Raw genomic sequence first — 72,089 nt, 5'->3', positions numbered from 1 at the left:
TTAAAACCAACATTTGGTTCAAGTCAATTTTAATTTAATGAATCTCAATTCATTAATATAAATTGACTCAATGAATCAAATTTAAATTAGACTCATTCAACAATTGAATCTAATTGAGTCTAACTCAATAAGTCTAATTTGAATTAATCCGAATCTAATCCTTGGTGCATCATATGAACCTAATCCAATTGGTTCATTATATGAACCTAATCTCCATCCACTTGTTCTTTGTGTGTGACCCAATAGGTTCTTGTAACGTTGGCAATGTTTCTAAACTCCTTTAGAAACATAAACAATGAGCGGCATCTAGCAATACATCATTGCTACCCAGGTTACAAGAAATGTTGAGATCCAACATCACCTTGTGACTACTAATTGTGACTCCTTACAATATGTGACAATATCCTTCTATCCTAGATATCTAGATTGATCAATGTGAGGCATAGACCGTGTCATCCTCTAATCAATCTAAATCTTGAACTCCAAGTAGACTCACTCGATCAAATGAGCTCAACATCTCATGTTGACTCATTTGGGCATGGCCATGCACTTCGTGGTCTAACTCTATCAAGAATACCGATGTCGCTCCCGTCATATGGGAGGGATAGATCCCATCTACATCACTCACATCCCTCTGCATAATTCGTTATATACCTAGTAATCGCCTTTATAGTCCACCCAGTTACGGGTGACGTTTGACGAAACCAAAGTACATAACTCCTTATGTAGGGAACCATGGTGACTTCAGGTCTAAGGACCAATAGTCATACTAATAGTCACATGAGAAAGTATATGACACTCATATAACGATCCATGATACTTTCTCATGGCGGGTCATTCAGTATACATTTTCCAATGCATACCCATGTGTCAACTTGATATCTCCATATCCATGACTTGTGAAATCAAGTCATCGAGTTGACCTACATGCTAGTCTTATTGCATTAACATTGTCCCTGAATGTTAATACTCGACTAGGAATGATTAAGAGTAGTGTTCCCTATATCATCTCACTATCGATTCAACCAATCGATTGATATAGGTAAGAACCTTCTACTCAAGGACATTATTATTCTTAGTTTATTTGCCACCAATACAAGTAAGTATAATAACCAAAAACCAAATGTCTTTATTTATATAGAATATGATACAACAAGTCCAAAATACAATCATCAAATGATTGGCTCTAGGGCTCTAGCTAACATCCAGGGCTATTGGAGGTGCCTCGGCTATCTTGGCTGAAGCTTCATGCGCAGAGGAGCCAAGGCGCTGTTGGAACCCCGTGGTAATTTTGATGTGATCAATCATGTTAGGTTAGGTCCTGTTATGGTTGATCCTTGTGTCTAACTATGTAGGAGCTTAGGAACACAAGAAGTCGAGCGGAAGACGTAGCTAGCGAGAAAGATGGCACGAGAAGAGAGTCGATAGGCTCGGTGCATCTGAGGGACGAGGTGCTGCGGAAGAGTACACCGGTGGACGAGAAGGATGTGCGCGATGTTCTGAGGGATGAGAAGCTGGAGCGGAAGATTGCTTGAGGAGAAAGTCAAAAATTGGGTTCGAGTGAGCTCTATTTCGATTGGCCGACATCACCCAGGCGATCGGAGTAGTAGGAGAGCAAAAGAAGGCTGAAGGTGCCTCCGCACCTCGCTGTGGAAGGCACCTTTGATGAACAATATGAAGGCGTCTTCCAGCCCTATGGAAGGCACCTTCGACCAGGCTGATGTTACCGTTGCCAAGGGATAAAGCTTTATCCCTTGGTGCCTCGCTGGAGGCACCTTCTACCTTATTGAAGGCGTCTTCTAGCTCCAGATAAGTTTTCCCAAGGACTATAAAAAGACCCCTGGACCTAGGAAATAGGCAACAACTCTTGTAATCTTGTCTTTGCAACTGCCTGAGCGTTTAATGATTGTAAGAGACTTCTCCGCCTATACTAAGGACATCTTTTAGTGCTTTCATTATCCTTGGATTAACAACCACTTAGGTTGTAACCAAGTAAATTCTGAGCCTTGCCTTTTTAGTAGTTAATATGAGTTATTAGTATTGTTGCTTTTAATTTGAATTCAAAGAACGGGAAAGACATTATTTTTCTTTCTCAGGCAATTCACCTCCTCTTGCTGGCCCCGCTGTGCCAACAAGTGGTATCAGAGACCAACCTCCTCAGAAGGACTAGCCGCCGGCTGAAGCACCGAAACGATGGCCGGACCAACAATTCAGATGATCAGTTAGAGGGAGAATTTACGTTTTGGAAGAAATGTATGGAGGTATTTTTTAAAACCGACTTTGAATTATTGTTAATATTAAAATATAGATTTGTAGCATTGAAAGACATAGAGGAGTATCAATAGACCAAAAAGGAGCTAGCAGATTTTGTGGCAAATGGATGAGACAAATTCCATCTACTCAATGTGCTACCTCTACAAGAAGTCAATAAAATCAGTACATATGAATCAGCAAAGGAACTTTGGGAGAAGTTCTTGGAACTACACGAAGGTACGTCTGAAGCTAAACTCGCAAAATGGGATCTACTCCGGAACCAAATCAACAATCTCCGAATGGAAGAAGGAGAATCGGTTGCTCAACTACACGGAAGAATCAAGGAGCTAATCACCAGCCTAAAAAACCTCGAAGAAATGGTAACTAATCGGGACATGCTAACGTATGCTTTAAATGCATTCCCAAGAACATCGGAATGGACATTTATAGTAGACTCCTACTATATCTCCAAAGATCTCAAGGTGAGTATTTTAGAAAATATTTTCTCCACTTTCGAATTACATGAATCTTGGTGTGCAGGACAAAGAAAATGACCGAGTCAGAACATTGCACTAAAGGCAAGAACGGGCGATCTAGACTCTGAAGAGTCAATTGATGGAGACGGAAGCGGCTCTACTGGTAAGAAAATTTAGTAAATACATCAAATCTAATCAATTTAATAAGTCATAGGAAAAGAAGCACTCTCGAAGTAAAAGAAAGGTTTGATGTTATAATTGCCAAGGGGAAGGACACATCAAAGATGAATGCCCTAAACTAAAGAAGAAGGAGAAAGACAAGGGCAATAGACCAAAGAACTAGAATTTGAAAGCCACATGGGATGAATCATCATCCTCTGAGTCCAAGATCGAGGCCTTCTCCAGACTAGCCCTACTGGCCGTCCACCAAGAAGAAGAAGAAAGCAGCTCAGAAATGAGCATTGATGAAGGGGGAAAATCATTAGAAGAAAGCTTCGATGAAGGGGGAACATCAACACATGAGGTAAGTGAGGTACGCGCACTATCTCCCAAGTAGTCATTTAAATTTATTAAGATTCTTTCCAAGGATTTGGTAAAATTAGAAAAAGAGAACACTGATTTGAAAAGACAATTAGCTAGTTCATGTCCTCTAGAAATGTATGATAATTTAAAATTAGAAAATGATAAATTGTAAGTACAAATAAAAAAGATGGAAACTGACCATGCATGCTCTAATTCCTGTCAAAAACCAAGATTTAAAAATTATGGAAAAATCAATTGGTTCATTAGAAAACACCAGGGACAAATTAGAAGAATCCCCAAAAGTTATGTACCTCCAAAATTTCTGATTAATCCAGTAGATAGGAACCTATATTGGATTTTAAAGTCATGCTTAGACTAAAATTTTGAAAACAGGGTTAAAATATCATAAAGGAAATTAAATATTAATTTCTTTAAAAGACTTTGTCTAAGAAAGTGGTTATTTTTCCAATATCCAAGAAGGCTTAGTGTCTTGCTACAGCCTGGAAGCTAATTATTAAATTTAATGTTTAATTGACTATTGTTAAACGATTTACTGTTAAAATCATTTAACAAGTTTTTTTTGGGATTAGTCGAGTTTTTAGAATTAACAAAATATTTTCTTTAAAACTCTTTCTTGTTGAATACAAAATATGACTTCATTGAAATTCCTTTTAAGTCCCCTAAAATTTATTTCAAACTTTCTAACTTTTTATGTTATTTTTCTATTTTTTTTTCATGTGATCAAAGGGGGAGGAATAGGTACAAGTTTAGGGGGAGATTTTTTTGAATTTTAACTTTAACATTTTGAATTTTATATTTTTTTAACATTTTTTTACAAATTTTGAATTTTGCAACATTATAAAATTTGAATTTTGCAACATTATACTCAATGTTCCTAAAAAGTTATTATTACAATTTCTTTACAATACTTGTATTGCATTGTTTTTACCCTAATTTGAACATGGGTTGATGCACATCAAAAATGGAGAGATTGTTGGAACTCCGTGGTAGTTTTGATATGATCAACCGGGTTAGGTTAGATCCTATTATGTTTAATCCTGTTATGTTTTATCCTTGTGACTAAATGTGTAGAAGCTTAGGAACACAAGAAGTCGAGTGGAAGACACAGCTAGCGAGAAGGATGGCATGGGAAGGGAGTCAACGGGCTTGGTGCATCCGAGGGACGAGGTGCTGTGGAAAAGTACACCAATGGACGAGAAGAACGTGTGCGATGTTCTTATGGACGAGAAGCCGGAGCGGAAGACTACTCAAGGAAAAGGCTAGAAATTGGGTTCGGGTGAGCCCTATTTCGGTTGGCTAACATCACCCAGGCGATTGGAGTAGTAGGAGAGCAAAAGAAGGATGATGATGTTGCTGGAAGCGCCTTCAATGAGAATTGAAGGGGCCTTCGTGGCGCCTCCGCGGTGCCTCAGAGCCTCGCTGTGGAAGGCTCCTTCCATGGCTGGAAGGCGCCTTCGATGAACAATATAAAGACCCCTTCCAGCCCTATGGAAGGTGCCTTTGACCAGGCTGATGTTACCGTTGCCAAGGGATAATGCTTTATCCCTTGGTGCCTCGTTGGAGGCACCTTCCACCTTATTGAAGGTGCCTTCCAGCTCCGGATAAGTTTTCCCAAGGGCTATAAAAAGACCCCTAGACCTAGGAAATAGGCAACAACTCTTGTAATCTTTTTTTAGCAACTGTCTGAGCATTCAACGATTGAAAGAGACTTCTCCGCCTACACTAAGGAGATCTTTTAGTGCTTTCATTGTCCTTGGATTAACAACCACCTAGGTTGTAACCAAGTAAATTCTGAGCCTCGTCATTTTGGTAGTTAATCTGAGTTATTAGTATTGTTGCTTTTAATTTGAGTTGAAAGAATGGGAAAGGTGTTGGTTTTCTTTCTCAAGCAATTCACCTCCTCTTGTCGGCTTCGTTGCGCCAACATGTGCCTTCCAAGCACATGAAGGCGCCTTGGAGATGGGATAGAAGGCGCCTTCCATGCACTTGAAGACACCTTCGGAGGGATAAAGTTCACAGAATGCGAGAGTTATCGTCTCCACAGATTCGGGGATAAGGATCCGAGCCTTCAAGGAGGTTGAAGGTGCCTTCAATAGCCCATAAAAGTCTGGTTCGAGCATAGGGCTGAATAGAACTCATTCTCCCAATCCTTCACTTGCGCACTGCTTCAAGGACGATCCTACGACTTTGCAACGCGACTCCAACAACCGAAAGCGTGACTTTTCAGATCCTTAGTTGTCGGTATATTTTACTTAATACAAAGTTGTAATTTAATATACTTGTAATATTTGAATTGATAGTGAATTGTCCAACGAAAGCGATCAACTATCGTGGGCCTTGGAGTAGGAGTCGTCAAAAGCTCCCAACTAAGTAAAACCAACACGTGCTAGCGATTGTTTTACTTACTATTTCTGCTACATTTATTCTATGTTTTTTGAAAGTACGAAAAAACCACTAGTGCTATTCCCCCCCCCCCCCCCCCCCCTCTAGCACGTCTCGATCATATATATTACACTTGTCCTTGGTTCATTATTGTACTTGATTCCCTCTTCTGGTGGTTTTGGAAGAGGTTTTAGTGGATTGCACATCGATACTATCCGAGGGATGGTGGGTCTTGGAATAGGAGTCACCAAAGGATCCGAACCAAGTAACTCCTCGTGTACTTGTGTTTTTCAATTTCTACTTTATTTTATTTCAATGCGTACTCGTGTTTAAAAATAAAAAAGATAGATTTTTAAAATCATGTGATTCACCCCCTCACGCGCATAACGATCCTACAAGTAGTATTAGAGCTCTGTTAGTGATGTGCATAGATTATATATATTAGTTCTACCTATTTAACATACATATTTTTGTATTCATTGCTTATGATCTATGCTTTTGCACCCTTTATCATGTTAATTGTCATAATTATTATTTTGCATCCAGAGATCTTCTCGGTGTCTATTTTCATTTTCAAGAGCAGTTTGAAGTGGAAAAGGATTCAAAGGATTCAAAAGAAGATCATTTGAAGAAGACTTTGACCTAGCCATGTCTCACCTGTGGTAAGGAAGGCAAAAGGATTGGACCTGAGAAACTTCTAGAGTCAAATTGGACCTAGCCATGCCTTGAGGCATGGTTAGAAGAAGCTCCAAAAGAAAGATCGTGCCTAAAGGCACAACCAAGGAACCAGAGAAGACACTGGTCGTGCCAAATGACATAGCTAGGAAGGAGAATTAGCACAAGAAGAGGAGTGGTCGTGCCAAATGGCATAGCCAGGAAGGAGAATCAGCACAAGAAGAGGAATGGTCGTGCCAAATAGCACGACTAGGAGTTAACTCATGTAGATTTCCAGAGTAACATTAGCTTGAGCCATGCCATGAGGCACGACTATGCTTCTAAAAATTAGAAAAGTGCATGTTTGAAGATCAGGCCATGCCAAATGGCATAGCCTAGACGGCTAAAACATAGCAGTCTCTGCTCTGGCCATGTCAATTGGCACAACCAAGAAGCGAAAGATAACTCTAGCCATGCCAAATGGCACAGCCAGAGAGTGGTCTGGCCCATGCCAAATGGCATGGGCCATGCCCTTAGGCATGGCTATCCCATGCCCTCACCTCTATATAAGGGGCACTTCATCCCCTTTGTAGAGAGAGGAAAATTCCAAGGCAGAAGGAGACCCCCTAGGTCGAATCTTTGCACCAAGAGTCATCATCCAGATGATCCGAGGTTGTTCTACTGTTCCATCCTAATCGACACTCCAAGATCTGCATCCAAGCGCTTCACTCAACATCAAAGGATAAGCTTCTTCTCCCATTCCTTTGGGATTTCAAAGTTTCTATCATTTTGAGTTTTTGTATTATATTTCTTCCAGTTATGGAGTAGATCTGTATTATTCTAGGATGTAGGAAGTAATTGTATTTCATTGTTTAATGAATCTTTTATGGCACTTGTTATGTTTGATGAAATGCTTGCAAGAAGGCTTTTCTATGGACCTGAATTTATCTATCTAGATTGCATTTCTATATGTGTAGATCTAATTTCTGTACTAGATACATTGCTGTGTATCTAGATCTAAGCGTGAATCTTAAGTTTCATTGAATTGATACATAGATTGTTACCTCTTTTGAGTGTATGTTCTGATATAACTCGGCATGACTTTAAGATGCTTGTTTAATGTTGAGTATCTAAGTAACTATCCTTCTATATGGAGCATAACCTTCTAAGAGAGAATAATTCTATGTATGGATGAGTCTTTCACTTAACCGAATGGGCTTTCCTTAATCATATAGTGACCTACGTAATTTAGAGACGTAAACTCGGGGTCGACCTTGTGACAAGAGGTACTCTACTGGAAACTAGGACTCTCTAAGTTACTTCTTCACTTAAACTAGATGTTTTCCACTACGCTTTCGCATGTTTAGCACCCTAGTTCCTTACAGCTTGTGCTCGGTCTTCTAGTGGTAGAGGTGTTCGATAAGGTCGTGGTTAGAAAGGGCAGAGGTGTTAGAAAGCTCTGGTTGGAGCTTGTTGCCTAGCTTCTCATTGATTTCTCCTAGACGATCTATTTGGCCTTCGATAAGGGCAACAATTTGGTGACAGAGAGCAATGATTATTGCTCTGATGGTTCACCAGGTTCTAACAATCCTTCATATCATGGTTAACAGATTGGTGATATGCGCACCATCGCAATGGAGCTTCCCGAGGGAGCTCGGGATATCTTTCCCGCTCGATCTCGACATGTTGCACTGTCTATGGTCGTAGTTCCAGAATTCGAGGTTGAGGACCTGCTCGAGGCCCCCTAGGCGGAGGAGCGAGTAAGGTTCAGTGCTCGAGCATCAAAGCTAGAGCTGGTGTAGTGGTGTCTTTCCTCCAAGCGGCCAGCACCTCCTCCACATTGATGAATTAAGTTGCTCGGTCCAACAAGTGATCAAAGTTTCTTGGAAGTCTTCTAACCAAAGAGATGAAGAAGTCATTATTGCTTAACCCTTCAGAAAAGGACCTTACCAAAATCTCAGTAGTGGTTATAGGGACATCTATAGCCACTTGATTGAATTTTTTAATATAAGCTCCAAGTGACTCCTTTGGCCCTTGTTTGAGTGAAAAAAGGCTTAGGGGAGTTGGTGTAGGCATTTTTGCATGTCACGAGGCGCTCCAAATTAATAAAGATTGGAACTCACATAAACTAAATAAAACACGTGTAGTAAGGAGTCCCAAGTCATATTTTTCCAAGGATTAACTAGTAAATGTGTGCTCATTCTAGAATTGATTCCAATCAAATCCTTATTTCAACTTGAATATATCTAGTTCTTAAGAATACACTAAAACAAAGTAAAATAGATTCAAAGAAATGTTGTTTTCATCTAAACATGATCCACTTCATCACAACAAATTGGTATCAATTAAGTTCAGATTCTAATGCATCATTTAATCTAATAAATCAATTATCATATCCTCAATTCACAAGCATAGCACTAATTAAACTCAAGGTTCAAACACACTTGTAGAATCCGAAACAAAATCCAATGAATAATCTCAATCAACTTCACAGTCAAGCTCAAACGTTTAGTCATAATAGCATTGAGCAGAGGTAGCAATCAATACATCAAAATAAGCATTCAACATAAAGGCATGGCACAATCATAGCATATCCAATGAACCGAACAAAAACTTTGCTAATTAAATAACCAAAACTAATAAACTAATGCTAACAAGAACATCTAATGTCAAACACTAACTGGATTGCAAATTAATCAGTAGTTAAACAAGATTTGGATTGCTGTAATTCAAGAAATCAAAATGGTAAGCAAGAACATAGAAGCAGAAATCATGAAACAAGAGAAATAGCAAGAAAATTAAATCATATCTTAGGATTTGAGCAAATGTGAGAACAAATTAAAGACAAAGATAATGAAAACTAAACCCTAACATTCCACAAATCCAAACCCGGATCAAATCTTCTTCAATCTGCCAAGAAACATAGCACCTCTGAGAAACACCCTTCGGGTGACCACCGACAACAAACCAAGCTTCCAACTAGTCCAGTTGAATGTTCTTAGCCTCTGAAAAACATCCTTCGGGCTCACAACCAACTGAAGTCCTCAACGCACAAGAAAATAGAGGCCGAATCTGGAATTTGCATCACTCGAGCAACTGATCAGATTAGCTTGAGTTCAACAGATGGAATGGGGATGAAATGTAATCCGGAACTACTGGGAACGCCCTCGTCCTTCGGTTGCTAATGAAGATCGCAGCACTTGGGAAACACCCTCAGCCTGGATCGTGGATGGAAATCAGATTCAACACGCGGACTGGGAACACCCTCGACCGCTCTCTATCACCTCAGATGATGATCGTCGGAGCTCAGGAATCGCCGGTGATGAAGAACTCTAGCTCACAGATCTGGGATGTGGAAGGGAGACTGCGGCGTTCGCGGAGAAGAAGAATACTGTGGAAGAAATCACGAAGCCGAGCTCAATGAAGACACTGTAGTTTCTCAGGTTTTAAACATCTCCCTCTTTGATCGGACGATCCACATGCTTCTGGGCTAAATCAACGGCTGGATGAACTCAGTTCTGGATCAAAGTCACTGGATCTTCATCAATGGCTCAGATCTACTCCTCATTAGGTCGGATGGATCAGATCCTTGACGGATGGCCCAGATCTCTCAGATCTTCAATGAATGGCTATGACTATTCTGGAGCTTGATCGCTTCGTTTAGCCCTAGATTTGAGTCCAAGTGTGGTCTGATTTGATCGGGTCCATGACCCTTTTGATGCCTACAAAATAATAATCAAATATTAGCATCAAATACCACAATAATTTGCTAATTTTCAATTAAGTACAAGATCACATGCAATTATGAAATATGATGTAAATGTGAAATTAAGCTATGAACAAACCATTAAAAACATGCATTATGAATTAAAATAATGTAACGAAATCATGGATATCAAATCCCCCACACTTAGTCTTAGATGTCCCGTTCAAGTAAACAAAACCTAAAATCATCTCCACACAAATTTCCCTAGCAATACCTAGAAGATAGTAAAAAGAATTTAACTAAAGTCTTAAAGATCACAAACAATCATGAATACAATTCAAACAATAATCAGTAGGCATGGTTGTTGGGTCTTTCGGGCCGCGAAAACCACCTTTTCGCATCGCGGAACCCCCGCCACCGGATCTGTGCAAAGAATAAAATTTTGAAAAACCTACGAGTACGAGTTTACAAACTCTAGATCTACATTACAGTACAAGTTTTACCCTTGATGCGCGCCTTTCGCAAATCCCACTCGTCCAAGGTGCCGGATCTCAAGATTGTCAAAGTAGACAACCCTCTAGAAGTATTCACACGAACTAATCGATAGAGGGAGAACCTTAGAGTGTGCTAGCACTCCAAGAAGGTCTCGGCAATGGAGAGGAGAGGGAGAGAAGAATTGGAGCAAGGAAGAAGATGAGAGTTGAATGAGAATGAATGCCTTGAATTGCATTCACTTGCAATTCAAAAGTGGTCGGTCACATTTGGAGTTGTAACCTCCATTCCCATTTAATGTGGCCATTAAAGAGAAGGAGATTTGTAACTTCCATGAGGTGGCACACACATGTTCTAAACATGATGATGTGTAACACCATTATTGGCCACTTAATGCCAACTCACAAATGATGTGGCATAAAGTCAAGTCAAACTTGACTTTTCCTCTTCCTCTCAAGTCAAGTCAAACTTGACTTAATCTCTCTCATGGTTGATCTAATCCAACCATTTAATTCAAGCCAATTTAATATAATGAATCTAATTCATTTAATTAAATTGATTCAATGAGTCATAATCTAAATTAGACTCATTGAACACATGAATCAACTTGAGTCCAACTCAATTAGCCCAATTAGGATTACTCTTAATCCAATTTGATTCATCACATGAATCTAATCCTCTTGGTTCATCATATGAACCTAATCTCCATATAATTATCCTTAGTGTGTGACCCTATAGGTTCTTGTAACGTTGGCAATGCCCCTAAACCCATTTAGGAGCATAAGTAATGAGCGGTATCTAGCAACACATCATTACTACCCAAGTTACAAGAATGTTGAGATCCAACATCACCTTGTGACTACTAATTGTGACTTCTCACAATATATGACAAGTGTCCTTCTATCCTAGACATCTAAATTGATCAATGTGAGGCATAGACCGTGTCATCCTCTGACCAATCTAAATCTTGAACTCCAAGTAGACTCACTAAATCAAATGAGCTCAATATCTCATATTGACTCATTTGGGCATGGCCATGCTCTTCGTGGTCTCACTCTATCAAGAATATCGATATCGCTCCCGTCATATAGGAGGGATAGATCTCATCTACATCACTCACATCCCTCTGCATAATTCGTTACATACCCAGTAATCGCCTTTATAGTCCACCCAGTTTCGGGGGATGTTTGACGAAACCAAAGTACATAACTCCTTATGTAGGGAACCATGGTGACTTCAGGTCTAAGGACTATTAGTCATACTAATAGCCACATGATAAAGTATATGACACTCATATAACGATCCATGATACTTTCTCATGGCGGGTCATTCAGTATACATTCTCCAATGTATACCCATGTGTCAACTTGATATCTCTATATCCATGACTTGTGAGATCAAGTCATCGAGTTGACCTACATGCTAGTCTTATTGTATTAACATTGTCCCTGAATGTTAATACTCAACTAGGAATGATTAAGAGTAGTGTTCCCTATACCATCTCACTATCGATTCAACCAATCAAATGATATAGGTAAGAACCTTCTACTCAGGGACGCTATTATACTTAGTTTATTTGGCACTAATACAAGTAAGTATATAAGTAAAGCAAATGCCTTTATTTATATAAGAATATGATATAACAAGTCCATAATACAATCATCAAATGATTGGCTCTAGGGCTCTAACTAACAATCTCCCACTAGCACTAGTGCCAATCAGTGTAGGCTCTAAGCCCCAATGACCTAGTGTGACCATCATGCTTCCTCTGTGCTAAAGCCTTGGTCAAGGGATCTGCGATGTTAGCCTCTGTAGGTACTCTGCAAATCTTCACATCTCCTCTGTCGATAATCTCTCAAATAAGATGGAAGCGCCGTAGTATGTGTTTGGTCCGCTGGTGTGAGCGAGGTTCCTTCGCCTGTGCTATAGCACCATTGTTGTCACAATAGAGCTCAATAGGGTCAGCAATGCTAGGAACCACCCCAAGTTTAGTGATGAACTTACGGATCCAAACTGCCTCCTTTGTTGCCTCTGATGCAGCAATGTACTCGGCCTCTATTGTAGAATCAACAACTGTGTCCTGCTTCGAACTCTTCCATCTCACAGCACCACCATTAATGCAAAACACAAACCCCGACTGCGATCGATAATCATCCTGGTCGGTCTGGAAGCTGGTATCACTGTAACCCTTTACAGCTAGCTCATCATTGCCTCCATATATCAAGAAATATTCTTTAGTCCTTCTTAAGTACTTAAGAATATTCTTGACCACTATCTAGTGACTTTCACCTGGATCTGACTGGTATCTACTCGTCATGCTCAAAGCATACGAGACATCAGGATGAGTACATAGCATAGCGTACATGATAGATCCTATGGCTGAGGTATAAGGGATCTGATCCATGCGGTCTCTCTCCTCTCTAGAAGAGGGACCTTGAGTCTTCGAAAGACTCACGCCTTGTGACATCGGCAGAAATCCCTTCTTAGAGTTCTACATGGCAAACCGAAGGAGTACCTTATCAATATATATACTCTGACTTAGGCCAAACAATCTCTTAGATCTATCTCTATAGATATGTATCCCTAGAATGTGGGATGCCTCACCTAAGTCTTTCATTGAGAAACATGTCTCTAGCCAAGTCTTGACAGAATGTAGCAAAGGGATGTCTTTCCCAATGAGCAGTATGTCATCCACATATAATATGAGGAAGACAACTATGTCCCCTACAACCTTATTGTAGACACAAGGCTCATCTTCATTCTTGATGAAACCAAACTGTTTAATTGCATCATTGAATCGAAGATTCCAGCTCCAAGAAGCTTGCTTTAGTCCATAAATGGACCTATGCAGCTTGCATACTCTGCCAGTATGCTGTGAATCTACAAAACTCTCAGGTTATGTCATGTACACATCCTCGAGCAGGTTTCCATTCAGAAACGCGGTTTTGACATCCATCTGCCATATCTCATAGTCATGGTAAGCTGCAATAGCAAGCATGATCCAAATGGACTTAAACATCGCTACTGGAGAAAAGGTATCATCATAGTCAATACCATGAATCTGCTTGAAACCTTTAGTTACCAAGCGACCCTTATAGATAAGTCCATCCATGTCAGTATTTCTCTTAAAGACCCACTTACACCCAATGGGTTTTACCCCTTCAGGTGGATCAACCAAAGTCCATACTTGGTTGGTGTACATGGATTCCATTTCGGATCTCATGACCTCTAGCCATTTCTCTGAATCTGGTCTCATCACAGCTTCCTGATAGGTGGTAGGCTCATCCTCTATGAGCACAACATCATCATGGTCAGACAAGAGAAATGAATATCTCTCAGGCTGACGACGTACCCTATCAGACCTGCGAAGAGGTATGTCTACTTGAACTGGTTGTTGTTCCTCAACTCCTTGTGGAACAACATCATCCACAACACTTTGTGGTTCCAGTTCAACTTCCATCGAGGCTTCAGTGCTATTGTTCACATCTTGAACTTCTTTAAGATTGAACGTACTCCCACTAGTCTTTCTAGAAACAAAGTCCCTTTCTAGAAAGACTCCAGTCTTTGTCACAACTACCTTGTGCTGACTGAGAATGTAGAAGTAATATCCCTTAGTTTCCTTGGGATATCCAATGAAACAACACTTGTCGGATTTGGGTCCTAATTTGTTTGAGACTTGTCGTCTAACGTAAGCCTCACAATCCCAAATCATCATAAAAGACACCTGGGCATTTCTCCCAGTCCATATCCTATATGAAGTCTTTATCACGGCCTTGGATGGAACTCGGTTTAGTATAAAAGCTGCCGTGTCTAGAGCATAGCCCCAAAGGAATGTCAGAAGATCTGTGTGACTCATCATAGATCGCACCATATCTAATAGGGTATGATTCCTCCTTTCGGATACACCATTCCACTGTGGTGTTCCAGGAGGAGTGAGTTGGGATAGAATCCCACACTCAGCTAGATAGTCACGAAACTCATGGCTAAGGTATTCTCCACTTTGATCTGATCGAAGTATCTTAATACTCTTGCCAAGCTGGTTCTGTACTTCATTCATGAATTCTTTGAACTTTTCAAAGGATTCTGACTTATGTGTCATAAAGTACACATAATCATATCTACTGAAGTCATCAGTAAATGTGATGAAGTACATATAACCGCCTCTAGCAGTGACATTGAAAGGGCCACATACATCACTATGTATAAGTCCTACCAAATCAGTCGCTCTCTCGCTGTGCCCACTAAAGGGAGTCTTGGTCATCTTGCCTAGTAGGCATGACTCGCACGTCTCATAAGATTCAAAATCAAATGAGTCCAGCAAACCATCCTTATGGAGCTGGGATAAGCGCTTGTCATTTATATGACCTAAGCGATAGTGCTAGAGATAGGTTTGGTTCAGGTCATTTGACTTGAACCTCTTGGTATTTATGTTATAGATAGGGCTTTCAAGGTCTAGAATGTAGAGTCCGTTCATCAGAGGTGCACTACAATAGAATATATCTTTTAAATAAACAGAACAACATTTGCCCTTTATAATAAAAGAGAAACCTTTCTTGTCCAAACAAGAAACTGGAATTATGTTCTTAGTTAAAGCAGGCACATAACAACATTCATCTAATTCTAATACAAGCCCAGAGGGCAGAGATAGATGATAAGTTCCTACAGCAACCCGTGCTCCATTGCCTACGTGTAGGTCCACCTCGCCCTTCGCCAATGCCCTGCTATTTCTCAGCGCCTGCACATTAGTACAAATGTGAGAAGCACATCCGGTATCTAATACCCATGATGAAGAAATAGATAGATTGACTTCTATAACATATATACCTGAAGTGGAAGTCTCACTTCACTTCTTCTTAAGATCTTCCAGGTACACCTTGCAGTTCCTCTTCCAGTGCCCGGTATAACCGTAGTGGAAGCAGGTAGCATCCTTGGCGACCCCTCCTTTAGGCTTCAGTGCCTTGCCTTTGCCCTTGTCTTGGGACTTTCCTTTGCCTTTGGTCTTGCCCTTGCCCTTGTGTTTCTAAACCATCAGAACAGAGTGGGGCTTAACCTTCTTAAGGTTCAGCTCAGCAGTTCTCAACATGCTAAGCAGCTCAGGCAGTGGCTTGTCAATTTCGTTCATGTTGTAGTTTAGAACGATTTGACTATAGTTATCCGTCAAGGACTGCAAGATCAGGTCAGTGGCCAGCTCTTGGCCAAGCAGAAATCCCAACCTCTGTAGGTTTTCTATGTACCCAATCATTTTGAGTACATATGGGCCTACGGGAGCCCCATCTGACATCTTGCACTGAAATAGTGCCTTTGAGATCTCAAATCTCTCATGCCTCACTTGTCCTTGATACAGTTGACGAAGATGTTCAACCATATCGTAAGCGCCCATCAACTCGTGTTGCTTCTGAAGCTCAGAGTTCATGGTCGCGAGCATTAGATAAGACACATCTAATGCATCATCTTGATGCTTCTTGTAAGCATCTCGGTCAGCTCGCGTGGCATTGGCAGGAGGAGCCTCCGGAATGGGCTACTCCAGAACGTACAGTTTACGTTCCTGAGTGAGAACTATTCTTAGGTTCCTGTACCAGTCCAGGAAATTTGCTCCGTTGAGCTTGTCCTTCTCGAGGACAGAACGCAGGGAGAAAGAGTTCATATTCGACGTCATGGTTATCTACAACAGAAAAATGCAGAAATAAATATCATATTCTATTAAATCATTTAATTAGGCCTTTAACTAGATGATGCTCCCACTGAATTCTATAATTCATGTGGGACGAGATCCACATCATACTATGCCTTGAGTTAGCTTTGGCTAATATGCCCAAGATTTAGTATGATCGGTAGGTAACGATTTACCAATTACATCTCTATGCAACTCTTGTTTATAGGACAAGATCCGCATGTATATTAAGACTTGAGTTAGCTTTGGCTAATATGCCCAAGAATTAATATATATATATGATTTTTGACCTATCTACCAACCATTGGAAAATGCCTATAGTTAAACTCGATCCAATTGAGTTAACTAGTTACTCAATCTAATTAAGTTGTACTCACCCATGTGTTGATAGGCGGGACCAAGATTGTCCCTCCGTACCCTACCAAGATAATATGTGTTGCTCTGCTTTGGCAGATTCAACAACACATGTGATCGAGGTAGTGATAGGTATCACGGCACGGTAGGTATTTGAGTTGACGTGATTGAGATCTAATCTAATCGAGAGGGTGCATCTTGTACACGAGTTAGATCTAATCTAATCGTTAGACACTAATTAATTACTAATTATGCATCACATACACACAAGCAATTAATTAAATTATTTGTGATTAGTCATGGCCCTACTACGATCTTCTCAAGCCAATGAGAAGATTGGATGGTTAACCTAAGGTCAACAGCTTCTCAAGCTCCTCCCTTTGACCACCTTGTGTTGCTCGCGCCCTTCTTGTAACTCCGTCTCGAGTGGACCTTCCACCGCTCCAATTTTGTATATTACAATTTTAAAACTCGAGTTACATTCGAGTCTAAACTAATTTACAACAAGAATAAAAAGAGAGGCACGACGCGCAGGTCGCGTATCAAGTATACAGCACACACAACACAAATGACGGCGCGCAGGCCGTAATATGAATTACAACATAATTTCCAATCTAATTGGGTCTTTTGAGCCATGACTATCATAAAATAACACATAATTCTAAATTATGTAACTTCTATAATTTTTTGTAATTTTTCCTACAATTTTTACGATTTTTACGAGTAAAATTTCTCGGCAGTCTCGTTTAGCGATTTTCGGGCGTAATCGCGGAACGAATCCCCTTGCGGGGCCAGGGGCAGCGCCCCTACCCGCGATCTAACAATCGCGAGTGTCCCTTAGCGATCTAATAGCGCCTTAGCCCGCTGTCCCAAAAAGATTTGGGGTGAAACCTTGCCGTTTTAGAAAAAACTTCTCGGTAGTCGAAACACTTGTGATTCGCTTCTACGAGAAAAATACCCATAAAAACTATAAAAAACCAAAATTTACAGAAAGTTACAGAACCTATATTTTTCATAAAAAATCAAATTAAACTCGTACTCGCTTCGCACATGGCTCTGATACCACTGTTGGGTCTTTCGGGCCGAGAAAACCGTCTTTTCGCATTGCGGAAACCCCGAAACCCCCGCCACCGGATCCGTGCGAAGAATAAAATTTTGAAAAACCTACGAGTACGAATTTACAAACTCTAGATCTACATTAGAGTACGAGTTTTACCCTTGATGCGCGCCTTTCGCAAATCCTGCTCGTCCAAGGTGCCGGATCTCAAGATTGTTAAAGTAGACAACCCTCTAGAAGTATCCACACGAACTAATCGATGGAGGGAGAACCTTAGAGTGTGCTAGCACTCCAAGAAGGTCTCGGCAATGGAGAGGAGAGGGAGAGAAGAATTGGAGCAAGGAAGAAGATGAGAGTTGAATGCCTTGAATTGCATTCACTTGCAATTCAAAAGTGGTCGGCCACATTTGGAGTTGTAACCTCCATTCCCATTTAATGTGGCCATTAAAGAGAAGGAGATTTGTAACTTCCATGAGGTGGCACACACATGTTCTAAACATGATGATGTGTAACACCATTATTGGCCACTTAATGCCAACTCACAAATGATGTGGCATAAAGTCAAGTCAAACTTGACTTTTCCTCTTCCTCTCAAGTCAAGTCAAACTTGACTTAATCTCTCTCATGGTTGATCTAATCCAACCATTTAATTCAAGCCAATTTAATATAATGAATCTAATTCATTTAATTAAATTGATTCAATGAGTCATAATCTAAATTAGACTCATTGAACACATGAATCAACTTGAGTCCAACTCAATTAGCCCAATTAGGATTACTCTTAATCCAATTTGATTCATCACATGAATCTAATCCTCTTGGTTCATCATATGAACCTAATCTCCATCTAATTATCCTTAGTGTGTGACCCTATAGGTTCTTGTAACGTTGGCAATACCCCTAAATCCATTTAGGAGCATAAGTAATGAGCGGTATCTAGCAACACATCATTACTACCCAAGTTACAAGAATGTTGAGATCCAACATCACCTTGTGATTACTAATTGTGACTCCTCACAATATATGACAAGTGTCCTTCTATCCTAGACATCTAAATTGATCAATGTGAGACATAGACCGTGTCATCCTCTGACCAATCTAAATCTTGAACTCCAAGTAGACTCACTAAATCAAATGAGCTCAATATCTCATATTGACTCATTTGGGCATGGCCATGCACTTCGTGGTCTCACTCTATCAAGAATATCGATGTCGCTCCCGTCATATAGGAGGGATAGATCTCATCTACATCACTCACATCCCTCTGCATAATTCGTTACATACCCAGTAATCGCTTTTATAGTCCACCCAGTTACGGGTGACGTTTGACGAAACCAAAGTACATAACTCCTTATGTAGGGAACCATGGTGACTTCAGGTCTAAGGACTAGTAGTCATACTAATAGCCACATGAGAAAGTATATGACACTCATATAACGATCTATGATACTTTCTCATGGCGGGTCATTCAGTATACATTCTCCAATGTATACCCATGTGTCAACTTGATATCTCTATATCCATGACTTGTGAGATCAAGTCATCGAGTTGACCTACATGCTAGTGTTATTGTATTAACATTGTCCCTGAATGTTAATACTCGACTAGGAATGATTAAGAGTAGTGTTCTCTATATCATCTCACTATCGACTCAACCAATCGAATGATATAGGTAAGAACCTTCTACTCAGGAACGCTATTATACTTAGTTTATTTGGCACTAATACAAGTAAGTATAATAACCAAAACAAATGTCTTTATTTATATAAGAATATGATACAACAAGTCCATAATACAATCATCAAATGATTGGCTCTAGGGCTCTAACTAACAATGGTAGTTTCAATCCAATTGAAAAATTAAGCAAGTTGCAATCCTACAAGGGATTCACTTATTCTAAACCTCACTCTCAAAAATGCATATAAGTAGAGCTCACTCAATGTCACTCACAACATTTTACTACCATAAGCTTGCTTAGTTTCTAATTCTCCACCACTATAAACATAGCATACATGAATCAAAAGGATTTTATCAACAAGAATTGAAATGGAAGCAAAAAGTGCAATTAAAATGAATGAAGTAGCAAAAGAAAAGGCATTAATGAAGAAAATGAGAAGATGAGAGTATTGGAGGAATATACTTGATGAGTTGACCATTTTGATGTGAAAAGAGATGAATACCATTTGTTTTTAACAATTCAAAAGACCAAGCTAAACTCCCCTTCAATTTGATGGCTAACATAGAATCTTGATACTCTATCTTCCATATTTGATACTCTTTTGATGTGCCATTTTCTCTTCTCTTTTACACTATTTTTGCACTTCAATTTTAGCATTTAGAAGCTAAATCAATCTCACCTCAATTTATGAAAAAGAACTCCCTCCCCCACACTTAAAATATTGACCGTCTCGGGCAATACAAAACATCATGCTTTCCAATTCTTGACATACTTATATCACTGTTTTATATTCATTCTGCAAATTTTCTTACTTTCTCCATTTCTGTGTCAATCTGAACATTCCCTGCTGTTAACTTCTCTTCTTCTATACTCATAAATATTAGCTTCATTGATCACGTACAGCAGCATCTGTTAAGACAACTCAATAATCTTAGCTCAAGGTTTCACTAAAACAAGCCCTTGTTTTCAGTTTTCAAGATAAGTTCTAGAAATCAGTGTTGGTTGCTACTCGGAAAACCTAGAGGTTCCACTGTACAAAAATTTTGTACAAAGGTCTGAACCTTTTCCTAGCTACCATGTGTTCTTTTAAATTAAATTTTGGATCGCCTGCGGAACTTAACACGTTTGATCCAAAACTTAATCTATTTGTTCTTTTAGGTTTTGACTTGGATCTCCTGCGGAACTTAACACGTTCGACCCAAATCACCTTAAGTTATTAATTCCATTAAATATTAATTTCCATAATTGGTTCCCAGTACTGACGTGGCGAGGCACACGGCCTTCTTGGATATGGGAGCAACCACCACCGACTAGACAAAACCTTTTATAAAAATCTAATATTTAATTTCCTAAAATAACTTTAGGTTAACCGAAAAGTACAATCAAATCACAAGGAAAAGGAAAAACAAAAGAACACAACATCGAAAAACATATTCGAAATTCTAGAATCGTAAGCCTCTTGTATTTGGTATTATTTCCATAAATAACTAGTATGATGCGGAAAGAAAAATTACTAGTTATACCTTGTAGAAAAACCTCTTGATCTTCTACCGTATTCCTCTTCTAACCTCAGACGTTGTGTGGGCAACGATCTTCCAAGATGAGAAACCACCAACCACCTTCTTCTCCTCCTAGCTAGGTTCGGCCATAAAAAATAAAGCTTCACCAAGGAAGAAGAAAAACACCAACCAAGCTCCAAGAGATGCAAGCTTTCTCTCCTTCTTCTTCTTCTCCAAGTAGTATCCGGCCTCCACAAGAGCTCCAAGCAATAGAGAATTTTGGCCACCACAAAGAGGAAGAAAGGGAGAAGATGTTGGCCGGCCACACCAAAGAATAGGAGAGGGAGAATAATAGAGGTTGTGTCTTGTGAAGGCACCCTCACCCATTCTTTTATATTCCTTGGCCTAGGCAAATTAGGAAATTTAATTACAATAAAATTTCCTTAATTCTCTTGACATGATTTAATTGAGAAAAATAAAATAATATTTCCCCAATTAATCTCTAATGGCCGGCTACATCAAGAGGAAATAAATTAGACAAGTTTTAATCAACAAATTAAAACTTCCTAATTTGTTTCCGGAAATTTTAAAAATAAAATTTCTCTTTAAAAATCTCTTCATGGTTGATAAAAGGAAATTTCTATAATTTTAATTTTATCAACATGTGGATAATTTTAAAGAGAAAATAAAATATCTCACCAATCTACAAATAAGGAAAGAGATCTAATCTCTTTCTTTAATCTTTTGTAGATCTTTTACAAGAGATATATTTTAATTTTAATTCTCTTTAATAAATTATTTCTTCCACATAATAAAAATTAAAATTAAAATTCCTTTTTAATTTAATTTGGCCGGCCCCCACTAGCTTGGGTTCAAGTTAGGGCCGGCCACCCCAATTTATACCTAGGCCGGCCCTAGCTTGGTTGGCCCCCTATTGGTGGGTATAGAAGGTGGGTATAGGTGGGTATAGTACTCTACAAATAAGAGGCTACGATAGGGACCGAGAGGAGGAATTGGTTTTGGTCTCCCGATAAAATTAAGCATCCCGTGTTCGCCCCGAACACACAACTTAATTTTATCAATAATAATTCATTCCACTAGAGAACTATTATTGAACTACCGCACCAATCCCAAATTATATTTTTGGGCTCCTTCTTATTATGAGTGTGTTAGTCTCCCTATGTTTAAGATATCGAATGTCCACTAATTAAGTGAGTTACTGATAACTCATTTAATTAATATCTTAGTCCAAGAGTAGTACCACTCAACCTTATTATCATGTCGGACTAAGTCCACCTGCAGGGTTTAACATGACAATCCTTATGAGCTCCTCTTGAGGACATTATCAACCTAGTATCTCTAGGACACAGTTTCCTTTTATAATCAACAACACACACTATAAGTGATACCATTTCCCAACTTATCGGGCTTATTGATTTATCGAACTAAATCTCACCCATTGATAAATTAAAGAAATAAATATCAAATATATGTGCTTGTTATTATATTAGGATTAAGAGCACACACTTCCATAATAACCGAGGTCTTTGTTTCTTTATAAAGTCAGTATAAAAGAAACGACCTCAAATGGTCCTACTCAATACACTCTGAGTGTACTAGTGTAATTATACAGTCAAGATAAACTGATATCTAATTACACTACGACCTTCCAATGGTTTGTTCCTTTCTATTATGGTCGTGAGCTACTGTTTATAATTTATAAGATACTGATAACATGATCCTCTGTGTGTGACACCACACACCATGTTATCTACAATATAAATTAATTGAACAACTACATTTATCATAAATGTAGACATTTGACCAATGTGATTCTTATTTTTAGATAAATGTTTATACCAAAAGCTAGGCTTTTAGTATACACTCTAACAATCAGTTGCTAATCAAGAACTTCAGTAAGCTTTTGCATATAAACTGATTAGAATTACAGACCATTTTCATTTCTGCAGCTTCCTGTAAGTTCATGTGTATCAAACAGATTATGAATGCATATATAATACATACTCCTAGTTTTACTTGAGTCTTCCATTAACTAGACAATTGTAGGAAGATCTTAGCACACACTTGCTAATTTTAGAAATAAATCTGATTTCTGAATTTCATTTCTGCAGATCTCAATTAAATTTTGAACAGCATTAGAGAAACCATCTTGAAACTTACTGGTTTCTGCAGATCTTGCCACATTCCATCTGCTTATAACAAAATTTCCAGCTCTCCTAAACATTTGAAAATGCATACATGTTACACTTGTATAAAATAGAACTCATATTTTGAAATTTCCACAATTACAGAATCTAAGGCTGGTTTTTAAAATCTGCAGCTAAAGACAGAATTAGAGTTTCAAAGTCACTTTAGCAAAAATCACAAAGAATTCAGTTTGAAATAAGGCACCATTTAACACAAACTTGATATGAGAAAAGATTCAAACTGTTTCTGGTTAGAAATGGCTTGAATGTTTGGCACACATGCATCAACTCAGAAATTTCTCTTTAATTTCTTTTAGTATACGAAATGTAAGTGATAAGGATAGTTAAAGTATCTAGCAACTTCACCAATTTACAACATCAACTTCTGTCTCAAAGATACCGAATTAATCTGTTCAGTGAAGAGAAAAATTGGTACTATAGGCAATGTTGATTTATGAAGAAAATCTGCATATGCAAGTTTCTTAATTCTGAGCTGAACAGATTATGGTATTTGCTTCTCCAAAAGTCTGAAAACAAGTTTCCAATTTGGCTCTGAACAAAAAATTTTCATTTTTCTTTGTTTCCCACATTGCAGTTTCTTTTACAAACATCAGATAGTTCCAATAATTCCAAGGCTTTATCAGCAATAACATCCCAAATTCAGTAACTCAACTCCAAGAAACAGCTTCTCTGAAATTCAGATTCCAGGTTTTGGTCTCAAGAATTCAATTCAAATGAATCCAAGTATTGAAATAACTTGAAGTTCATTCTTGAATCAAGTTTCAGAACTGAAAGTTAAGGTAGTTGCAACTTGTATCATGGAAAATTCAGATTTTGGTAATTCTGGAAGTCATCTGTCAATGAAAAGATAATAAGTTTACTTTAGTTATGTCATGTTCAGAAAGTTGCACAAAGAATTAAGCACACCATAGATTGCAATCACTCTATGAAACTAGTAGTATAAAGACTTCACTTGAAGCTGTGGTTGGTTAACATTAGAATTTCAATCTGCTTACAAATCTTGAATTCTCCTCTGATCAGATAGCTCTGATTAAGGTTTAGCATGCATTGATTTAATACAATAAGCTGTGTTTCCTGCGGCTTCATTCAGTTTCAATGAAATATCTGTAATTCAACAATTTAGAAGCTTAATACAATAAGGTTCCAATTCAAATCAGTTTCAACAAGTCTGGTAAGCCTGCACTAACAGAGCATTGAAATGGAAGAATGGCAGATCAAATTTCAGAAATTGATTCCCTGGCCCATAAAAATATATCTCAGCAACACAATTTCAGAATTAGCAGATCAAATTCTGAACTCGGAAAGTGAACAATCAGCAATCCAAATTTGAAATTCAATGATTATTGCAACCCAAATGGAAATTGATACAAAATTGGCACACACAAATCAAAAAGTTGCAAAGAACTTAATATTCTTGATTAAAAACTATTTGAATTCCTTGTTTCATTCTTTGAACTTGCATTAACCAAATTTGAAGATGGATATTATGAACTCTTTACAGTTGGAGTGATCAACAACATTTAACCAGGAACTTCAACAAATTCAGATTAAGACAGCAGTAATTATCAATCTCTTAAAATCTTCACTAATCAAGCTCTGACATCTAATCCCAATAAATAATCTCATTACTGCAGAATCATCACTGCAGAATACTTCAGCTATGCAACAGATACTACAGTTCACAGCTTGTAACCACAACTTTAGCAACAGATTATTTTGTACCTTGTCTGGCTTCTGTTTACTGCATTTCTGATTTCAACTTCCAAATACTAATAGAGCTTCACAAATACTAAACTTCCACCTCTAAATTCCTGCATCTCTGTAAAATTCCAGCTCCAACAGTAATATTCAGTCTCAGTTTTTGAAATTCTTACACTGCCCCATTTCCAGCAATTTAACACTGTCTTAATTCTGTCTAGATTTTACTTTCTGATTTCACTTAAAAATCCAAGACTTGAAGTTAAATCTCATTAGTATATCTCATTTAATTCTCCATAAATGAAGGCTTAACTTCAACCTAATCACCATTGCTCAGATTAATAGAGTTTCTATAGTGAACAGATTTTAACAATTTCGTGACAGAATTCTCCATAAACAGATTTTATTACTAAAAACTGAATCAGTGATTTCCTTCATAATTTGCAGCTTGGTAGCAAACATCTTGCATCCCACATCTTTGAATGGTTCCTGAATTTGAGACTTCTGAATTGTTGCACAGCAGTAACATTCAGATTCAACATTGAATGTGCATATTCAGCTACTCACTAGTATTTCACAACAACTCTTCTCAACTTTTTAAAGAAATCTATTGTACACAAATTCAGTATCAGACCACTTGCTTCAATTCCTTTAAATTTACATTCTCTTTTGCACTTGAAAATCTCAACACTTTTTCATCTTACTTCTCAAGATCCCTATTAATGCAAACTCTGTCCAGATTTCAGCAATCAACAACTGCTTAAAACTCTGCTTACAGCAACCTCTAATTTCTAGCAATGCAGTGAAGCTATGCAGTTTCAGAATTGGGATTCAAAATAATTCCAACTCAAGTCAATGAAGAATTTGACTTAGACAAAAAAACCCATTTAGCACTGCAATAGTAGAAATTTGAATTCAAATTGTTTTTGTTTATAATCGACATTTATAGTTGGCACAATGCATCACTCCTTTCTGCATTTCTGCTGTCCAGATTGAATTCTGAGTTTCTAGCTCTAAAATTCTGTTTCAGCACTTCAACAATTCATGGTAAGTCCAAAACCTAATCATGGATCTCCATAAACTTAAGCATAACTGCAACTTAGTCTCAAAGCCTTTGCAACCTGCAATTTCAGCTTCTATTCTGTTTCACTTCTTTGTTTCTTGTTCTTAACTGACACCATTCAAACATTCTTCAATACTAACTGATAATAGAAAAATCAGCTCAATTCTGCAATTCCATTAGCCATAATTCAATATCTAAACATCAATTCCATTTCTGAATTCCTGCAAAATTCTTCTTCCAGCTGGTAGATTATCATTTGTCTCTTCACATTCCCAAATTTCCACTGAACTCACTTTTTTACTTATACCTACTTCCCCATTTCAATACAAATCTGATACAAAACATTCTATTTCACTTTTAATGCTTAAGTTTTTTTTTTTCTAAAATTCCAAGCATTTCTGCAAACTTCCAACTCTTCAAACCTCCTTACAACTGCTATTTTCTTGACTCCAAGCTCACTGTCAAGTCCATTAACCATAGATACTTAGTCCACAGCCCAATTTCCAACAACTCCACAATTTCAACTCTAGCTCAGTTTACTATACAGCTTCCACCATAGTTTTTCATTTACTTCTAGATCTTGGCACAACATTGACACTAAGCTCTTCATTTACACATTCCTGCAATCCAGAATTTGCAGAAATGGACAAGTTTGACACTTAATTTTCAGAATTGAACCTTGATGTAAATGAGTTGTAGCTATTCCTGCTTCAGAATGGCACTAGATCTTCTTAAGATACAAATCAAGTTAATGTACTTGGCGCAGAACTCATCACAAACATGTTACACAGACTTGTAAATTCCTGGAAACAAATCAACCAATTGGCCCCCACACTTAAATCTTAATCCATCTCGGCAATCTAACTCATCAAGATAGTCAACCAAAAACCTCTCAATGAAATGGACCAAGCAAAGGTAATCAAAGGTTAAAATGCAAGAGAAAAATGCTTTAAGAAAATTGTGGGAAAAAAATTAGAAATTAGAATGGCACAAGAATGATTCAATCCTTCATTTCCATGCATACATTGTTAGGACCGATAATCGCGGCTAGAGAGGGGGGTGTGAATAGCCGCCCCAAATTCTTCATTTCTTTCTACAAATCAAGTTAGCGCAGTGGAAATAAAACGAATAGAAATGAAAGCGGAGAATAGCAAACCTCAAACTCGTCGATGTAACGAGGTTCGGAGATGAAACTCCTACTCCTCGGCGTGTCCGTAAGGTGGACGAATCCGATCAATCCGTCGGTGGATGAGACCCCGGAGAACCGGCTAATGTACCACTCCTTCTGGGTGGAGAAACCTCGCCACAATGTTTTGCAAAAGCAATACAGGAGTAGAAAGCAGCAAGAAGCAAAATACAATACAAATGTATGAAACACCTTAGCTTACTTGCCTTCTCTTCGACTGGATGAAGCAGCAGCTTCTCGGATCCAACCACAACAGCAACAGCAACTGATCAGTTGGTCCCAGCCGAGTGGAAGCTCACAAAAAGCTTCAGGAATGTAGAGCTCAGCAAAGCTCACAGAAGAACTTGCAGCAGCAAGAAGAAGAGGCAGGAACAAGAAGAAGCAGAAGCTTCGGAGAAGAGGAAGAAGAAGAAGTTCTGTAGAAGCCCTCGATCTCCTTTTATAACCTGCACTGTAAAGAAGACAGCGAAGAAGACGGAGATAGCCGTTGTCACTCATAACGGCTATATCTGGACCGATCAGGCTCCACCCTGATCAGTCCGAGGCCTCCCTGATCGGTCTTGGGGACCGATCAGGACCTATGCTGATCGGTCCCCAGACCGATCAGCACTCTTCACAGAGAACTCGCCCAACTCTCTGATCGTCTCCGATCGGTGGACCGATCAGAGATGCGGATCGGTCCACGCACCGATCCCTCCTTTCTCTTTGCCTTTTGCTTTCGATCGGTGCAGACCGATCGATAACATACAAGAACATCTTGTTGTTCCGATCGGTCACCGCATCGATCGATAACCGAAGTATCACCGGATCGATCCACCGATCGATTCGAGCTTGGTTTTGCCCAAACCAAGTCCCAAGCCTTCCAAACCAACATCCGTCAACCTCGACTGTTGGTACATCATGCTAGCATCCGGTCACTCCTTGACCGCTAAGACTCCCCACCAGTGTCCGGTCAATCCTTCGACCCACTTAGACTTTTCTCTTCGTGTCAAACATCCGGTCACTCCCTTGACCTACTTGACCTTCTCAACACCGATGTCCGATCACCCTCGATCCATCCGAATTTTCCCTTGCCTGGCTTCACTCACCGGACTTTCACCTAGCTTCACTCACTAGGATTTTCCACCTGCCTAGTTTCACTCACTAGCTTCACTCACCAGGACTTTCCAACTGCCTGGCTTCACTCACCGGGACTTTCCCTTGCCTGGCTTCACTCACCAGGACTTTCACCAACTGCCTGGCTTCACTCACCAGGACTTTCACCTAGCTTCACTCACTAGGGTTTTCACCTGGCTTCACTCACCAGGATTTCCAATCTGCCTGGCTTCACTCACCAGGACTTTCACCAACTGCCTGGCTTCACTCACCAGGACTTTCCCACTGCCTGGCTTCACTCACCAGGACTTTCCCACTTACACCTAGCTTCACTCACTAGGATTTTCACCTGGCTTCACTCACCAGGATTTCCCGACTGCCTGGCTTCACTCACCAGGACTTTCCGAACTGCTTGGCTTCACTCACCAGGACTTTCCGAACTGCCTGGTTTCACTCACCAGGACTTTCCGAACTGCCTGGTTTTACTCACCAGGTCTTCCCAACTGCCTAACATCCCAGTTAGGACTTCCCAGTCAAGTATCCGGTCAACCTTGACCTACTTGACTCTTCTTCATCCAACCTGATCAGACCCTGATCAGTATCTCTCCGCATGGACAACTGCACCTGCATTGTCCATGTCTACATATCTTTCTGTATTGTCAAACATCGAAACCATGACCAAGGTTTACGCTTGGTCAACTAGGTCAACCTTGACCTACTGGACATTGCACCAACAATCTCCCCCTTTTTGATGTTTGACAATACCTTTAAGTTAGGCTAATCCAATAGCCTCAACTTTCTTCATGCCACTAGGTAATGAAACACAAGTTACAACCTTACATTCTCCTTCTAAGAAGGCATCCTCCTTCTTAGATAATGAAGGCCTAACTTAAACCCTTCATTCTCCCCCTATTGGCACATCAACAAACTCTCCCCCTGAAGAGTAAGTTATCGTTGTTCACAACTTCACTCGTTGTGATCAACAAACTCTCCCACTAACTCCAATGTTCTTCCTTGAACATTCTCTAGACATTCTCCATTCTCCCCCTTTTTGACACACATCAAAAAGAGTGAATCAAGGTCAAGAGTTTCTTCCTAATGAAAGTCCCATACCTTTCATTGAAACCCTTAATTTCCCCCTTGACACTAGAGTCAACAATTAACTTAGTGATAATCCCATATCACTTAAGTCTTTTAGGAGTAAAAACTCCCCCTAAAAGTCAACTCCCCCTTGACTAATAGGTAAAACTCCCCCTAAAGGTCAACTCCCCCTTGACCATTGCACCAACAATGTCTTGGAGAGTTTCAACCCTTTAGAAATCCAAAACACCAACTTCATTGCTGAAATTTCAGAAATTTCAGACAGCACAGTCGAAACTGGCACGCCCTGATCGGTCACCAGACCGATCAGGTCTTCCCTGGATCGGTCACAGTGACCGATCCACAACTGCCTGGACCGATCAGACTCCCTTCTGATCGGTCCACAACCTCTTATATCAGTTTCTGAATTTCCTTCCGAAATTCAGAAACCCCTACAAAATTCCAGAAAATTTCAGAAATTATAAAACTTTGAGGATACATTCCTCATAACATATACTATCAAGGAAAAATAGTTTTCTATGAAGATAACTTCCATTTTTCAATCTTGATACAAAGTTCAAAAGTCTTTGAAATAGCTCAAAGTTAACTCATCTTTGTATCACTTTGCTCAATGATGAGAGCTATCACTGGAAAAGCTTCATCAAGGTTTTTCAAATCAATTTTGAAATGACTTTAAACCCTTCAATTTAGGATCATAATCTTAGGGCTAAATGTACATGACTTGTACAAAGGCTTTCCCTATGATCCCCAATTAGAATTAGACTCATCTAGGTACAAGAACTATGCACCTTGATCCTAACTCACAATCCTAATATCTCACACACATCTAAGGTGTATCAAACACATCCAAGTCAATTTTGATGTGAGATATGGGTTTAGGTTAGCTTAATCTAAGTTCTCATGCATTTTTCTAAATAACAATTTGATCTCCATATCAAATTGTGTTTTAGTCCTTAAATCAATTTCATTGATCATTAATGCACAAGATGATGACATGGCATATAATTGTATCATAAATGGAAACATGTGCCAATGTCATGATGTCATGGCATAAAGTATGAAACTTAAATAAAGCATGACATTTAACTAACCTAAGCATTATCATGACATTTTAAATGATCATAAATTAAATATGATGTCATGACATGGCATATGACAAACAATATATGACAAATAACATGTAAAGGTATAGAAGATATCTAATTCTAGCCTTAATTGCCATTTTTGATAGTTTTGATCATTTTACCATAGGTTCTATATTCCTAAGTGTAATAGACCTAGCATCTTATACCAAAGATTTTTAGATCACTATGTGCCAATTAGATTGACTCTAGAAAACTCCTCAAATTTGATTGGCACATTCTAATAACCTTAGAAATAATTCTTAATTTCATTTTCAAGGCTTGATTATACCTTGAAAAATCCTAAAGTGCCACATTTTGCCATGATTAGGTTAACTACCTATTCAAGTAAGGTTGGCACACCCTAACTAATCTAGCGTGATGAAATCACGCTCCTAGGAACCCAATACCTATTTGAGCTCATTGGGTTCACTAAATATTCACTAGGGATGACTTCCCTAGCAACCCTCCTAATGACCCTCCTAGGCTCTGAAGCCTTGGTCATTTGGGACTCATCAAGATCAACTCTAGGGGTGACTCCCCTTGTGACCTTGGTGATGGTCTTCCTAGTCCTAGGTTTTGTTCCATAATCGAATGGAACATCATGGTAAGTGGGCTTGACCACTTGGGACTTAGGTTTGTGACCCAAACCTTTCTTGTCCTTGGACTTGGGTTTTTGACCCCTAGACCCTAGAGTCAAATCCTCAAGAGCCTTTTCTAGAGAGTCAAGTCTTGACCTCAAGACTTGATTTGCTTTCTCTAATACCTCAAGCTTTAATTTATCCTTTTTCTTTGAGGTATTCCTAGGCATGTGTCTAGTTGATTTGGGATTTCTACCTAGGTTCTCCCTAACCTTAGATGAGTTAATCCTAGGATTGACATTTCTAGTGTTGTCCTTACCTAGGCTAACATGTTTAGCACCTAAGCACATATATTGGTTCCTAAAGTTAACATGCTTATCATTATTAACAATTGCAACAAAACTACTAGCATGTGTCTTATTGCAAGAGTGAGACTTAAATGTTACCTTAGGGTTTGCCTTTGCTCCCCCTATTGACGTGCTCGGTCTTTTGTCCTTGTGAGGTTGCCTCCCCCTCGGACATTGACTCCTATATTGTCCCCTTCGCTTGCATTGGAAGCACACCACGTGCTCCTTGCCCTTGCGTGTTGGGACTCCGGCTTCCTTGACCTTTGGCGCTGGTGGAGTCTTTCTAACCCTTTATGGACATTTACTCTTGTAATGTCCAAATTCCCTACACTCAAAGCACATTATGTGTAATTTGCTAGAAACTAAATGACTTGAGTTACCTAGAGTTGAGGATGGATGAACGCTCTCTCCTTCATCCCTTCCGGAGGTAGAAGCTTCTTCTTCTTGCTCCGAACTTGAAGAAGAACTCTCCTCCTCTTCTTCTTTAGATGTTGAGTGGCCCTCAACTTCTAAATCCATTCCTCTATGAAGTGAGCTACTTGGCACACTTGACTCCTCTTCATAACTTGAAGTGGAGTTCTCCTCATGGAACTTTGCCAAGTTGTTCCACAACTCCTTGGCATCGTTATATCCACCTATCCTACACAAAACATCATTAGGTAAAGAAAATTCAAAAAATTTCAATACCTCATCGTTGACTAGGGATTGGTGGACTTGTTCCTTGGTCCACTCCTTCTTCTCTAGGGTTTCTCCTTTCTTGTCCATCGGAGGCTTGAAACCTAATTGAACACAACTCCAATTTTCAAGGTTAGTCATAAGAAAGTACTTCATTCTTACCTTCCAAAACGCGAAGTCGTCGCGATCGTAGAAGGGTGGAATCGTGACATCTTCTCCAAATAGATCCATTCTCTGGCTCGTGCTCCCCCGGGTGTTGATCCAACGAAGAGCGACCTCGCTCTGATACCACTTGTTAGGACCGATGATCACGGCTAGAGAGGGGGGGTGTGAATAGCCGCCCCAAATTCTTCGTTTCTTTCTACAAATCAAGTTAGCGCAGCGGAAATAAAATGAATAGAAACGAAAGCGGAGAATAGCAAACCTCAAACTCGTCGATATAACGAGGTTCGGAGATGAAACTCCTACTCCTCGGCGTGTCCGTAAGGTGGACGAATCCGATCAATTCGTCGGTGGATGAGACCCCGGAGAACCGGCTAATGTAACACTCCTTCTGGGTGGAGAAACCTCGCCACAATGTTTTGCAAAAGCAATACAGGAGTAGAAAGCAGCAAGAAGCAAAATACAATACAAATGTATGAAACACGCTTACTTACCTTCTCTTCGACTGGATGAAGCAGCAGCTTCTCGGATCTAACCACAACAGCAACAGCAACTGATCAGTTGGTCCCAGCCGAGTGGAAGCTCACAAAAAGCTTCAGGAACGAAGAGCTCAGCAAAGCTCGCAGAAGAACTTGCAGCAGCAAGAAGAAGAGGCAGGAACAAGAAGAAGCAGAAGCTTCGGAGAAGAAAAAGAAAAAGAAGAAGAAGAAGTTCTGTAGAAGCCCTCGATCTCCTTTTATAACCTGCACTGTAAACAAGACAACGAAGAAGACGGAGATAGCCGTTGTCACTCAAAACGGCTATATCTGGACCGATCAGGCTCCACCCTGATCGGTGGAACCTCCTGATCGGTCTTGGGGACCGATCAGACCTATGCTGATCGGTCCCGGACCGATCAAGACTCTTCACGAGAACTCGCCCAACTCGATTATCTCCGATCGGTCGTGGACCGATCAGGTGCATGGATCGGTCCATGATCGATCCTCCTTTCTCTTTGCCTTGTTGCTTTACGATCGGTGCCGATCGATAACATACAAGAAGATATCGTTTGGTTACCGATCGGTCACCGGACCGATCAATAACCAATCAGGATCGATCCACTGATCGATCCGGAGCTTGGTTTTGCCCAAACCAAGTCTCAAGCCTTCCAAACCAACATCCAGTCAACCTTGACTGTTGGTACATCATGCTAGCATCCGGTCACTCCTTGACTGCTAAGACTCCCCACCAGTGTCCGGTCAATCCTTTGACCCACTTAGACTTTTCTTTTCGTGTCAAGTATCCGGTCACCCTCGACCTACTTGGACTTCTCAACACCAGATGTCCGATCACCCTCGATCCATCTGAATTTTCCCTCGCCGCTTCACTCACTGTGACTTTCACCTAGCTTCACTCACTAGGATTTTCACCGGCTTCACTCACCAGGATCACCCGGCTTCACTCACCGTGACTTTCCAACCGCCTGGCTTCACTCACCGGACTTTCCTCGCTTCACTCACCGGACTTTCACCAATGCCTGGCTCACTCACGGGACTTTCACCTAGCTTCACTCACTAGGGTTTTCACCGCTTCACTCACCAGATTTCCAATCTGCCTGGCTTCACCGGACTTTCACCAACCGCTTCACTCACCAGACTTTCCCACCGCCTCGGCTTCACTCACCGTGACTTTCCCACTTACACCTAGCTTCACTCACTAGGATTTTCACCGCTTCACTCACCAGGATTTCATTGCCGGCTTCACTCACCGTGACTTTCCGAACCTGGCTTCACTCACCGGACTTTCCGAATCTCGGTTTCACTCACGTGACTTTCCGAACTGCCTGGTTTTACTCACCAGGTCTTCCCAACTGCCTAACATCCCAGTTAGGACTTCCCAGTCAAGTATCCGGTCAACCTTGACCTACTTGACTCTTCTTCATCCAACCTGATCAGACCCTGATCAGTATCTCTCCGCATGGACAACTGCACCTGCATTGTCCATGTCTACATGTCTTTCTGTATTGTCAAACATGGAAACCATGACCAAGGTTTACGCTTGGTCAACTAGGTCAACTTTGACCTACTGGACATTGCACCAACATACATATACTATTGTGACCTTGAAAAGAAGCAAAGCAAGTTTTAGAGTTTAATTTGCTATGAGTGCATGCCACACAAAGAAAATAATAGAGTGCAGGCTTAAAAATGGTCCTCTCTAGGTATTTTTATATGCACTCAAGCTCAATTGATCAAAATGGAATCCACCACCAAACTAACCAAATATCATACAAGTAAAGCATCCAATCATGTACAATGACCTAAATTGATGATCAAATTTAAGAAACTTTTACCATCTTAAAAATATTACTTAAGAAATTCCCATGAAAACTTTTATTCAAATGAAATGCTATATACTAACAAAATGCAAAATATGAAAACAAATATAGAAACAAAATGCAAAATGCAAAGTATAAAACTAAAGAAATGCATAAAAAGAATTATTAACAAAACATGAATTAAAATTGCAAAAGCAAGTGAAATTGGAACCAACTCCCCTTTCATTCTGGTGGTCGAAGAAGATTGAGAAGAATAATCCATGCCGGTAGTGGAGTACTTTTGGTTCCACTCAATTCCTTTTTATTCATCATTTTTCCATTATAAATTTTTTTCTGGAGGTCTAAGGCGGTTCAGTGTAAGCATCCACTCCGGAAGCTTATGTTCTCCTACCACATCAATAAAGGAAAACCCCTCCCACACGCATGTGGGGTAAGAAAAAGATAGGAGAACATTAGTGTGGGTAGAAAATTTAGCAAGGAATGAATCACAACTAATGAAATCAACAAATGGTACCTCTATTGAATTTTCTAATAAATCACAAAAAATACTCACCTTGTTGTTTTGAACGGTACCTAGAGTGGTGATTGTTACCTCTTCTTCATCATGTGAATGCTCAAGTTCTGGTTCAAGTGATGGTTCAGGTGAATGTACATCCTCATGTAGTGATTCTTGGGTACTTGGCCCTATAGCACAAGTCCCTACACTTACATCTTCAACTTCACCAAATCCAGGTGATTCTTGAGGTAATACTTCCAGGAAGTAATCCCCTACACTTAAATCATCTTCAAAGAAATGTTCAGAACCTGAATCACTAACAACATCTTCAGCAACAAAATCAGTAGGATCAAAAATTTTCATAATCACATAATCATCACAAAAAATACTAGAAAAATCATGTGAAGTAATGGGAGTAGGGTCAGGCCTGACAGAATCACTACTTCCTATCTCTTCACTGGAGTTTTGTGCTTTCAGCTGATTGATGGATGATGTAATTTGATCTATCTGACTCTGTATGTTCTGTATCCTCGAAAATTGTTGCTCTTGATGCTCACTCATTTGTTGCATGATCTCCTTGAGTTTCCATGTTGATTCATCCATCTGAGGGTCATTCTATTGAAAAGAATTTGGTATAAAATTTGTTTAAACTTCTTGAAAATCATATGAACTCTGATAAGCTAGATATGACTCAATAAATGGTCCTTGTGCACTTTCATACCTGAAACATGAATTATCCACCCAATTAGCATTAAAACTATTTGAAAATGACTTATACCTATTTTGTTGATCCATGTTTGGGTAAAACTGATACTCAGGCTGAAAATACTGATTACTCTCCATTCCACCTCCAAAATTCTAAAAATACGGATCCATGCTTAAGAAATCTCCTGTTCTTCACTACAACACTAAAAATCAAGATTAGAATATTCAAGAGCATAAAGTTTCAAACACATGATAATATGAACATAAAAGCACTTAAAAATTCAAGAACAAGTCCACATGAAAATACAAAAAGAATAGGCAATCAAATCAATCAAGAAAGATGTTAACAAGTAAAATCACACAATGATCAATCTAAAATAAACACAAATTGTTAGTTATGTTCCCCGGCAACGGCGCCAAAATTTGGTGTAGGCCTTTTTGCATGTCACGAGGCGCTCCAAATTAATAAAGATTGGAACTCATATAAACTAAATGAAACACGTGTAGTAAGGAGTCCCAAGTCGTATTTTTCCAAGGATTAACTAGTAAATGTGTGCTCATTCTAGAATTGATTCCAATCAAATCCTTATTTCAACTTGAATATATCTAGTTCTTAAGAATGCACTAGAACAAAGTAAAATGGATTCAAAGAAATGTTGTTTTCATCTAAACATGATCCACTTCATCTCAACAAATTGGTATCAATTAAGTTCAGATTCTAATGCATCATTTAATCTAATAAATCAATTATCATATCCTCAATTCACAAGCATAGCACTAATTAAACTCAAGGTTCAAACACACTTGTAGAATCCGAAACAAAATCCAATGAATAATCTTAATCAAATTCACAGTCAAGCTCAAACGTTCAGTCACAATAGCATTGAGCAGAGGTAGCAATCAATACATCAAAATAAGCATTCAACATAAAGGCATGGCACAATCATAGCATATCCAATGAACCGAACAAAAACTTTGCTAATTAAATAACCAAAACTAATAAACTAATGCTAACAAGAACATCTAATGTCAAACACTAACTGGATTGTAAATTAATCAGTAGTTAAACAAGATTTGGATTGCTGTAATTCAAGAAATCAAAATGGTAAGCAAGAACTTAGAAACAAATTTGCAGAAATCATGAAACAAGAGAAATAGCAAGAAAATTAAATCAGATCTTAGGATCTGAGCAAATGTGAGAACAAATTAAAGACAAAGATAATGAAAACTAAACTCTAACATTCCACAAATCCAAACCCGGATCAAATCTTCTTCAATCTGCCAAGAAACAGAGCACCTCTGAGAAACACCCTTCGGGTGACCACCGGCAACAAACCAAGCTTCCGACTAGTCCAGTTGAATGTTCTTAACCTCCGGAAAACATCCTTCGGGCTCACAACCAACTGAAGTCCTCAACGCACAAGAAAATAGAAGCCGAATCTGGAATTTGCATCACTCAAGCAACTGATCAAATTAGCTTGAGTTCAACAGATGGAATAGGGATGAAATGTAATCTGGAACTACTGGGAACGCCCTCGTCCTCCAGTTGCTAATGAAGATTGCAGCACTTGGGAAACACCCTCAGCCTGGATCGCGGATGGAAATCAGATTCAACGCGCGGACTGGGAAACACCCTCGACCGCTCTCTATCACCTCAGATGATGATCGACAGAGCTCAGGAATCGCCGGCGATGAAGAACTCTAGCTCACAGATCTGGGATGTGGAAGGGAGACTGCGGCGTTCGCGGAGAAGAAGAATACTGTGTAAGAAATCGCGAAGCCGAGCTCAATGAAGACACTGTAGTTTCTCAGGTTTTAAACATCTCCCTCTCTGATCGGACAGTCCACATGCTTCTGGGCTAAATCAACGGCTGGATGAACTTAGTTCTGGATCAAAGTCACTGGATCTTCATCAATGGCTCAGATCTACTCCTCATTAGGTTGGATGGATCAGATCCTTGACGGATGGCCCAGATCTCTCAGATCTTCAATGAACGACTACGACTATTCTAGAGCTTGATCGCTTCGTTTAGCTCTAGATTTGAGCCCAAGTGTGGTCTGATTTGATCGGGTCCATGACCTTTTTGATGCCTACAAAATAATAATCAAATATTAGCATCAAATACCATGATAATTTGCTAATTTACAATTAAGTACAAGATCACATGTAATTATGAAATATGTTGTAAATGTGAGATTAAGCTATGAACAAACCATTAAAAACATGCATTATGAATTAAAATAATGTAGCAAAATCATGGATATCAGGAGTCTTCTGGTAACGTCTGCTATTGACAAAATGATGGAGGAAAATCTTGTGAAAATCCATAAAGCTGTGAATGGATTCAGCAGGTAGTCGCTTAAACCACCTTTGCGTCGAGCCACCGAGTGTGGTGAGGAACACCGGGCACTTTACCCTGTCGATAAATTGATGAAGAAGGGCAGCGTGCTCGAATTTAAGGAGATGATCCTCAGGTTCAATTGACCCTAAATATTCACCTATCGCTAAATTTTGATAATGCTTTAGCAACTTGTCTTGCAACACCTTCGGAGAGAATCGGGTGCTAATTTCCTTGGGGGAGCTGCATCTTGCTGGAGCCTTTCCCCTACATCTTTCTCGGACGGGCGCTTCTCTAGAGGATTCTTGATGCAATCTCTCTTGGCCCAAATGCTCGGGCGGTGTGCAGAAGAGTGCACGATGGTGTGAAAACGACGAGTGGGATGCCCGTGGCGGAGGAACTAGGCCTTCCTCCCCAACTCCTCTCTCCCTTTGATGGCCTGTTGTTGATACGATAGGATTGGGTGGTGGCAAGGTACCACGGGTAGCCACTTCTTCTTGTTGTTGTTGTTGTTGTTATTGTTATTGTAATAATTTTTACGCTCGGGCATTGATGAACAAATCTAGATCTTCTAGCGTTAAGGTAAAGGTGGTGAGTCTTCTAGCTTCCTCCATCTTTGATTTTCATATTTAGGAGAATCTTCCCACAGACGGTGCCAAATTTGATCCTGTCTGAAAACAGAAGAGATGACGCGCTGGGCACGGTGGATTGGTGATTGACTGGTAGGAGACCTTTTTCTCCGAGAAGAAACTTTTCCTCTATCCTGCGCACAAAGAGACGAGACAACCAGACATAAGTGCCTAGAAACTAGGGGAGAGTCCCTGACGAAGGCCCTCCGACACTCAAGTCAGTACCAATCTGAATGGGTGGATGACAAATTGTAAGAACATGTGTGTGAGAGTAAGGTTGCAAATGTTTAGAGAACGTACCTTCGCCACGGAGAGGACTCCCCTTTATATACCTCCTCACCTAACCTCCGCAGTCATGAGGTGGCAAAATATGTCAGAGTTTGTTAGGTAAAGGGAATTATACCACCACGGTAATATGTAATGATTATCCGAGGAATCTTCCCTTTACCCACATGTTTACCTCTTTTATCGTTTGTTGCTTCTATTATTACTAAGGTTGTTGAAGGAATATGTAGTTATAATTGGTCTGCTGATGGGAGACACGATTGTCCCTGAGGAAGTTTCCAAAAGAATATTCTCCGACACATTGTTGTTATTCTGGCAAGCTGTTAAGAAGTTGTCTACTGAGTATGTCTCGACCAATCCTTAAGGTCGACCATCCTTATTGAGCTGCTCAGTCACATTCTGTATAGTTTGTTCTACCGCATATTATATTGCATGTATCTTGGCCGACCTGTAAGGTCGCTTGCCTTTATATTTGTCTCGACATTAAGGTGTTCAGTTATATTATGCACATTAGTGAGTCCTTCACTTGGAGAATACTAATATAATGTCTTAGGCATATCAGAGATAGCGGGCCCACATAAAGAGGTTTGTGAGCCTCGAGGAGGCCGACCCATACTCTAACCAAACCTATAGCTGGTCGATTGAGAGATGGGGCAGGACCTATCGGTCATCCTATAAGACTAGCCACCCACAACTCAGTCGGTTATTAAATGACTGGACAGGTTATCTTTTAAGTAGAGTATAAGACCTTGTATATTCAATTGTCACTTAAGTCGGTCAGCCACTGATTGCCTGACCTATAATCTAGCCCATCTAGACCTGAAAGCCTTAAGGCTGGGTAACTGAGGAAGCCGAATGGGAGACATTCTCCTCCATTGGCTTTGACCGTCAAGTCACCCTAACCTTAATCGCCACGTCCTCTCCTAGGTCCACTTGTTATATCCCGTATCAGTTGGTAATTATAATTATTTTACTAGCCAAATTTATTTTGGTTAGTAATTTTAAATGTTTACCAGCCAAATTCAATTTGGATGAAAAATTTTCATTGGTAAACTTAATTTTTTCGGTAGTGGAAATGTTCTATTGGATACATCCTTACCCTTCTTTGCAAGAGGTTATTTTGGCAACTTGAATCTATGACTTTTAGGTTATACGACAATAATTTTTTCGTTGCGCTAAGACTCTTCTTCATCGAAGTTAAATTGATCAATAAAAAATTTAAAATAACAATTAAAATGTATATAATAGTATTATAATAATTTACCACTCATTGTCAAATTTAGCTAGTATTTTTAACATTTTATGGATGAAATTTAATTAAATAGTTTTAATAATATTTTATATAAAAATTTATTTTAAAAAAATAAAAAATATATATTAAGGCTCCCAAAAAAAAAGAGCCTCAAGGGTTGTTGAGACGGCTATTGTAAGCATACTACTATTCTGATAACATATCTCTCTACGTTGAGATAAATTTTAATTTTAAATTTTAAAATTTTTAAAAAAAATGTTTTTCCATCATTGAATAATCATTAATATTTTTTAAATCTATAATAGGATAAAATAGAAGGTCATGATCGAGGTCTTAGTATTAGACAATTTGAACCCCCTTTAGGTTTGGTACTAGAAATGTTGAATCATTTTGAGTTAATAAGTACAAACCTTAACGCATTTTGTATCTATGCCCTTAGGATATTCAATAAACTCCACCTGCATGAGTTAGTGTCCTCTTTGTGCCCAAAACCACTACCAAAGTTAAAAAATTCATGGTTAATCTTGAGATACAAAAGTTGCGACACTTCTTGTTTGCCTAGAAAAGAAGTTTAATGCTCTCCACCATGGTCTTCTAGAATTTTAACTGCATTTTAAGGTTAAAACGAGCTCAATGATAATTTTTTCAATCCTTAGTCTTTAGTCTAAAGAGTCTTGTTGTAGGTCATATTTTTTAAAAAGAAAATCTCTTTGATATTTATTTTGGAAAAAGATAATGTAGCAGTGGGGAAAAATATTTTTAAAATATAATTAGAGTAATATATTATTTCTTCTCTAACAAGTGTATAATTTGGATGCAAGGCAGTAAATCTTAAATTTATTCTACCAAGTGGGTGCTTATTCAGTATTGTCAAAATCAGAAGGTAAGGGATTGTATTAATGTAGTATATGAATAGTATATTGGGTCTATGTAAAAATATCTACAAAACAATAAAAAAAGTATTTAATTTTAAAAAACATTTTATAAGATTTTAACTAATTAATTTTAAATGATTAAGTTAATGATATAAAAATTTATTAAAGGTGTTTAAAATTAATCTATATTGTAAATAAGTTATTTTTTATCATTCATTTATATATATTAGATCCTATTGTATTGTCTCGATTTGAATTTTATATAAATCAATCACATTTTTAGTTAGATTGAGTTGTTCTCCAAGGTAAAAAGACATCAGCTCAAAGCCTAACAATTTGCTATATTATAGGTGAAATAGTCGAAGATATTGCCCAACTTCTATGGCGTTGGGTTTCACGTCATGTCCCTTGTTCGCGATAAAAGAACTCTTTCTAACAAAAACGCTAGTGATGTCAAGGTCAAGCGCTCAATTAGTCTCATCTCCTTCATCTTTAGAACAAACTGAAAATGTTAACGAAGAGAAATCAAAGGAAAGAGAAATTAATATGGATGTTTTGATTGCATTAATCCCTAAGGCTTCCTTGCAAGCTCCTTGAAAGAGGGACGACATTCTTTGTGGAGGCATCAAGCTTACACCATGAACAACTAAAACAACGTCTTGACAAATTGGTGATGACTGTTGCAATGCCAATGCCTGTCGTCCCACACAAATGCAACAAGAGAGCGAAAATGAAGTCGAATGTTACTTATGTCTACACGAGTGGCTACTTAAGACTACACGAGTGGTTAAGAAAGTGAGGGATAGTAGTGATGTTTTTGAGAAAATTCACTTTTTCTGTCATTTAATTTTTCCACATAAATAGAGTGATGGAGCACATAATATACTCACAATTCATCCGAATTATATCCGTCGATTCTCTAGCATTTATCTTCCACTTTACCATCTTCCCAAGTGAATAAGCCTTAATACACTGACAAAGACAGTAACAACATTTCCACTAGTTCATAAATACAAAAAATTTACCGACATAACTTGTCTTCCCAACCGACTAATCAATAACTAGTCCGGACATTTTGTGAAAATAGGGTTGTTACCTAATAAGAACACTTTCTTATCAAATATTACTGCAACTAAAATATCCAAGATGAACGGGGACCCAATATGATGAACAGGTCTTCAAGGAGAGAAATTACAACTCAAGACAACTACAAATTTGAATGTGGCATCCTAAATAGGAAGCTACTCAACCCTTGATATATGCACCGTGAAACAGGAAAAATATACCCGAATTACATTTTTCCCGTTGGATTGTTGCCAAAGGTGATTAATCAATCAAGAAAGAAATATAAAGGTTTTTGAGTCAAGAAAGGGATCAGCAAAGTTGTGACTATAAGACAAGGGAATTGAAAAGGAAGCATTAACAAGACCACCTGGGAAGACGACATTCATGTCAGTGATGTCTTTATTTGCTTCTACCGTATTTTCATTTTCTTTTTCTGCCTTCAAAAATAAGCTACAACATGAATATGTACACAGAAGAAAATTTTGGAAAAACTACAACCGAAATGAGTAACATTTATAGTTATGCTGAAGAAGGTTGATCTGGAGAAGAATGAGAACCTCTATGTGGGCACGTGCCCTTGAGAAAAAACTCCTTCCATTCTTTAATCACTTGACGATCGACTATAAGCTGGCCATATGATTTATCTCCCTTCACACAAGAGAACGGACTATGAGAAACGTCTCGGATAAACGTAATTATCTTTTACTACAATATTTTTGACATACCATTCACCTTCTGAAACTCCTATTCTAGGGTTTCTTTTGTGCCATTAGGTAGATGCAGAGCCCGCAGAGAACTGAACTCAAGTCGGTCAGCAGGCTAACCATTTACAATTCCTGGATCATATGGGCACATGAATACAACAGGAGGCATTAGTTGGTCAGTTGGAAGAACACCATTCAAACTGGAAGCAAATTGCAGGTACATGCCATGGCATTTTCTAGGTTATTCGGTGAATTTGTAGATGCAAATGGGTGGTCATGATCTCTGTGGATGAGAGGCTCAAGCTTGTATGACTCCCATCTTTTTATCCTCATGATTTTTTGGCTGCAGGAAGGCGGTCAGGCCGACTACTTGCTCTATCAGATTGGTTGCAGCTGTGATGGCGATCAAAAGCTCTTGGTCTGTCCCCAGGATCATTATGGTCATAGTTCCGGCTCCCACGATTCCTCAAATTAGTTTGTCGATCTCTATAAGAAACCTTCTGTGCAAAGATAAGAAAAGATTTTACTATCAATGGGTTCAAGATGTCATATAATACAAGTACAGATCACAGCTTTATTTATTTATCAAACTTCCCTTGTCCCTTTTAGGAAGAAAGCACATATATTTGTATATTCATAAGTCAGGAAATAGAGTATAGGTTGTATACAATGATAAACAATGTTTAATGCCTTCAGTTAGATCCCACTCCCATATCAAAGAGGATGGAAGCTGGGCCAACACAATATAACTTTGAGGAGACAAACTTGGGAAGAATATAGTTTAATCATAGCCGATATGATTGTTTCTTGACAAATAAAACCTAACTTTCAGAGAGCATTATACTTGGGAATAGCCGAAAAATCAACCATTGCCAACAAAACACAAGAAAATGCAAGGGAGTGTATGAAAGGTATTAAAAGTCAAGTGTGCATGGCCTTGTGGTGCAAAGAGCAAGCATGATGGCCCAGGTATGATGCATCAAAGCTTGCATGCAAATGAAAATGCATTACAACGGCTAAAGGTAGATATGGAACAGGATGCATATAGAAAGGATAATCACTATATAAAGTAAATCAGATCTAATACATTGCTCTTTAGATTGAAGCTTCAGAAAACTTGCAAATTACAAAGTTGTAGATAGCTAACTGAAAACATCATATCGAGTTAATGGGCAAAAGTCAGTCCAGCATGAAGCCCCATTACTTGTGACTAGGTAAAGGAAACAAAGTGAAGAAACTTTGGAATTCATAAGAAAAAGAAGAAAAGTGAAAGTCTAAAATTTACAAACTTATTCTTCATTTAGGCAAGTTAGAAGCTTCTTTTAGCATTAGAAGGGCTCACAAGTAACCATTAGAAGTTAGTAGTAAAGAGCAAACACTAATAAAATGTCCATAGGTACAGAATATTCTTGTGCTTTATAATTCTTAGGGATAACAATAATAAAGTCATGCTTTACGATTATTAGATGCACAATCTAAACAAAAAATTAACTGTTATCAAAACAAACAGGATAAAGAACTACAGGGCATAGAACAACTCAATGAAACATCTATTATCATCTCAGGACAAATATAAAGTTTTCTAGCAAGTTTACAGATTTTCTTATAATATCAAAATGTTGTGAAAATCTTACAGGATTGGGAAGGTAAGTTCCAGTACCAGCACGATGTTTTGGTGCTTCATCTACATTATGTTGGAAGGCAACAAAGGTCCCACCAGGACCAGACTGGAGTGGCATAACAGGCATCAAACGAGAACTGTATCCCATAGGTGGTGCATAGTTCAGATTAGCAGTGAGAGATCTGCCAGGACCATCACATGGATAATGACTGGGAAGATAGATTTGTGACCCTACAAAAGGTGGCGATGAGTAGAATAAAGTTCCATTATAAGGGTTTTGGCAGAACCGTCCATATACTAGATTTTGCTGATGGCCATTGAGGTCACTGTTTAGAATGTCAGAAGCAGATTCCTTGGAGAACTCAGAAGCAGAATTCCTTGAGACAGTTGGGCTCACTATAGCCTTAGATTGCTCAAGGTTCTCCAATAAATCAATGTTGTGTTCAGGACTTGCTTGAAACTGATCTGACTCTTCCTCCCTATCCAATTGCCCTGCATATCCATCTGGTTTTCCAGAGTTGGGCATGAAATTACCAAAGGGAAATACCAAGTATGGAACTGGTGGACCGGTAGCAACAAATGTAGGGATAAACTTGCAATAATCTGTAACCCTCTGCTCGGAAGTGCCAACAAGAACTGGTGCAAAAGGGGTCAATGAATCTGATTGATTTTGCTCAGATTCATGACCCAGTAGATGCTGGCTTCTCAAAACTGATGCAACCAAAGATGCTGATTCTGTGACTCTTTCAGGCATATCATTTCCTGCAGTTGAGGATATCCAATCTGGAACATCATTATTTACCTTGACCAAGCCATTGTCAGAGGAACCCTCAAATTGCAATCTACCGTTGTCTTTTCCATGAGGGGATGGTGAAACTGATGAACTTGATCTTCTACCCCATTTCTCCCTGGCAGACTCTGAGGTTGCAGATGGCTTGTCTCTATGATTTTCTAATACAGATTTACCTCTAGAAGAATGTGCCAGCGCCAGAGGGAAAAGCTTAGGATTTGCAGTCCAGGAATTAGATTGAATATCATCACCTTTAGTTGTTTTGGGTTGAAATGAGGCATTAGTATCTTCTCTAATCGAACTTCTATCTTCTCTGCCTACCCTATCATATTCCCGTGACAAACCAGATTTGATGCCTCTACCTGTGGGACTTGTGGTCAAACAATAATTGATGTCTCTTGCTGTGGGACTTAAGGTCAAACTGCCTTTTAGTTTCTGTTGATTTTTGTCAAGAGAAACATCGTGACCAGGATTAGACCCTCTGGAGAGTACAGCCTCGTCTTCCTTCAAGTGGTTGTGACCAACTTCATCTGCCTTGAGCTCCACTACTGCAGAACCATCATTAGAAGAATCAATAATGGCATCTGCATTTGAACTAAATGTTGCAACATTGATGTAATGATAAAGGGGGAAGGAAGTAAGACTTTGATTAAATTGCATAGACTCCATCCAGGGAGCCCCAATAGGAGGCAAATTTGAAGGCAGAACTCCATCCAAATTTCTCTTAGCATAACCCATTGAAGTTGGAACAGGCGAAAATGTTAGTGGCAAACTATATGCAGCTATAGGCATTTGATATGTAACCTGTCCATTAAAACTATGAATATCAGAAGATCCCATCATGTTCACCAAGTCTTGTTCTTCCTGCTGCATTTCCAAGGTCTCTGATACAGAAGCAAGTTCATCCCCCATGTTAGAAAATCCACAATAACCCTGATGGCTATTTGAAACATTATTTGTGTCAAAAGCCATATCAAAGTTTTTGTGTGATGCAATCTGCCACTTTGATGTATAATCATCAAAAGACTTGGAATTATGACTGCTTGTCATTTCAGATCCCATGTTTTTCCTACTGATACCAGAATCAAACTTTACTTGGCTTTGTACTTTCACTGTTTCCATTGCTCTACTATGCCTTGCTCGAGATAAATCCAAACATGTTTCTGTCAGGTTAGGACTAGATCTAGTCCTCACAAAATGAAGTTTACCCTGCTCTTGCCATGGATTGACAGAGTAATTAGATTTCAAAGTTTTCTGGGTTTTGCTACTTTGAACAAATCCTGTGGAGCCATGGCTTCTTCCCAGTTGATCAATACATCCTGAATTGATCTGTTTTATGCGACTCGTCTGACACTCATCATGAGCAACTACAGATAAAGTGTTAGCCTTATACATTTCCTGATTACAAATCATTTCATTAACTGAATTAAGAGAACTTTGGCTAGTTTCAGGGAAATGCTCCTCAACAACTCGCCATATTCCATTCTCAAATTTCTTTTGGACACTTGTACTGGTGTTTAGGTTTTTTGAATCAATTGGAAGAGTTTTCAGTTGTTGAAAAGGTTGTAAATTCAAGCTATGAACATCAGGACGATTACCAGTACCATGTCTTATCAATGCGTTAGTAAAAAACTCATTTAATTCCATAATTATAGCATCTTTTGGGCAGTCAAGTAACCTCGCTAATCTTTTGGCTCCAAATGCAAAAGCGCTACGTATTCTGGTGAAATTGCCTGACAGAAATGTTCAATAGTTATTTCCAGAAAATGTAGAATGTCATGCTTCATGCAGCATGCAAGAGAAGAACTGATGAAAATGGACTAATTGAATTTACGAATTTCTAAACTAAAACTCAACTTCAGTGTATAATATAACATGTTGCAGACATTGCAACTAGGAGACATGACGAAATATACACAGTTTAATCATTTAATAAAAGGTAAACATGCATGAATTAAATTACGTATGCATCTATTCATTCTTTTATCAAGCTGATTTAGCATGTGGAAGCAGGTGACAACAAAAACACATAAAAATTAAAATTCGCAACTAACTGCAAACATTTACAGCATAAAAAGTTCTAATTACACAGAAAAATAATATGTAAAACCAACAAGCACCTGAATGGCTCACTTCCAGCATGAAATTCAACAGATTTTGATACATTAAAGATATGCTGCTAGTTATGTCAATCTAGTTTCCATTTATAGCTAGAAGGCAAAATCATGTATACCATCTAATTCCAGATTGTCCATCTTCAATCACACGAGATCACCTAAACAAATATTTTATTACATATGAGAATAGTACGAATCATGGTTTACAGTAACCATACCTAGTGTTCCGTGGAGGAGTTTTAGTAACAAGTTTTGGTGTCTAACTAGATGGTACAATTTGAATATAATGTCATGTTGTCACTTTGCACAATCTCAAGTGCCAAGATCAACTCAAATGAGTGTTCCATTTAGATCGTTTACATCAAATGCAAGCTTATAGCAATAATAAAATCAATGGAATTAAAATTTTAAAGTAATAAGTCCCAAGAATACAGGAGGCATCTTGACTAATGATTATACTTAAACCAAACTGCAAAATTAGGGTCATGCATCAAATAAAACATAGGTTATTGAAATATCCTACTAAGACTAATCTCATAATTTATAAAATGCATATTAATAATGGTCCTAAGAGATTTAGTATTGGAATTTATCTCTTAGGCCACATCTGTAAGTAGAATCTAGGCTAACACAACTAATTTAAAACAAATACAGATACTATGTTTTTCAGACTTTAGCATTACTTTCTTTGCTACTGCTAATCTCTAATTGAAACATTCCCCCACACACACAAAAAAAAAGGAAAAGTTTAAGGCTATATACAGAAAGGAAAGGAATTAGTTTCCCTTTTTTGTTGATTACTTTAATAAATTGCAGATCTAGTGCTTATTCGAGGTTGTAAGCGGCAACCAAGTGGTTTTCGAGAAGCAACAAAATAAGATGAATTTTATAAAGAATATATGGACAAATGGGGGTGATTTGGTCCTTTCGTTCCTTCTTATATATTTTTTTTCTCTTTTTCATTACTGACATTTAGACTTCCTCCCCACCCTTCTCCTTCTCTGCTTTCTTTTCCCATCTCTCACTCCCTTATATCATCTAAAGCACGACCAAACTACACTGATTGTTATTTGAAATGGAACAAACTGATATCATCAGTGAGGATCAGCTAAGAAATAGAAGCACTCCTACCTTTGCTCACACTGCGTCCAAGATTGTTGTTTGTCCTTAAAGGATCAATAACATTAAAATGCTTCGAAACAAAAGGTTGGCTGTGATTTTCTTGTCCACCAGGCATGACAGAATATTCTGCAGTGGATTTGTCAATAAAGTCTTTGGTAAACAACAATTTGCCATCATCTTTTCGAGGAGGCTCCGCTGCATGACAGTTGATGAGTATGATGATAACTTGAGTATTATTAGTTCAGTAAAAAAACTTAAATTTACCAGAAATATCTGGAAGGAAACGGATAGGTACCGGTCCCCTAAGACTAATACAGTAGTTGTCCCAATCAAAGTTACTAAAGAATTCCAGAAACCGATACAAGACCTGTATTGTAAAAATTTGGAAGAACATCACGCAAAGCCAAGTACTGTGAGAAATAAAAGATCAATGCTACAAAGTTTAGTTACCTCAAGTGGACCAAGAAATGAATTATTGAAGACATGAAATACATAAAGCACCAGTGTCTCCAATGCATATGTTGATATAAGACCATGATGAGCACCCAATATTCGACTTTCATAATAACACCATGCTTTGATTAATATAATGCTCCGTTTGAATAGATGATTTCGATCTATTACTTTGTCCATCTATGAAATATCCAGAGGTTATAAGAGTGTAAAGATGCATGGGGACAAATGGGAACAACATCAATTTCAAAGACACCACATACTACTAACCTCTTCCAGAAAACAGAGTGTGCATAGACCACCAACTTGATTAAAAGAGATATCAACGACAATATTTTCAACGAGACACTTTATAAGCTTTACCTGCACAGAAGAAAACAGCACCATAAAACTGATAAATGAAAGACAATGCTGGTAACAGAAGTACAAAACCAAACAGATTCATCTTAAATTCTAATTGATGGTCATAAATGCACATCAAATCAGCATTTACATCACAAAAAATTCAAGAACAATTTAATCAAACTAGTTACTCAAAACAACTAATGCAAATTTTAAAAGTAAATGCAAGGTGAAAATATTAGCAGTTATTAAACTCCAAGTAATTATCTTGGCCATGGTTATATTCCATTACATTATGATTCTTATCATTGTTACTAATCCTATTATTGATGCATTCATGCATCCATGTAGACCCAAACATAGGCAGATAAAAGCTGGTGAAGGTCCCTCTAGGATTTCCTATGGGGAAAGAGTCCTAGTAACCAGCCTCATTCAAAATCATTCCTGATCAATATCTACATATAGAATTCTTTCATGACAAATGTCCTGATATCTTAGAAATTGTCGCCCATTATAAATTAGAAAAAATTATGTTTTACAACACTTCTATCCATCTAGACCTAGTGGCTAAATTCTATGATAACATGCATTTTGTTAGTGATGGTCCGATGTACCGAACTCGCGTAAGCAAACACAATCTCGACTTTACACCGGACATTTGGAGATCATTCTTAGGTTGTCGTCCGGCCAACAACAAATTTGTGTTATATCCTATGTACAGAGATCCTCTTCCTGACCCTTTTGGTCATTTGACCATAAATGTCATGTTTGAGTACTTTTACCGTCAATCTAGACCTTTGAACAAGAGAATTTTCTCTACTCAAGGCCAATTAGCTCCCGACAATGCCCTCTATAAAGTCATTGTCGGGTGCATATTGCCGATAATCACTCATGCTCTATCCTTTGTTAGACTGAGTCATCTATTCCTATTGTATGCATTTTGTCATAGGTTAGATGTAGATATGAGTCTGAACATGTTTCATTGCATTTTGCATTACACAAAACTCATCTAGAAAAATATCCACGTGCCTTTCTCACACCTCATTACAGCATGGTTGGCATCCATAGGACAAGGCAAATATCAAACCTGACTGAGTACGATGGGATTGGCCTACGCACTTTTCCTTGCCTGGGATGGAGGGCGACAAGACTATGGTGTGGGAACCTAGCCATGATTATCACGCCGACGAGCTTGGTGGTGAGGCTAAGTGTGCACCATGGTTGCCAGTTCCAGCAACAACCCCGACAGCCACAGATGATGATCATTCCTTAGAGGATCGAGATGATTGCTGGAGGCATCTTTTGAGTCCATCGATATGCGATTTGAGGAGTTGCACATGGATCGTGAACGTGATATAACTGTGGTGCGTACAGAGCTTGGGGATATTAAACGTGGACAAATTGATCTTTAGACAAGCATAGCTTCATTGCATGACCTAGTGCGCTCATGGATGTCGGGTCATCCTCCTCTATCACTTCCTCTTACCAGTGATGCAACTGATGCCACCGAGCATCCACCTATGGGCTTAGAATTGGTGTCACATGTTATGATTTATGTATTAATATGGGTTCACCTAGTACTTTGTATGTTGACTTCTACTGATTATGCCTTGCGAGGCACATTTTTACAACTATTATACTTTATGTTGATCTTTTTGGGGTGTGCCGCATCTTTTATGTTTGATGTGTTATATGGGGAAGTGCCTCGGCTTCTATGTTATGCTTGCATGAGTGTTTGGGCTTTTCTACTAAATATGAAATTGTATTGAGAGCAGCGTTGAACACGATTCGGGCACGATAAATGACGTCGTAAGCTCAATATAAATGAAACTTAGATGATGATCACTGAACCACACCATATTTGAGATCCTTGAGTTTCTCTCTTTCTGATAATGACTTTTTATTTTTAGGGTAGCTGAAGTCCATCAGCCGATTTTGGTCAAAATCGATTGATGAATCAAACGATATCACATCGACATGGGACCAAGTCCTATGTGTTCGGCTGATCTGCTGAATGTTAAAATGTCCTCTAACATCATTACGATTCATCTTATTGAGAGCAACGATTTTTTGAACATGATTCGGGTACGATAAATGATGTCGTAAGCTCAATATAAATGGAACTTAGATGATGATCACTAAACCACATCATATTTGATATCCTTGAGCTTCTCTCTTTTTGATGATGTTAAACTTTTTATGTTTAGGGTAGCTGAAGTCCATCACCCGATTTTGGCCAAAATCGGCTAATGGACCAAACGACATTAAATTGACATGGGGTCAAGTCCTATGTGTTCGAGCTGGTCTCATGAATGTGAAAATGCCCTCTAACATCATTACAATACATCATATTAAAAGCAGCAAATTTTTGAACACGATTCGGGCACGATAAATAACATCATAAGCTCAATATAAATGGAACTTAAATGATGATCACTGAAACACACCATATTTGAGATCTTTAAACTTCTCTCTTTCTAATGATGTTAAACTTTTAATTTTTAGCATAGTTAAAGTCCTTCATCCGGTTTTGACCAAAATTGGTTGATAGACTAAATGACATAGGATCAACATGCGCCCAAGTCTATGTGTTCGGGTTGGTCTCCTGAATTGGAAAATGCCCTCTAACATCATTATGATACATCATATTAAGGGTAGCAATTTTTTTAACATGATTCAAGCACGATAAATGATGTCGTAAGCTCAATATAAATGAAACTTAGATTATAATCACTGGACCACACCATATTTGAGATCCTTGGGCTTTTCTCTTTTTGATGATGTTAAACTTTTTATTTTTAGGGTAGTTGAAGTCCATCAGTCGATTTTGACCAAAATCGACGGATGGACCAAATGATGTCATATCGATATAGAGTCAAGTCCTATGTGTTTGTGTTGATCTCCTCAATGTGAAAATGCCCTATAATATCATTACGATACATCATATTGAGAACAGTGATTTTTTTAACACAATTCGAGCACGATAAATGATGTCGTAAGCTCAATATAAATGAAACTTAGATAATGATCACTGAACTACACCATATTTGAGATCTTTGAGCTTCTCTCTTTCTGATGATGTTAAAATTTTTATTTTTAGGGTAGCTGCAGTCCATTAGCCGATTTTGGTCAAAATCGACTGTCAGATCGACATGGAGCCAAGTCCTATGTGTTCTAGCTGGTCTCCTAAATGTTAAAATGTCCACTAACATCATTATGATACATTTTATTGAGAGTAACGACTTTTTTAATACGACTTGGGCATGATAAATGACATTGTAAGCTCAATATAAATGAAACTTAGATGATAATAACTGAACCACATCATATTTGAGATCCTTTAGCTTCTCTCCTTCTTATGAGGTTAAATTTTTTATTTTTAAGGTAGTTAAAGTCCAACCAATTTTAACCCAAACCAGCTGGTAGACTATACAACATCGGATCGCCCAAGTCCTATGTGTTCGGGCTAGTCTCCTGAATATGAAAATACCCTCTAACATCATTACAATACATTGTATTAAGAGCAGTGATTTTTTTAACACCATTCGGCCATGATAAATGACGTCATAAACTTAATATAAATGAAACTTAGATTATGATCACTGAACCATACCATATTTGAGATCCTTGAGCTTCTCTCTTTCTGATGATATTAAAAAATTTGTTTTTAGGGTAATTGAAGTCCATCAGCCGATTTTGGTCAAAATCAGCTATGGACCAAATGACATTGGATCAACATGGGGCAAGTCCTATGTGTTCGGGCCGGTCTCCTAAATGTTAAAATGTCCTCTAACATCATTATAATACATCTTATTGAGAACAACGATTTTTTTAATACGATTCGGACAAGATAAATGACATTATAAGCTCAATATAAATGATACGCTAATATCAGTCCCTCAAACACATTATATTTGATATCCTTGATCCCTCATATTTCTTAAGATATGAAATTTATGATTTTTAGAGTTGTTAAAGTCCATAAGCTGGTTTTGATCAAAACCGGCTAATGGACAAAACGATATCGGATTGACATAAGACCAGTTCTTATGAGCCCGAGCTGGTCTCCTGAATATGAAAATTCCAATACAAAAACAATTTAAAACACAACAACACATCAATTTACAACACAACACACCAATTTATATATCTACATCATAGAACAATTTAAATCAGTCAACTGATATTTTGATCGGTCGAATTGATCATAGAATCGATTCGACTAATATATATAATCGATTCAACTAGGAAGTTAATAGGAAAGGAACATAGACTAATCAATTCAACTGATATTTAAAATCAGTTGACTGGTTGAGTTTCTGAAGTAAACAGAGATGAATCAATTCGATTGATTTGATAAATCAGTCAATTGGTGCATTTTCTGAAGTAAATAGAGACGAATCAATTCGATTGATATGATAAATCAATCAACTGTTTCAATTTATGAAGTTAAAAGAGACGAATCGATTCGACTAATAGCAATATCGATTTGACTGATGACTATATCAGTCAACTGAATGACAAATAGATTCGATTGATTGACAAATGATGTTGGAATCTAAGGGGGGCGTTTGGTTCTTTCCTAGGAATAGGAATCGGAATGGGAATCATTGTATTGTGGAATGGGAATGGGTATGAGCATGAATATCACTCTTAAAAGCAATGTTTGGTTAGTTGCATATTTTCTATCGGAATAAATCAAAATTTCCCTTTTTACCCTTAAAGGAAAATAAGAGAAAAAATTAGATGTGAGAGAAAGATGAATGTGAGAGAAAAATATGATGAAAGAAAATGATGAGGGAGAAAGTGTGATGAGAAAGAATGGAGAGAGAAAGTGTGATGAGAGAAAATGAGAAAAGAGAGTGTGATAGGAGAGATTATGATGAGAGAAGATGAGAGAGAAAGTGTGATGAGAAAGAATGAAGAGAGAGAAAGTGTGATGAGAGAAAATGAGAAAAGAGAGTATGATGGGAGAGATCATGATGAGAGAAGATGAGAGAAAATATGATGTGAGAGAAAGTATGATGGGAGAGGATGAAGAGAGAGAAAATGTAATGAGAAAAATGAGGGGAGAGAGTGTGATGAGAGAGATTGAGGAGAGAGAGTATGATGAGAGAGAAAATGTGATGAGGAAAAAAGAGAGCAGTGAGTGTGATGGGAGAGATTGAGGAGAGAGAAAGTATGATGAGAGAGAAAATGTGTTGAGAAAAAAAAAGAGAGTGTGACAAGAGAGATTGAGAGAGAAAGTGTGATGAGAGCGAAAGTGTGATAAAAAAAAAAAAGAAAAGATAGCGTGATGGAAGAGATTGAGGAGAGAGAAAATATGATGAGAGAAAAAGTATAATGAGAAAAAAAGGAAAGAGAGTGTGATAGGAGAGATTAAGGAAAGAGAAAGTGTGTGATAAAATGATGAGAGAGAAAATATGATGAGAGAGAACAAGGAGAGAGAAGTGATATGAAAGAAAAAATAAATAAATATATTTTGATATTTGGTATTAAAAGAGAAAATTTTAGTTTTAGGTCAAGGTATTTTTGGAATAAGGAAATATTTTGATTGATGAAAATAGGGTAATGGCTCATTGAAGGAGAGGTACATGGGAATGAGTTATTACCCAATTTCAAGGATTCATTCCCTTATTTGCATTCCTATTCCTATAATCCAAACATTAACAATGACAATTAATGATTCTCATTCCCATTCTCCACTCCTATTCCCCTAAACCAAACGCCCCCTAAATAAATGATACAGCGATAATGATCACTCAAGCACACCATATTCGAGATCCTTTATCTCTCTTATTGCTTAAGTTATGAAATTTACGATTTTTAGAGTTGCTAAGGTCTATCGGCCGATTTTGACCAAAACCGGCTGATGGACCAAACAACATCAGTTTTACATGGAATCAATTCCTATGCGCTCAGGCTAGTCTTATGTATACATGCCCTCAAACAATATTGTGACTATATCGAGGGCAGCTATTTTTTCATCATGTCGAAAGCTCAATAAAAATGATATGGCGACAATGATTACTGAAACACACCATATTTGAGATCATTGATCTCTCGTCTTTCTTATGATATGATAATTTCAATTTTTAGAGTTGCTAAGGTCCATCAGCTGATTTTGACCAAAATCAGCTGATGGATTAAACGACATCGGATTTATGATACACCATATCGAGAGGAGCGTTTTTTTAACACTACTTTACACGACATATAAAGTTTACACAATACTTTACACAATCCAATAAAAAAATAATTTAGAACACAATACAACACAACAATTTTACAAAATCCAATAACAATTCATTAGGTTGTCTGAATGGGAATATGTCTATCATCCATTTTTCAAACATTGCATCCAAAACCTTTTAATTGCACATGCCAACACTTGAAATCTATATCTCTACATAAAAGAACATATAAATATAGAAACATAACATAAACAACATTACATTGAGATATTTAAATGTATTTAGCAAAATACACATCTAAATATATTTAGCAAAATACACTTATATGTTCATTCATCATAATGATAGGCTTGTGTGCCAAATACATACAAAAGTTGAGCACTATCACAAAAGAAAACCAATACATGTATCAACTTGTTGGAGGCATTCTACACGATCTTTTATTATGACCCAATTGTTTGCACCTACTACACTTGTTTTTAACCTTTCCCGTGTGCTTAGATGGGATCTTCGCCTTCTTCCTTCTTCTAGGTTGTACAAGGCTACTAGGTGGTAAAACAATACATTCTTGTCCAATATTGTTTACTTCTACATGGATAAATATGATCTATGTAAGTACTTTTCCAAGTTTCAAATAAGAAATAATGCTCAGTACTTATACGGATCTATGTTCCCCATGTTCCTGTATAAACACACTGTCAAAGCGTGTGAACAAGGGAGACATGAAATCTGGAACTCATTCATTTACAAAACTCCATGTCAACTATATATGATGATGATGAAGTTTGTACCTCCATTTCTATTTTGGTATGTGAATGAATCGTATAGTACCCAATTTTTTTGTCTCCTAATGTCAATCTCCTTCATAGCTAATAGTGTCAATACTCCTGCAGAATTGACCACTTGCTCCCTATGGCTATAAAACCATTGAGCAACCTTCCTCATTGTATTGTTTATTAGTAATGTAATTGAGAGTTCTCGAGTCTTCTTGAATAATGCATTCATACTGTTAGAATAATTTATTGTGAGTACCTTCTACCATAGAAATGCGCATTTGCCCATTTTGTAGGTTCTATATTTTGAAGTCATTTATAAACATCTACATGTGTCTCTGGCAGAGTGTGCATAATTCGATCAAACTGTGGAATTGTATTTTCTCTAGCTGCAATCCAAAACAATCCCAATGTAGGTCTATCATGAGTATCTGTAACCATATTACAAGACAAGTGATGATAGCATAATCCATGGTAAGCAATATGCTAAATTTTACTAATGCAGATAATATTCCACGATGTCTATCAGATATAATTATCATATTTGATGGATCAATTGCAAGAAATATCTTTAAATGATTTAAAACACACTCCCATGTAGAGCTACACTCAACCTCAGCAATTGCAAAGCCCACTGGAAGAAGATTTCCATTATTATCTACTACAATGGCCATCAATAATACACCAAGATACTTGTTCCTCAGGTGTATTGCATCAATTCCAATTAATTTTTGAAAATATGCTCGAAAAACTCTTCCACACGCACCAAAAGCTCAAAAGTAATGTTGGAATTTATCAGCATTTCTTTTCAATGCAACGTATATATCTGGGTCTCTATTTTAGCTCACGAAATAGTCTAAGATATCACTATAATCCTTATCGAAATTACCTACCACCTTATTTATAGCTTCCACACATGCATAGTATGTCTTTCAATATGATATATTCACTCCAAATCGTGATTTCATCTTCTATAATCTTTTGATGCCGCAAAATGACTTTCAATCTGAGAAACTATAAATGAAGATGTGCATGCACGATGATCAGTTGTTGCTATACTAAGACCGCATTGATGATGCTCTATATATTTTGTAACCATGAACTCAATATCTCCCCTTGCAATTATTGTCCATGTGCAATTTTCTTCATCACAGATTGCTTTAACTCTATTCTTCCTGATGCCCTTTATTTTATATGTTAAGTGTCTCTTTATAGCATATTTAGCAAGTGCATCTTTAAAATGTTTCGCATTGCGTATACCTACAATAAGAATTAATATATGTTTATGTTAGTACTACTAAAATTGAGTTGAAATAACATTATAAAAGTTAAAAAAAATACATTAGCTGACCAACACAAAATTCCTCGAGAGAGTCATCTACTTCTTCCATTAACAATGGAACAAGTCTAGTGTTCATTTCATATGCACCTTCAGCTAATGGAAACTGCTCTTTAAGGTCTCTATATTTGTTAGTGTTGATTGGCTCATCTAATAAATAATGGATATCATTTGCTAAGAATTCATCCTCAGAAACATCCATTTGAATTTCTGCTTACATTCTATTCTCGTTATATTCTTGTTCACTCCATGTATCCTCAAAAAAAAATCTTCCAATCTCATAAGTACTGGGTCATCCTCATAACTAGAAGCTTGTTCATTCAAATTGAAACGGTAATTGATAGTCTCTCTAGTTTGACCACAACACTAGAAGAAGTTATATTGCCAAGACTCATATTTATATTTGGAGTAATAGATTTGTTTCAATTCTCTATTTGTGAATACATAGATTACATCATAACTGTGAGCACTCATCAGAAATTTGATCTTCCCTGCATTAATGCAATCATAAATTAACCATATTGCCAACAAAAAGTCTTTTAAGATCGTGTATATTTAAGAAACACAATAACCAAGTAGAGGAAGTCAATAAATCATTAAATGTGTATTTTACTAAAATTATACTATAAATCTTTAAGATTTATCCTTTTATAAACAATTATATTTTAGATAAAACCGAAATTAGGGTTTTGATAAAGATATCTAAAAATTAAAAATGTTAATCTTCCTAAAAATTGATAATATTAATCTATCAAAGGGAAAAAGACAACTAAAATCTAATATAAGAAAACATACATGTCTCGATTAATCAAGTGAAAAGCTTTGGAGTTTTTCTTGAATGCTTAAAATTGTTGGAACAGTGTCGAGAGTTTTGGAGCTACCGAAACAGTAATTTACACCAAATCATAACGTGAAACTTCAATTTTAAGGATTCTTTGCCCTACTGTAAGATTTAAGCGCTGACAAAAAAAGAACATACTTGAATTTCGCTCGACCATTGCAATCAGAGACACCCAAGAGGAAGCTTGCGTTTCGCCGATTAGAACTTTGGTGGTGGGGAGGGGAGGGTGGTTTGTCTTCGTTGAGTTGCTACATCGTGCTGCAGACCGTCGGAAACACGTCGGTATTGGAAATAGCGTGGTGTTTAGATTTAGGTTTGACGAAGAAGCTGCACCCCGTCGTCGACTATCAGTGTTGGTTCGGACGCTCGTCGCGAAGAGAAATTGAACATGGTTCGGATTTCTCTTTTGGTTTGGATGCACGCGACAGTCATGACGAAAAAGGAGGGTAAAATTGGTATCCCATATGTGATTTGGTAATTTACAAAGGCCTATACGTGAAATGAGTATTTGGCAAAAATAATTACGCGGTTCAGTAAAAACCTAATATTACTATCACCTTATTTCCTTCCTAATTCATTCCCTCATAGGAAGCACACACTAAAGCAAGAATCATTAACATAGAGCAAATGAATCATGCTTTCCGAAGCAATAGTTTTGAAGGATGCCTTAAGAAAAGTATATTCAACATAAAAGTAATCATTTGGTATAAAAGAAAAATAGAGACGGAAACTAAAGAAACAAATTTCCAATATAAAGCTCCGTAGTGATCATTCATATTTAAATAAGATACTCCTCATATATATAAAAAAAAATCTTGTTTGTTTTACCTATTTCCATTAATAGAAACCAATTGTAATCCTCCATGAATCTAGGATGTCAAGATTTTCTCCAAATTAAGCCATAAAATTTACAATTATGTCAAAACACTTCCTTGAGGTGGATCCCAGCAATCAAACCACCACCCAATAGTAAATTAAGATTGGATATGGATTGGATATATGCCAAGAAAGGTAAATTATCCTTTAACCTGAACCCAAGCTAAATTTCTCTATTCTTAGTTTAAGGATCAAGGTTGATTTTGTAAAGGGCAAGCCAAAAGACAAACATGTTAACAACATTATTCACAACAACTGAATATATGGTAATTTATAACCAATATAACAAAATAATATAATGACCATGTCAAGAGGAAATTGACTGTATTAGAGAACACAAAAAAAGGGGCAAAGGAAAAAAATTGCACACCTCAGCTTGGATATATTTAATTTCTTTTACTTGGAATTCAGCATTTTCATTTTTCTCTTCTTTCTCTAATACAGCACAGACTGCAGCAGCCCACGTATCCTTCATATTCTCATTATCACCGAATGCAGTAAGGTCTATGTCTCCATCAGGTAAATAGGTCTTGAGAGGAACTGACCCAAATGTGAAAACCTGCAAACCAGAATTGAAATAGAATTGGAATTGATCACACTTGACCAAAAGAAAAGTTAATCTACAGGGAAACCTAGCTAGATGAGAACCTCTTCTGTATACACAGTGAATTACGTATTTTGTATGGCAATATCAGGAGCACTCATCATTCAAATAAAACCTAATTCTCAGTTCAATTTGGTTTTTGATAAATAAAATTTGGTTTGATTCAGTTTGGATGTTCAAATAAAAGTTTGGACAGGACAGGTTTTTGATAAGGTATCAATGGAAGGGAAAGAAAACTCAGTACTTGCATATTGATATAATAGATTTATTAATGGTTCCATATTATTAGCACGCTTGCATTGTTACCGATAGTTGATTCTTTACACTTGCATTGACCTTGATACTTGATTTTCACTATGTATGCTTTCACCATTGATGTTTACCATAACATCAACTTATGCTTCTACACATTGGCGTAGCTAGTTGAATTTTTGTAATATCTATGCTATCACCATTGATAGATAAAGAAAAGTAGTCTATAAATTGAGATGTGTCAACTATGAACAAAATAAAGTGATGCTGATAGTATAATGATGAATTTGAACCTTGAGTTGACTCATTGGTAGACATGCAAGCATTTTACCGTAGCACATTCGTTTGGTCATAGATGAATGTGCATTTTCAAATTGCTAGTACTATGGCAATCACACACATGCTCGAGCAGATAGCGATTATCCTGCGAGATGACGAAAATGGAGAATTGAGAAGGTAAAAAGAGAAACAACCAAAAACAAAGAGAAACCTACCGTTCTCTAGGTTTTACCAAAAAAAATGAAATATATAGACTCTAAACCCTAAGACACAAAGAAAGAAAAGAAATCTTACAATATAAACCCAAATTTCAAACTTGTAAATGAAAGAAATCCTAACAAAAAAGAAAATTTCAGATTCATAATCCTAAAAATCGTTAAACGGACTCAAAATTCAAAAATATAAAAGATAAAATTTACCAAAAATACCTAAAACACCAAAAAAACCCAGAAATTAAAAAAAACTAAAAATAATAAAAATCATCATCTTCCTGCATTAGTCGCCCCGAATTGAAAAAAACAAACCGATCTCGAGTTTAAAGTAGTGTCCGGTGGTATCAACTCGATAAAATCTACTAGCTGGACTTCATCTTCTTTTGCAAATTGATTGAATCTCCATAATCTCCCGACAATAGGGTGAGTCGACCACACGATCAGAAACAACCACATTTGCAACTTAGTGATGTGGAAATATATTTTGAAATGCCATTGGGAAGTTAAATGTTTTTGAGTTTTGTTTCCCGATGTTAAGGAATTGATTTGAGTATCCCATCATACTTTGGAACTCCCTGTTTTCTTTTACAGCAAATTTCTCAAAAAATCTCCCCTATAAGCAGATCACAATCAAGTATTGGAAGATGACATTTAAACCATTCTAGCACTTCTATGACTTCCCCTTTCACCTCCACCTTATTAATGCTAACTCCAGAACCAATATTAACAAGAAGATGTGGAAACAAATCATTCAGCTCAGTTTGCACAAATTCTTTCTGGTCATCCATGTGTGTGAAAGCTTCATGTCTTATTGCCTTTGTATCTTAAAATGATGACTGTTGAAAGCCAACTGTGTTATGACTGCCTAAAAAGATGTTGGATAAACTTTGTTGCATTCTATGTGCAGATTTTGAAGATAATTCTTGGGTTATAAAAGCTCTGCATCTGCTGGTTTTGAGAAAATTTATTTTTGCCAATTTGTTTCGCCTACAGCATGTTGCTGATGAGGGTAGCTGCTTGATAGATCAGCCCAGTGCCAAACTCTTGGCTCCCTAGGGATATATCAGTTCTTTGATCAGGTCGACCAACTTCATCATATACACTAGAGCTCCCTTCTAAGAAGCCAGCTGAAGCAATACCCTCATTCTGAGCTACATTTGGTATTTTTGTAATCTGAGTGTACGACTCCAGGGTATACCACTGCTGGGGGCTGGTATCATAATATCACCCTGGAAACTGAGGTTCAAAGACCATATTAGGAGGGAATTCCATGTTCTCCTGATAAACAATGTCCCAATTGTAAGTTGTAGCAGTATTAGCCGATGTACTTTCTTCAGCTATGGTCTCCGGGGCTGACTGCGAAATTTGCTGAAGATATAGATCTTCTGAACTACCCAAGTTAGAAGTGGCAGCAGCAGCTTCTACACTGTCATTAAAATTTCCCTGTGAATCTACTCCTGATGATGTATAATTATCTTGTGTAATTATGCTTTTATTATAGCCATCCAACTGATACCATTGCCCAGTGATTGAATCATACTTCCAACCAGGGTGAAGTCTCCCAGTATTGTGCATCTACACCACTTGTGTTCTGATCAATAACTGAACTGAAAAGCTGCAACTCTTGATTACTCTGGGAATGTGTGTGTGTGTGTGTCCACGTTTTTAACATGATTTTCCACATGGAGAAAATTAAAATCAGCATTTGAATTCAATTTGTCAGAGGATGGATTGACATTCTCAACAAAGAAATCTGAAGAAGTTTCCAACCCATCATTGTCAAACTGCTGTGTGCCAAGACTGAAGACACTCCACTGAACCTCCATTATACATGTTCCCCTAGATCCAACATTATTTGTTGGTGATGTGCTTTGCATTGCCATCTCAAGAATGCTCGCAGAAGAACTTTCTGATGTGGCTACCTTGTCCGGTGAATAATTCAAAGTTGGACTGTCATGAGAAGCCAAAAACATCTTTTGGATAACTTACAAGCTGCACTGTCTCACCATGAAGCACATCATCAACTTCTTCGATAATTTCTTCTACTTTATCTTCGTCATAGATTGGGTCATTATTCACCTCGGTCTCGTCTCCCCCGCCTTCCTCAATAATAAATTATTATCATGTGGTGACTGCCGGATAGAACGCAAATACTGAAGGTAAGTTGGCCAACGGTTTTGATCACCCTTAGTCATTGGCTTTCGGTATTGTGACTTTTCACCAACTACGGCATGTTGGGAACTTACATCTTGCCTCAATGTATGAAGTTGATGAGATAGAAATTGAGTGTATCCGAAAGGAAAAAAGTGATCTTTCATCTTCTCTCAATCCTTAATCTTGGCATTGCCTTGTCAGTCCCGTGAGAGTCACAAGTGCTCCCACCATACCAGTGCTAGACCTCTGAGTTTAAAGGCAACCAATTTAACTTTCAATCATAATCAAAGATCCGCTCCACTTTACTGATCCAATCAACGAAACCTTAGAAAATTTGAGCAAATCAACCCGAAAATTGAAGTCTCCATGAGGCTCCTCCCGACCACAACATTCCTGGTATGTAGCCCTATGGTGATACAGATTCTCAGAGATAGACTCAGAGTCACAATCTAAGATCTCGCAATCTTTTAAATTCCCATCGTCGCTGTAAATCTACGACTTGCCTCTGTAAATCCTCAATCTTCATTATGTCCTGAACGCCTATGATCACGGTGCTCAACTTCCTCAATCAGAACCAGAACAAGACCACGTCGACTTCCATCTATTACCAACTGACGTCGGACAAGATAGCAATATCAGTCAAAAACAAAGAGAATCCCGTCGTTCTATAGGTTTTACCAAAAAAAACTTTATTCAATATAAAGAATAATTCCTCAGATAGCTAAACACATGTTTATAGAGACTCTAAACCTTACGACACAAAGAAAGGAAAGAAATCCTAACTTATAGACCGAATTCTTAACTTACAAAATAAAGAAAAAAATCCTAACAGTAGGAGTCTCACAATCTTAAAATCCCTAAACAAATTCAAAATCCAAAAACATAAAAAATAGAAATTACCAAAAATACCTAAAACACCAAAAAATCCAGAAATTACAAAAAAGAATAATTTACTAAAAATAATAAAAATCAGCTAACGAATCCTCCTGCATCAGTGTAGCACTTCGTGCAATATCAAGGTGTAGGGTGAAAACAACAAATCACACTCAACTACAATAAATCATGAACTAATGGTCTTAGTATGTACCTGAAAATAGTTTCTTGCTCATTATGTTAGTTTCAGTAAATTGCCCCTTTATTATTAAATCTTGCTAGGAATGAGTGGATAAACAGGATTAGTATGCATTTTTTTGATGCCTTTACTATTTTCCTAATCATAGCATAATGAATATCAATTGGATTGTTCTGCCACTAAGTAAACTGGGCCCATGCCAAGGGAAAGACTAGACTTGGGGCGTGATGAATTTAGCCTATATACGCCTATCCTAAACCTTATCCTTGTACAATATCTCCATGACAGTTTCTCATGATAGCCAAACAGTCCACATAACTCAAAATTAATAGAAAGCCCATAATTAATGTGTCGACTACACTCAACAAGTGGTCCAGTCATACTTCTGAGCAGCAACTTATTCCAAAAAGATCGGGGAACATCTTGGGAAGCTGGTGCACAAAATTATGCAGCTAAGGGATGCAAATGAAATTATATTTTGTAGTTTGCAAAATCACTAATAATTTAGTAGGAAAATAGCATAAACACTCACTGGGCAGGAGAGGCACTCTGTAATCAGACGCTGGACATAGCTGGCCACAGCGTTTCGACGCTCCTCAGACGAGGGATTGGGCTGAATTCTTGCGATCAGATCTGTAGTGTGCACCTCTGCCTTAAGCCATCTATCTGCATCAAGCGCTTGGGTCACATTGGTCTTTGCTGCAGGCAAAAGACCATTTGGATGTAGGTCATTCAGCTGTGTCCAAACTCCATGATCACCCATGTGAAGTTATGTTCAGGCGATGACAATCACGTCTTGAATGCTTCTTCCTCTTCAAATGCAGAAATTCATCTCCAGAGACTTTCTTAGCAAAGTACACCAAAGTTGATCGCTCACAGTAGCTGCTACAAATAAACTGTGGCTGCAAAATACATGAGGCTCCCCTCTGATTTCCAGTCAAACTAACAATATAAACAACAAAATCCGGTTATTTTTTTTTGTCCACAACACCAAGAACCAGCACCCATAAGCAAAAGAAATTAGTTATTCTCCATCAACTTCGTTAGACAAGGCTCTCCTGCTGAGAAGGTCAAAGATTTTCCCTATTTCAGTAGGTAACAAGAAAAACATAAGTCTAAACCGCGTCAAAAACATGAAGTCAATACTTTTTATTCAAAATTAGCTCCGACTAACAAAATAACAAGTGAAGCAGAAAATCAAACTCACGCAAGCAAAACAACAGAGAAATCCTACGCCCCCAGCACCCCACTGCTCAACCCAATCAACTCCCGATTAATCCACACCAAACCGAAAGTCGGCGGGGCCAAACTCCAACCCTAGAAAAAATGGGGGAAAAGGTAGGTTCTAACCTAAAGGAAATAGGAAGGAAGGCGAGAAGAATCCATGAATCGGGGCGATGGCGGCGCGAAAAGGATCTGGAGACTAGGGTTCGAGCGAAATGCACTCGAAGCCTTGCAGGATCAGGGATGGAGGATCGAGGGACAGGCGCGAACAAGAGGTGCAGGAAGGAACAGACGCGAGCGAGCGAGCAGCAGGAATGGGTGGAAGGGAGCGACCAGTTCCAGGGCCCGAGCATTTCCATTCAGATGGAGCACCTAAATAATACTAACTTCTAAGTCTAAGCATCTGCGCAATGAGCATCATTAATATTTTTTTCCCCTGAACATATATTCTGAGCAATTCAATTGTGCTTTAAACAGCCCTTAATCGTTATTCATTACCGCATCAACGATCTTTTTTTTTATGAATATCTCCTTAAAAACACCAGAAAGATTACCAATATATATATATATATATATATATATATTCTGAGCAATTCAATTGTGCTTTAAACAGCCCTTAATCGTTATTCATTACCGCATCAACGATCTTTTTTTTTATGAATATCTCCTTAAAAACACCAGAAAGATTACCAATATATATATATATATATATATATATATATATATATAGACTTGATAGTGTGCGCGACGCGCACACTGTGTGACTGTGCGCGTCGCGCACAGTATCAACGTTTTTTTTGTTTTTTTTTTTATTTTTTTTTATTTTTTTAATTTTTAAATTAAAAAGTTTCTTTACGATTTTATTTATAGGGTTCAGGCTTTGGGTATAGTGTTAAAGTTTTTTTTTTTTAGATTTTACCTATAGGGTTTAGACCTTCTAATTAGGTTATAGTGTTTGGTTTAAAAAAATAAAATAAAATAAAATTAATTTAAGTATTTATTGAGTATTGTAATGTGTTTAAGGGATATATCTATATATTAAATTTTAAATAAGGAAATGTTGAATTTTTAAAATTCAAAAAACAAAAAAAAAATTAAAAAAAAAACAAAAAAAACGCTGATACGTGCGGTCGCGCACAGTATCAAAACTAAACATGAATATAGTAGGGTCATTAAACCTTAACATGAATTTTTAAATTTATATATTTTGACAAATGGTGCTAAAAAGAAAAAAAATCTCTTATCATAAATAATTTTTTATGTCCACTAGGAAATCTTATTTTATATTCCCTAAAACTTTTTCTTCACTCCTTAATACATCAATTTATAAAGTTACTCCATTAATTTCTTTACCTCTCACCTATTTTCCCAAGCACAATCTTCATCCCTATGAAAGAAAAATTCTAATCAAACAAATCCATCAGTCCACCAATCTCCATTAATGACAATGTAAAATCCTAACCATTGAGATCCACCGGCTGACCAAACTCATCAATGAGGAGACTGAAGCAAGCAAGAAAAGAGACAAAGTCAAAGCTAGCCAGTCACCTTGAAAAATAGTAAGTTTCTTTATTTATTGTAATTTTTTGATCGATTAATCATATTTTGTTCGATTTCCATAGTTTATTATTTATTTGTTATTGATTATTGTTCAAATTTTTTGGCTTCTCAATTTTTAATGGGTCACTGTACAATTTATGCAAAATTTTGTGCTATTTGATGATGGTTTGTTACATTTTAATGTTCACTAAATTGATAATGGCATGTTTTGGATTAAGAATCTCCATAAACCACTTTGACTTATTATATTTTTTAATCATTGTCTAGTGATTTCTAGCCGGAAGGAATTTGCATGAGGATAACCATTTTGGGAGGTCAAGCAAAGGGTACTTGCATGTGATCTGCAATGGGTATATTAAATGGATTCTATGCCATATATATGAATATTTGTGTTGGATATATTTATTTTAGATGAGAGCATGCATATGATGTATGTTGGCATCATGATTATTTACATATGTTCATAATTGCACTGTATGCTGATAATTAAGTCTCCCTCTGTGGTTGAGAGAGTTGTCATCATATTCACTACCCATTTGGCCACTAAGGGATAGTTGTAGCTTGGAATTGGGTTTAACTTGTTGGTTGCTACTCGGAATACCGTTCTAGTTCCCCTGTACAAAAATTTGTACAAGCATAGAACTATCCTAACTACCCATGTGCTCTACTGAAGTTAAATTTGGATTGCAAACGATGATTAACATTATTAATCCAAATTATCCTTCAGAAGTTAAACTTGGATTGGAAACGATACTTAACATTTTTATTCCAAGTTAAACTGATGTGTTCTTCATAAGTTAAATCATATTACAGAAGTTAATTAAATATCTATTTCAAAAATCTGCTTTCAGGTTAAACATGGTGAGGTACTAGGCCTTCTTGGGTATGGGATCATCCACCACTTCCTAGACAAAGTCTTTCAAAGAAATCGGATATTTAATTTCTTACAGTAACCCTAGGTTTAACTACAGAGACCACAATAGAAACACAAGATTGAAATGCTAAATCAAAATACAAAATCGATAGCACAAAATCGAAACATAAAATCGCTAGTCTCTTATGTTGGTGTTTCAGAATCCATGCAAAGAAAACTAGCTAATTAATTCGAAGCGGAAACCATTAATTAGTTATATCTTTCTTTGTAGCTAAAAGACCTCTTGATCTTCTGTTGTATTCCTTTCCTTCTCTTGGACGTTGTGTGGACGACGATCTACCAAGATAACTCCACCCGAACCACTTCTTTGCCTCCAAGAAACTCGAGCCACCAAGGGATGCCAAAATAGGAAATTTCCTTCTCTTCTTCTTCCTTACCTCTAAGCCACCGGCCACAACAAGATAAGCTTCCTCTCTTGCCACTGGCCCTAAGGAAGAAAGCCTCTTCTCTTGTCGTCGGCTCTAGGGTGGGATGCTTCCTCTCTTGTACCACCAGCCCTAGCTTAAAGAAGGAAGACAATTACTGCCGGCATCTAGGAGAGAAACCAAAGAGAGAAGAGAAAAGAAGAGTGGTCGGCCACCCAAGGAAAGGAGAGGAGGGAATAGAATTATGTTATCATGAAGGCTCCCTCTCCCTCTCTTTTATAATCCTTGCTTAAGACAAAAAAGGAAAGTTTTAAAACAAAATTAAAACTTCCTTTTAATCCTTGCTAATGACTAAATGGAAAGTTTTAAAACAAAAAATTAAAACTTCCTCTTAAACAATACATGGTCGGCCACACAAAAGCAAAAAAAGGAAAGATTTAAAATAATTAAAATCTCTCTCTTTTTAAATTTCCTATTGTAAATGGCAATAAAGAAAATTTTTAAAAATTAATTTCTCTATTTTAAAACATGTAGACAACTACAAAAAAGGAAAGATTAATTAAAACTTCTCTTTTTAAATCATGGTTACAAAAAAGGAAAGTTTTATCAAAAATTAAAATTTCTCTTTTAAATATTATAGATAACTACAAATAAGGAAAGATTTTAACAAAATTAAAATCTCTCTTTAATCTTTTGTAGAAAGCTATAAAAGGAAAGATTTTAAAATTTTAAAACTCTCTTTTAAAACCATGAGGATGGCTATAAAAGGAAATTAAAATTTTTCTTTTAACCATTGTAGATAACTATAAAAAAGGAAAGATTTTAACAAAATAAAATCTCTTTTTTAATCATTGTAGATAACTACAAATAAGGAAAGATTTTAATAAAATTTTGTTTTAAAACAAAACTTCCTTTTCCTTTTCCTTTTCTAGTGGTCGGCCCCTAGCTTGGGCACCAAGCTTGGCCGGCCACCTCTTGGCTTCCAAGCCCATGCTTGGTCGGCCCCTTTGCACCAAGCAAGGATGTGGTCGGCTCATTATTTGGGTAAGAAGTGGACTTTGTGGATATAAGGCTTTATAGAGGCTACAACAGAGACAGAGAGAAGAAATTGGTTTTGGTCTCCTGATGAGCTTGAGCTTTCTGTGTTCGCCCCAAACACTCAACTCAAGTTCATCAATAATAACTTATATCACTAAAGAGTTATTATTGAACTACCGCACCAATCCCAAATTACATTATGGGCTGCTTCTTATTATAAGTGCATTAATCTCCCTATGTTTAAGATATCGAATGTCTACTAATTAAATGAGTTACTGACAACTCACTTAATTAATATTTAGCTCCAAGAGTAGTACCACTCAACTTTATTGTCATGTCGGACTAAGTCCACCTGCAGGGTTTACATGACAATCCTTATGAGCTCCTCAAGGGGGCATCACCAACCTAGATCACTAGGACACAGTTTCATTATATAATCAACAACACACCATATAAATAATATCATTTCCCAACTTATCGGGCCTATTGATTTAACGAACTAAATCTCACCCTTTGATAAATTAAATAAATAAATATTAAGTATACGTGCTTATTATTATATCATGATTAAGAGTACGCACTTCCATAATAACAAAGGTCCTGTTCTTTTATGCAATCAATATAAAAAGAAACAACCCTAAATGGTCCTGCTCAATACACACATAGTGTACTAGTGTAATTTTATAGTTAAGATAAATTAATACCAAATTACACTATAACCACTCCAATGGTTTGTCTCATTCTATCTTAGTTGTGAGCTACTATTTATAATTTATAAGGAACTGATAACATGATCTTCTGTGTCACACTAAACACCATGTTATCTACAATATAAATTAAATGGGCAACTGTATTTAACTAAATGTAAACATGACCAATGTAATTCTCAAATAAATATTTTATACCAAAAGCTAGGCTTTTAGTATACATCCCAACATAACTTATCATGTCGTATTACCCCGCCACTCAGGGATAGTGATATCCGGTGTTGTGAGCAGTCAGGGACCTCATTGCTATATAGTTAGATAACTACTTAGCAAACTGTCCGTCTCGGCCACTCTATAGTAGTATTTAGAGGGTAGTACAGTTGTTATTGTCTCGACCTCTCGGTCACACAAAGGTCGTCGTGTTGAGAGGTGGGTGAGAGTGACCATGTTGCATGCATGTGCATATGTATATTATGCATAGTGTATCTTTCATAAATATATCTACATTTACTTATGATTGTTGCACTGTCTTAAGATATAGTGTTACATATGGTTGACATGCTTCATACATGTTCATTTATAATACATATATATACTGTCGGTTATATTACTCAGGTGTTACGAGCAGATCTGTTGTTGAGCCCTAGTGAGTTTACTTATCACTATATCATGTGTGTTAGATCCAGATTAGGTATGTGCATTTATTATGTCAGTTAGGATTATGTGCATTGATTATGTTATATATGATCATGGTCTTATTTCCCTACTGAGGATGTATGCTTTGATCTCTATGTTTTATAATGATCATGCACTATATTGTCTATTACCCGCTGAGTCACCCGATTCACCACCCCATTTATGTATTATCTCTTTTCTCAAGTAACAGGTAGATGATTGTGGAATCACTTGGAGTATTCTATCTGTCAGTCCCACGTCACATCTGAGGATGATTTTTTACTTTGCGTTTACTTTCTTGCATGCTTTCCTTATGGTTTTGGTGTTGTAATAATTAGATTTGAACTTGGTGTTTAGCCTTGTGACTATTTTACCATTTTTGGTATTTGTTGTGTTTAAGTCATGCCGACACGCAATGTATCATTTTGGATTATGTGGCTTTCCTATATCTTCCACTGTGTTTTTGTTATAGTAGTGTGGGTTGTTTATTATTTTGTTTAATTTCTAGTCATATGGGTTGTAGGTTATTATACTTGTACAGCTAGATGGCTATGTATCCAGGTTTCATTTGTCACTGTTACAAGGGAGATGTTGTCCATTTGTCAGGCAGGGACTCCTCTAAGGCATGATAGTTACAAGTGAGATATTATTCTTTTGTCGGACAGGGACTCCTCTAGGGCATGACATAATTACTTACTTTTTTTTTGAAAAAAAAACATTAATCAAGGGGAAGAGAAAAAAAGAGATTAAAATTTAAGTATTTCAATATTTACAAAAGCTGAGTATTTTTCAAAGAAAATTTCAAGTCAATTTTTTTTTAAATTTTGTAAAAACTAAGTATTTTTCAAAGAAAATCTCAAGTCAATTTTTTTTCAAAAGCTAAGTTTTTTTTAAAATAAATTATTTTTAAAGCTAAGTATATTTTAAAGAAATCCCTTTTAAAGCTAAGTAATTCCTTTTAAAATTAAGCATTTAGCCAAGTAATTCCTTTGTAAAGCTAAGTATTTAGCTAAGTAGTGTTCAAAGAAATTCTTTTTAAAGATAAGTATTTTTTAAAAAAGAAAAGAAGAAAACCTAAATTTTTTTAAAAAGAAAGTTAAGTGAGACTTTTCAGGAGAGCTTGAAGTTAATTTTTTTATTAGAAAAAGATTAAAAGTTAGTTTTTCAAATTTAAGTACTATTTTTACAAGTTAATAACTTTTCTCTCTACTTAGTATTTTTTTATATATGTCAGGGGGGAGGGGAGGTGTTAAAAAAAAGTAAATTTAATTAAAGAAAAGTAACATTTAAGGGTGAGTGAGTAACATTTACGGGTAATCTCTCCTGAGAGGAGTAGGTGAGGAAGTGTTCCCCGTAGAGGGAACAGTAAGCGTCGGTCCAACCTAGAGTTTTAGTGAAACTCAAAGTCAGGACCGGACAGTTTGGAGACTGTTAAAATTTACCCATGCTTTAAATATTATTGCACGTTTTTCTAACTCTATGGTGCAGTTGTTTAAAAGTGAAAGGTGGCTGAAAAAAGGGTTCCTAACACCCGAAGCTTGTCCAGGCGCCCGGGCGTCCAAGTGCCTAAAGGTACTCCAAGCGCCCGGAGGTACTCCAGGAACCCATGTTAGTGGCTACGAGGGTGAGCCTAGGCGGTCAGCCTTCATCACGCACAAGAATCTTCAGATTTGTAGTTATCGATAATTTACTTTATAGTTGTTTTAATATTGAAATTTCATACTTGTTCTTATTTGGAATTGATAGTGAATTTCCAATGAAAGCGATCGACGATTGCGGGCCTTGGAGTAGAAATCATCACAGACTCCGAACCAAGTAAAATAAACTTATGTCGATTATTTATTTTCTTTTACTCT

The 72,089-nt window shown here is 37.5% G+C and overlaps 1 protein-coding gene across 13 annotated transcripts; it reads right to left on the bottom strand.

Annotated features, from left to right (window-relative positions):
- Positions 1–36,632: 36,632 nt before the first annotated feature.
- LOC122041122 lies at positions 36,633–65,374 on the bottom strand. Of its 13 annotated transcripts, none has more exons than XM_042600721.1 (11): positions 64,938–65,374; positions 64,263–64,813; positions 59,528–59,716; positions 49,063–49,155; positions 48,790–48,972; positions 48,604–48,706; positions 48,349–48,534; positions 44,324–46,833; positions 42,718–43,189; positions 42,543–42,633; positions 36,633–37,631 (listed from the first exon to the last, which is right to left on the bottom strand). In XM_042600721.1, the coding sequence occupies exons 2-9, from the start codon at positions 64,491–64,493 to the stop codon at positions 43,019–43,021; spliced, it is 3,666 nt and encodes a 1,221-aa protein (XP_042456655.1). In that variant the 5' UTR covers positions 64,494–64,813; positions 64,938–65,374; the 3' UTR covers positions 36,633–37,631; positions 42,543–42,633; positions 42,718–43,018. The 13 variants fall into 13 exon arrangements, with proteins under 13 accessions (XP_042456655.1, XP_042456647.1, XP_042456650.1 ...); XM_042600713.1 differs by having other exon boundaries at positions 36,635–37,631; positions 42,711–43,189; XM_042600716.1 differs by lacking the exon at positions 36,633–37,631 and having other exon boundaries at positions 42,293–42,633; positions 42,711–42,821; positions 42,915–43,189.
- Positions 65,375–72,089: the final 6,715 nt, after the last annotated feature.

The sequence above is a fragment of the Zingiber officinale genome, chromosome 2A (assembly GCF_018446385.1).
Source record: "Zingiber officinale cultivar Zhangliang chromosome 2A, Zo_v1.1, whole genome shotgun sequence".
NCBI classification, from domain to species: Eukaryota; Viridiplantae; Streptophyta; class Magnoliopsida; order Zingiberales; family Zingiberaceae; genus Zingiber; species Zingiber officinale.
The sequence above is the reverse complement of the archived record's forward strand: the minus strand, read 5'-3'. Positions and strand labels throughout refer to the sequence as shown.

What these genes read in the sequence shown, in the direction of transcription:
- LOC122041122 (XM_042600721.1), bottom strand. Translation starts at nt 64,493, where the DNA reads ATGGGTGATCATGGAGTTTGGACACAGCTGAATGACCTACATCCAAAT. An exon ending in TTAAATATATCCAAGCTGAG is followed by an intron (nt 49,156 to 59,527) that starts GTGTGCAATTTT and finishes TCTTCTGTGCAG; the next exon opens with GTAAAGCTTATAAAGTGTCT. An exon ending in TGGACGCAGTGTGAGCAAAG is followed by an intron (nt 46,834 to 48,348) that starts GTAGGAGTGCTT and finishes CATTTCTGTCAG; the next exon opens with GCAATTTCACCAGAATACGT.